General features: G+C 33.1%; 1 pseudogene; it reads left to right on the top strand.

The window, feature by feature from the left end:
• Window positions 1–47,698: 47,698 nt before the first annotated feature.
• On the top strand, window positions 47,699–48,060 carry LOC124994307 (40S ribosomal protein S26-like; annotated as a pseudogene).
• The last annotated feature ends 24,029 nt before the right edge of the window (window positions 48,061–72,089 follow it).

Consider the following 72,089-nt stretch of genomic DNA (forward strand, 5'->3'; position numbering starts at 1 on the left):
ACTCCAATAAAAGAAAGCAGATGTATCTAATACAGAGTTACTAGAGTTTAAGATATTATGGATTGGATCATAAGTGTGTCCCCAAAACTCATGTGTTAAAGGCTTGGTTCTCAGCTGTGGTACTACTGGGGGGTTGGGTAAAACTTTAGAAGGTGGGCCTAGTTGGAGGAAATAGGTTATTGGGTGTTCAACTGTAGGTTTTTTGGTACACTGGCCTTCCTTTTTCTCTCTCAAACTCTCTCTCTCTATCTTGCTTCCTGGCCACCATGACATGGGCTTCACCACATACTCTCAGTCATGATATACTGCTTCCCCAAACCCATGGGGTCAAGTGATCAAGGACTGAATGTTCTGAAACCTTAAGATAAAATAATTTTTTCTTCCTTTAAGTTGATTTTCTCAGGTATTTTGACACAGAGACAGGAAACTGACTAACACAGAAGAGATACTCTGTGGATCATTTAATAAATATATCCAAAGACAAATTCAGGTCAAATTGTGTTATTGCCTTATTTAAAATAACATAGCAATACATAAAATTGTATTGTCAACCTTTAGGGATCAAGGGACATTCTATTCTGCTTTCAGAAAAACAAAGAAAAATTTGCCATCATAGTTATTATTTTGTTACTTTTTTTCCAGACTGAAATTTTCCCTTAAGATTTGTTAAGTTAACAACATGTTTTTGTCTGTGTCTTCCTTTAAATTGCTTCAAACATCCTAAGAGAATTTTCTAATATCTTTTGAAGAATTCCAAACATTGTTTTTTTCATGTAAGTGTATATGTAGCTTGGGAGGTGAAAATGACCTAATTTTTAAAAGGGAATTTTGTTCTTTCATAGACTAGCTGCTAATTAAAACTTGGTGGAAACCAGGCTGTTATTACAGATTGTTAAAATGACACCGATACTTACCACTACTTCACAAATAATTTTATTTTTCACAAAGTTGAAAACTATATGAACTCCTAAATATGTCAGATATGGTCATTTGTGCACACTTTTCATTACATTTTAATTTTGTTACAATGCTTAATAGTACAAAATTCAAATTAAAGTCCAATTTTGAACATTCTGTACAATTTTAATTGCACTTAGCTCATTGTACTAAATTATATTTTTCACATAAATATTTTATTTGTTTGGTTTCTGCTGCATCACACATAGAAAAGAATTTATAATTCCAGAAATTATGGACTGTACTATTTTTGAATTTACTCTACAGAATAATTATGACCACTTTTCTTACTTCAGTTTTAAAATAAAAAGAAGACCTACTTTAAAATAATTACCTATAATTTTGACTTGACAAAGATGTCAAAGCTTATTTCCTTCCTTACAGTTCTTTTTGTGGTGTTCTGGATTAAAAGTAAAATGTTTTGATGTGATATCTACTGTCACTGCATTTCATGTCTAGGATGATATAATTATGAAAAATAAAGCTTAACTTAGGGAGGAAAAAAAAGACCTGAATTAGTTCTTAAGATTTTTTTTTTCTTTTGAGAAAAATAGGAAAAGATAACAAAGTCTTTTTCTTTCCATTGTTTAAAATTAGTTGCTCTTTAGTAATGCTGGTATCTCAGTAAGGTTTTATAGGGTCATCACATACATTTTCAATGTAATTGTAACAGTTACTCAAATGGCTGCTTAAAAATTACATATATTAATAAATTATCAGGTATGCACTTTTTCTTAGTATGTAAATATCTTGCTTGATATTTGGCATTATGAAATAACACTAATATATGCTTATAGAATCTCTTTTGTAAAAAAATCACTGATAATTTTGTCACCTAGACCAGGTGACTTACAACAGTGACTTCTACCACCACCCCTGACTCGATATTGATGCAACTGGTTTAAATCAACATCAAAACCTAGCCATTTTGACCAACATATATCAATGTTATGCATCTTATGTTTGAAATTAAAGTGAAATATGTAGGATAACTTTCTGGAAATTTTTCAGATTCTTAATTTCTACAATTCTACTACAAAGAACTTGAACTTTCATTATTTCTAGTTTACTTTAAAGTGTGCTTAAACTGGATGATTAGCAAAATGTCAGGTGCTAAATCCATGATGGAATATGTGATGGTAAAAATATAGAAAAATAAAGTTCATGAAAGAGCAATGGGCTGCATTTTAAATAATTCTAAGACATTTAAAATCATGGTTTTTTTTTCTGCTAGATATTACATTCAAATCCTGTTTATCTAGTTCTCTATTAATTTACAATTTCTTTTGTACATCATGTGAAATGGAACTTTAACATTATCTTTTTTCTAAAGATATGTGCAATTTTCCAAGACCTTGGAGAATTCCAATCTTTATACTGTTAAAGTGAAATATCACATTTGTTACATAATAAATTTATGTAGAATTTGAAGTTTATTTCAGAGATTTTTAAACTTTTTCAATATTTTGCTTACATTTTTTAATGATATCACCAGATAATTTTATTTACTTCAGGTTTTACTGTGGTGTTAAATTATCTTAAAAAATAGACCTCTTCATTGTCTTCTTATTCATGATTTCATTGCCATAATCTTTTGTGTATTCATCCTTTTCTTTATAAAATGAGTTTATCAAATTCCTAATTAAGCATATTTTGATGTAGAATAAGAAAGGTTTTAAATTTCTTTTGTGAGAAAGGACATGTTTATATAACTAAGAGATAATATAGCTTTACATTTTCTAGTTTCCTTTGATAAAATAGTATAGCTCACATTTCCATTCTGTTTATTTCTAAAATAATGTCTCTCTCTTATCAATTTAACTTAACAAAAGGAGTGTCTTCAACAGACATTCTGTGGTGAGACCTTCCCTGTATATCACCTAGTTGTAGATTTTCCATTTCCTGAGACTATGCCCTTCATGTGTCTTAGATTCCAGAATCATGACAAGAATAAGAAACTACCATGATGTAAGAGCTAGCTGAACACTCTAGTCCTGGAAGAGAAAGTTTAGCATAATCAAGAAATTTCAGGATATTTCTAATGTATATGTAACACAAATTTGAGAAATTGTTATTCTGGGATGTAGTTGAACAGAAGGAAAAGCATTTAGATTGAAAATGATTAAATAACATGACCAATTTAGCTAAGTTTCTGGATTGAACATGCTAACAGTTGGCTTTGATTTTGATTTGTCACTCAACTGTTGACTGAGAGACACACAATCAGGATAGGCCTATGCTTCATTCAATTAAAGTGAAAGGAACTTTTTGCATGTTATTGAAAACAAAAGCCATCAGGACATGTGAATGCTGTGGTAGATTCTATTTCCTATGTAATTCAGTCCTTGTGGAGATCAAAGTTTCCACATGGTTCAATTTACCTTGTGTCTTAAGGATGCCCTTTAACCTTTCTTTCAGGGTAGGTCTTTTAGTGACATATTATTTAAGTCTCTATGCAATGATTTTTATAATACTTTTTGAATAATGCTTTCACTAGTGCATAATTCTGGGTTATAAGTTAACATGCACTTTTTCTTTCCATGGTTTAAATATGTTGTTAGACTGTCTTTTGGTTTGAATTATTTCTCCAGAGAAATGTGCTGTCCTTCCCATCTTCTTTGAATGTAACATGTATCTTTCCTCTAAGCACTTTCAAGATTTTTCTCATTACTTATTTTTAACAATTAGATTAATAAATGCCTTTATCCAATTCATTTAATGTTTCTTTTCTTTGTAGTTCTTAAAGATTTTGATGTTTATAATTGACATCAAATTGAAAAATAAATTCAGCCATCATTTCTTCAAATTCCTAGGTTACATCCCCTTCTGGGGGCTCCAAATACATGTATGTATGTTTAACTGCTTCATGTTCACTAATACTCCATCATTTTATTAAAGGTTTATTTTCTATCTTAGTTTCATCTCAGAGATTTTCCATTATTAGGCTGTCCTATTTATACTATTTTTTCTTCAATGTTTAGTATGCTACTAATCCCATCTAATGGATTTCCCACCACTGTCATTTCAGCTTTAATTTCTAGAAACCTGATTGGGGAGTCCTTAAAAACATATATAATGCCTCCACTTAACATATTACATCTGTGCAGTTTCTTCATCATATAGTATACAGTTGTAATAGCCTACACTTGTTACTACTTCTATTATCTATGCCGTTTGCAGATCATTTGGAATGATTTTCTTTTTCATCATCATTGTGGGTTATAGCTTCCTATGTCATCATGGCTTGCAATTTTTAACTGGATTTTCCTTTGTTATGTGGAGGAAACTTTTTCTCTTTCTAAAATAATTTTTATTTTATATGAGTAGAGTATAAATGCATTCTTTTTCTAAAATAATGAAATACTAATAAACTGAAATTCCCCTTCACCAACACCGACAATTTCAGAGCTCTCCTCAGTGGTAAGCACTCTTACTCTTTCCAAACTGGTTTTTGGCAATGCATTTATAAACATGCACATATCCCCACAGGAAATGTGTAACAGTGTCTTAAATGCCATCCCAACTTATGGAGATTTTTTACCTGGTCCAGTTCAGTCTCCTTAAGTGCATGTGAAGGGTATTACCCCCACCATTTATGTCTCACCAAGTGTTTAGGGTTCTCCTCCCTTTTGAATGATTGTGGTCTTGCATATCATGAGAGGGTGTTTTAGTAAGCTTTTTTATTGCTGTGACCAAAAGACCTGACAAGAACAATTTTAGAGGAAGAAAAATTTATTCGTCCCTCAATTCATAGATGGCCAACTGCACTCCTCAAAGTCACAGGTGAGGCAGAATATCACGGCCGAAGTGTGTGGTGGAGGAAAGCATCTCAGAACATGACCATCAGGAAGCAGAGAGAGACTTCTGCTCAACCAGAACAAAATATATTAGAACCCCCAAAGACATGCACCCAGGGACACACCTCTTCCAGCTATACTCTACCCGCCTACAGTTACCACCCAGTTAATCCCTATTAAGAGATTAATTCACTGTTTAGTTTAAGGCTTTCATAACCCTGTCATTTCACCTCAAAACCCTCTTGCACTGTCTTATATATGAACTTTCAGGGGACACCTAATGTTTAAACCATATCAGAGGGAATGTTACCCGTAGCAGGACAGTGGGGGACCAAACACAGAACTGACAGGTGCTACTTCTGTGGGTTGTTCCCAGAACAAGATGCTGACTCTGAATCAAGAAGAGTCTTTACTCCAAACTGATTTTGTGGGGAGCTAGCCTATAGCCCAGGATCAGCCTGAAGGTGGTACTTGCTACTGTGGAATCTGAGAGGTCAGGTGGAGGACTTTTTAACTTTACCTTTGAATATTCTTAAGTTTTGTTATGGGACATATCAAGTTACTTAGAAACATTTGGTTCCTCTGGGTTTTTTTATTTTAAACATTTTAATGTGAGTCCACAGCTGCCTTTAGACCAAGGTTAATTGTTTTTCACTACAGAGGCAAGGATCTCTTAGTTTAATGGTTTCTCCAAGAGTTATAAATTTTCCCCTCTGGTTAATGAGAACTGACTCTTATGTGGCTTCGAGAGAGCAGTGGCACTCCTCTGTCTCGTGCTTTCTGTTAATTCTTTTGCTGACCATGGATAATGTCCTCACACATGCACTGAATCTTGTTCAGCTGAGTACTTGAGAGGGACACTGTGCAGATCTACAAAGGTCTCTCTCTGCACAGCTCTCTCTCCTCTATTCCATGCATTTGAACTGCCTTGCTTTCTCAGAAACATATACTACCTTCGATTAAAAAGACTATCAAACTTTGAGTTTCCTTGTTCATGCACCATGATCTAAAAAATGTATGTAGGCTGACGTGGGAAAAATGTGCATGTCTCACTTTGTGTTGTTTTTCCTCTCCCAGATTTCACTGTCCATCTTTGCCTGATGTCTAATGCCTTAAGATTTGCTGTTATCCTATTTTTAATATAGTTTTAAGTTGTTCCAGTCCAGAGGGTAAACACAATCCTTACTACTTCAACTTGGTTAGAAGAAGTAGGGGTGTGGACTTACCATATGTGACAGTTCCATCCCATTGCTTACATCCTAAGGTAACCCATGAAACAATCTTTCTGTCCATGTCTTGAGAATCCTTTAGTGGAATTTCAATGGCTTTTCAATATTACAATCCAGTCTGGGTTTTTTGTTGTGTAAACTCTGCTAATTGTATCCTAGAGCCAACTTACACTAACTCATAAATGCTTGCTCTTAGTTTTCAAAAAACTAACCAGCTGTAAGTTGTAAACCACTTGTTAATCACAGTTGTCATTAAAAATTTAATTATATCAACTTATAATGAGACATTAAGTTAAAAATGAGTATAGAAAGTACTCAACACTCATCACTTGCTAATTTTTATATTGCCCATTGCTATAATCAGTGGTCCTGGGGTTAAGTCTCTTTCATCTACACAGTGGAAATGCTTTCTAATGGTGTGCATTTCTCCCATTGTGCTCAGTGACAACACATTGACAGCTTAAAAATCAGTTATGAGTATTTACATTGTGCATATCAGCAAGCATTAAAAATGGGTTTTGACACTCTATTTTTAATATCTGGACTTCAAAATGTGACAGAAAATGTTAATAATGTAGGTTCAACTTTAAAGTGTGTCATATTTGTGGCCAGTGCAAGGTGAATAGAATGCAAAAAAAAAAAAATTCTCAGGGAATATTCATCTAGAAATTGAAAGGAATAAGTCTGAATTTTCCTTATGTTCATGACCCATTCTATTGAAGAAGGGAACTCTAATTCATCATTTAAAAATAACCTTCTATAAAGAATGATATTTGGAATATGTCACTGCTGTTTATACTAGTTTAAGTTCCAAATATTTTACTCTATAGTTATTTTATATTGGTTTCCTAATAACATTTTTGATATATAAACATGTTCTAGGTTATTGGCTTAAATAGGTAACATTTCTAGGTAAGATTTTGTTGTTAGCAAATATTTAAGATCATATTAAAACACAATAAGTAAAATATTTGATATGTACTTACTCCCATTTAATAATCAGTTATGTATGTGGATGCTTCATTTTCTAATTTAATATGATAGAATTTATATTAAATTTTGGAAAAGATTAAGAAAAGGGAATATCTTCTTTGCATTTCTTTGAAAATACAATAAATATGCTTTTTAGGTATTGCATAACAAAAGATGATAATTTCATAGACTGTTCAAAGGATGTGATTTTTTTATATTGAGTTTTTTTCTAAAAGCTAATATGTAGTTTAATTTGCCATGAATTTCAAGGTTAAAAATACATAACTTTTAGGTCTTTTCAAAAAGAAAAGTATTTTATCATTCCCTAAACATGTTGATTGGGTAGATGTGCAGAGTCCTCAATGGTTAAGGATGTGTACTTGACAGAACCTTTTTCAAGGTTCTTAAACTCCCAGGGAAGGAAATGTTTAAATGCAATTAAAACATGATTAAAAATTCATTTGGATTAGTTAAAAATAGTAAAGGGAGCCTCAGTATTTACCAGAGAGAGTTAAGAGAGTCCACAATATATTTGACATTTTCTTCCTCAACTTTACCTAGTAAGCATAGTTATTGAGTCCTTAGAATGTACATTTGGAAGAATCAGGGTTAAAGAATTTAGAAAAGGTTTTTATTTTCCTTTAAATTACACTCTTATGGTGCACTGCACCCTTCCTATTACAGCAGATCAAAGGACACTCATTGCATAGACTCTTGTTTCCTGGAGAAGGATGCAGTTTGTAAAAGAATAAGGACAAAGAACATTCAAGTGAGTCAGGATGACACAGGGTTTTCATCTATTTCATTGCCATAGATGGAGGAGATGAATATAATAATGTCTGTCTCTAGTGTCTCTTAGGAAACTACATTTAAAAGTTCATCATTTGCTAAAATAAAATCCACATTCTCTGAAATTCCCGGAAATCATAAAGAATCTAGATGAAATAAGAAGCACATACAAAGAGAAACATTTACTTAAGAAAATTTTCTCTTTAAAAACATCTATACAAAAAATTGAAAAGTAGAGTGATGTTTTGAACACATAGAGTGGAATCTAAAAGTCTTATGATTGCACACACTGTTTATTTGGACAGTGGTCTCCCTAATCCACAGAGGGTATGTCCCCAGTTCCCAGAGGAAAAACCATGGGTAGTACCAAACCCTGTATATAGCATTTTTTTCCCACACATATATACTTTTGATAAAATTTAATCTATAAATCATGCATAATATGGGATTAAAAACTAATAAAACAGAACAATTGTAAAGATATATTGTAAGAAAACTGTGATACCAGGACACTGGATCTGATAACCACCACAGCCACTAAGAACCTCATGGCAGATAGCATTCACAGCAAGGTTACACTGGACAAAGTTATAATTCTTGTCCTAGAAAGAAAGGATAGCACCAGCGGCAGCAAGTCAATAGAAGATTTCAACATATTACCTAAAATGATCCAAAATTTAAAATTACGAATTGTTCATTTCTGTAAATTTTCATTTAATATTTTATGACAGCTGTGAATTGCCAGTAACTGAGACCAGGGAAGAAAAAAGAAATATGAATAAGGAAGGACTATTTCAGCATTTCATATAGTAAAAAATCAAAATAAAGAGTGCTGCTACCCAGTTCATCCAGTGTAGATGTCAGTATGCAGAATAAAGATTCCAACTGAATGCATCACCTTGCTCTCTGTGAAAGATTTGATGAGTAAAGATGAAATGAAATGGATATAAGGAAAAGGCATAATTTTGAACTTGAACAAGATTGGATTAAATTCTAATTCTGCATTTCTAAATCTAAGACTCTATCCAAGTGTATCTTTGTTCTAAAGTGGATATAGTAAATACTACTCACGAATGTTTTGAAAATTAAATTAGACTTATATGTAAAGTGTTGACACAATGATTAACCCCTTGAACATATAAGCTTGTTGTTTGTATTAACTGTTGATCTCCTGAACTTTGAGAAAAAAGTTTTAATCCTCCAACAGATTTGACCTGATGAAAAAGGCAACTGAATATTTAATATAATTGAAAGTCCAGAATAGTTGACAATTTGATATTCTTTTGAGTAGTTGCAGCTAAATTCAAACCAAAAAGGTTTTATCCTTATAAACCACATACCTGGGAACTCTAATATTTCTCATAACACATGTCCTTAGTTTTTAAGCTGTTGAAAATATTAAAATACTTATTAAATATCAGAACCACCAGACCTATGCATCATATATGTTCATAATTTAATCATAATGTACTGAAGTCCTATTCTGTATCAGTCAACACGGTGAGTGGTAGGGACTGAAAATATTTAGGACAAACTCTGTTACCTTGTGGGACTTTCATAATGTCCATGGATTTTTATGGACACCATTTTTAGAGTTGGAGTTCTGGAGAAAGAAGAGCAACAATGACACAGGAAAAGAGCTGATCACTAAGAATATGTGTAGATGGATAAATAAATACATCCCCAAATAAAGAGACTGTAATTTTCTCTTCTCATGAGGAGATGGAATTGAGCACGGAAACAGGAAAGATGTCTTAGTATCCAAAGAAAAACAGTAAGACACACAAGGCAAGATAAACAAGCAAACCAGAACAAGAACAATTAAAAAACCTCCAGCAGTATCAGATAAAAGTTCTAAAACAGTCTTCTTTTGCATCCATGCTTATAATATCTCTCAGGGTTAAACTGGCACACTTTTGCTATTTAGCAAAACATTATTAATACTTAATTTACTATCGATTCAATATTATTTTATTTCATCAGTTTATTTATATACTAGTTGTGTATGACCATTTTCTTCCTGGAATTTTGCTTGATTTCCTCTTTTCTTCTCTTTTTATAGCTTTTGTATGATTGCATTTGTGTTCAGTAGAATATACAGCTTTCCTCACCGCTGAGGGGCAACCTGGCAGATCATTTAATTTCCGTTCTGTTAGATGGCACATTTGGAAACTGGATTGATAAAAACAACAGACAAAACAAAATGCTTCTGGGGGAATTCCAAGGGACATAATCATATTCTTTTTTCTTATCTGTATCACCTGAACAATTCAATGAAATGGAACATTTGTACTTCCATCATTTCTGTATCTCTTTCATGTCTTTCTTTCTTTCTTTCTCTTTCTTTCTTTCTTTCTTTCTTTCTTTCTTTCTTTCTTTCTTTCCTCATTTCTTTTTTTTAGGAGGAGGAATCCTCATAACAAATGATGTCTTACTTATCTGTGAATTCTTTATTTCTCTAGTTGATAAAGGATTTTTTTTTCTAATTTGATGTTTTAATGCATGATATAAAACTAGATTTTGTCTCAGTAAGATTTTAACCAATGTGGATCAAATTTAATGATTTAATAAACACTTTATTTTTTTAAAAAAACTTTCTATATAAGCATAAAAATACTTTAATAATTTGGCAAACTTATGAAAAATTGATCCTTTCCCATTAAAATTGAAAATCATTATAACTTTCTCTGAGTTCAACTAAAATTGGAAAATCGTGAATCCAACCTTTCCTTTCATCTTCTGTTTTATTGGTACTACTAATTTCTTTGATAGAATAGTAGCTCCCTGAAATGTTTATAATATAATCCCCAGAAGCTAAGAGTATATTCCTCACATGGTGAAAGAGCTGTGCAGATGTGGTTAAGGAACTTGGAAGGGGCAGAATATCCCAGATTGTTTGGTTGGAGTCAATATAATCACAAGGATCTTTACCAAGTAGACAGTAAGACCCAAGGCAGATGAAGCGGCACTTGTGGGCTACAGATTCATCCTCCATGTAGGAGTTTTGACCTGTCCTTTGTTGGATGGTCTTATGGATTTTGGACTTGATTAGCCAACCTCCATTATTGTGTATGCCCCTTCCTTGAAGTGTCTTCCTCTCTCTCTCTCTCTCTCTCTCTCTCTCTCTCTCTCTCTCTCTCTCTCTCTCTCTCTCTCTTATATTTGGATTCAGATAAATGAAATGGGAGTAAACACCATATAAATATGGTATCTTTTAAAGAGTAGAATTCTCTGTTTCACCTTTAAGTGACAAGAAAGCTGTTGCCTCTATACCAAACAATCAAGGATGAGTTAATACAAAAAACAAGATAAAACTCCACCCTCAAGGAGGAGTTCTCTTTCTAAAGCACACATTAGAAGATGTTTGGAGAAATCATGAATATGGCCTCTCACTGCCATCAACTTTCTTTCATATAAAAGGGCTACTTTCATTTTTTTCATTCTCAATCTCTGTAATGTAGTGCCCTTTGTAATGTACCTGAGAACATATTACCACTTAGTCCCAGAATTTGTGGATATAAAGACCTGCTGATGTTGACTATTCAATTTAATGCACAATTTTTGAGCTTAAAAGAGAGATATAATTTATTTTTCCATTTTGAAATAACTATAGGCTTTTGACTTTAATCTGTGCTTCCAAATGATCCTCTTTCATTTACCAAATCATCAGATTATTTATAGATGTTCAATTCAATCACATGTTTACTTGAATGATGAAGTTTTTTAGGTGCAACAAATGTGGAAAATGTAGATAAAGGTGAATCTTATTCCAGCCCTCCAAAATAATAATACCAATGATCTAATCTGCCTATTTTGTGCTTTTTATGCCTAACATAAAATGTGTTTTGACTTCAGTCTTTACTTGGTGGGTCCTGGGAGATTCAGAATTTTTCTCATGACAGCAAAATGGCTACAGCAGGTTTTGATTTCAAAGGTTTTATTGTGGAATCTAGAGATTTCCACTTGACTTTTCCACAGAACAAAATTGGGCCCAATGCCCACCCAAAAATCAATCACTTTTCCCATGACCAGGAGATGGTCTCCTTGACTTAAGCCATTCAGCACAAGCCAACCTCTAGAGTTTTAAAGCAACTTCAGTCTAATCCAAATTACATGTTAGATCATATACATAAATTCCACAAGTAACCAATAGCTATTCAGTTCAGAAAATTGATTTATTGAAATATCTCTGATGGTTACATTGTTTGATAATGTATAGAAATGAAAACACTGCTAAAGATACAGAACTAGTAACTATTAAACTCTAAGGAAGTATTCTATTTTAAGTGATTTACATGTATCCCCTCATCTAGTCTTCACAAATGCTAAATGAGAAAGTAATATTATTCTCCTTTTATTAATGGATAACTGAAAAGGATATGTTGACTAATGTCATTAAGCCAGGAAATTAATAAAGAGAATAAGAGTTCAAAGCATTACATCTTAATAAAGTGTCTTGGTTTGGGGACAGATTAAATAGCTTACTTGAGATGATATAACAATTATGTATTAGAGTTCTGAGAGGAGACCACCCTTCCTATAATTTGTTTTCCATGTCATTCTTTACATTTTCTTTCTGAAGTAAATTACAAACGTTAAAGTTTAAAGCCAATCACAGAGTGGTTGTTTTATTATTTATTACTGAAGTTGTGAACTCAATATTAAATGAGAAATTTCCTGTGAAAAGTTATTAGGTAAAAACTGACAAATAGAACACACTTATACAACTGGTAGCTGCTTAGTTAATGGGAAGTCAAATTAGCCAATAAAATAATGTTTTTTAAAATCATGATAGTTTTTCCTTCTTTGGTTCATATTCTTTAGTATTAATTCTTTGTTACTACATTAATATCATAGATACTTTTAAAACAATGTTCAAAAAAATACCATCTATAATAGCTAATAAATAATCTGAATATCAAAATGGACTTACTCAGGTATCCAAAAATCATCCTTGTAAGTGGAATGTAAAGAACACAGAGCTATTGAACCAAAGACCACTGAGTCAATAAACCAAAAGGAGATTGTTTTCATGTATCTTTAATGTGAAAAATTCTGGAAAAATTATTTTGAGGAATAACTAGAAATTATCTCTTAGTTAAGCAATGTAAATTAAATAACATATGATCCTAAGATTATTATTTCATATTCCTAAGAAAATATTGTAGAGTATCTGTAGTCCATCTAATGCAGATAAGATTACTAATGAAACTTTAGTCTTATTTTTTCACCTGCTTTAACTAATATTTCTAACTAGGAATGCTCTTTTGTGACATTAAAAACAAACTAAATGCCAGAAAGAGATTCTAATCTAATTTTAAACAATTCAGAATTGTGCAAGTAAAATCTCAGCTCTTTGATTATTCGTGTGTGTGGAGGACATCAAGAACATGTGCAAACCCTTAATAATTTTATGTACACAAACCTATACAGAGAAGATTGGCATTTGCTTTTATTAAGCCCTAGAATGAATTAAACAAATGTTCCTTTCCCTGTTAAGATTTTAATAGCCATAGAAATAGCTCCAGTTCTCCACAAAGTTATATTCAGATATGGCTTCATCAAAAACCAGTGAAGAGGTTTCATTATTTTTGTACTGCTCTCCCTTGTCTTTGGTTTTCAAAACTTTGCCTTGTCTCTTATTTTTGTTTAGGATCTGAGAAATAATACACTGGTAGCAATAAATTCCAGACTGTGTTAGTCAGCCTTATATGACTGTGACAAAATACCAGAGAGAAACAACTTATAAGGAGTAAAGATTTATTTTGGCTCCTAGTTCCAGAGATTTCAGTTCATGGCTGCTTGAACCTATCACTGGGTCTGGCAAGGCAGAACATCATGGTGGGGAAAAGATGGCAGAGCAAAGCTCTTCAACTCATGGTGTCCAGGAAGCAAAGAGAGAGCAATTGGAGAGACCACGGGCCTAATATCACCTTTGAATTCCCATTGACCTCACTTCTTTTTCACTAGGCTCCACCTCTTAAAAGTTGTATCACTTCACAATAGTGCCACAGACTGGTGAACAAGTCTCTAGCATGTGGCCTTTGGAGGACGTTTCAAATCCAAACCTTAACATATTTTCTTGATGACTAATATTAAGCAGAAATCTATTTATAATTTATTAAATCATTTTACTAACCAAAAACTACATGGTGTGGGTTTTAATTTTTTGCTTTTCCTTTCTGTAATTACTGTAATACTGCAGGAAAAAAAACAACAACAAAAAAGCTTAGCTTGGTCAGAGGTATATACAAAACCATGTGCTACTCCACGATCAGAGCACAAATCTCTTCGATGATGTAGCAGATTCTGTTGGGATTCCACCCAGTTTCCTTTCTGTTTGTGATTATATCTCTCTCTTTACCTTGAATGCTGGATACTGATGCTCACAGCTGCACCTTTTTGAGATTCATTCTCCCTATATAGGAGATACCTAGACTTTTATAAGCACTGTGAGGTTGATATAGATTAATCCTTGGAGCTTACCAGCTTTCCCTTAGTTGAACCTGTGGAAAGAAGAGAAATTTATTGGTTGGAATTCCTTTCCCTTCCTTGAACTAGGGCATATTCATGTGGTGAGTGGCAGAAGGAGTCTCAGAAACTGGAAGGTGCTACACACATACCAAATCGCAAGCCAAAGCCACCAGCCGTTGGGAGTATCTGAGTCCAAGAAAGCATGACATTTAATAGCAAATAAAAAACTCTATGACAGATTGAGATATCATGGAAAAAAGGGTTAAAAGCTTCACAGTTTATAATTTTCCCACTACTTTTGAACAAGGATTTTCTTTTTCCTAATAGACATCTCTCGTTTCTTTTCCACGTCTTCATGCAAAACATGGAAGTTATTAAATAATAGTTCACCCGAAAACTATTTTCCTTCCTTTCAATTTTGTTCTTTCTCCTTATCTTTTTTGCTGATCTTTTGCTTTCTTATTGTGTAAAATATCATGTCTGTTTGAATGATTACCATATTAATTTTCTTTACCCTTTGTAACAAATTATTAATTTAATTATCTTATAGTTCAGTAAATCAGAAATAAGAATTGAGCATGTCTAGGGTAAAATCAAGGGAAGAGCAGTGTCACATTTTCTTATGCAAGTTCTAGCAAAAAATCTGTTTTCTTGCCCTTTACAGTTTCTAGATGCCACCTGCATTCCTTTGCTTTGGTCACTTCCTCCATCTTCAAAGTCAGCCCCAGCACTCTATTGCTCTGATAGTACATGGAGAGCACAGAAGGCCCATGTATATTTTCATTGATTCTTAAAACATTAGCATATTCTTTCTTTTTGAATCCTTTTGTGACATAGCTATTCCTGTATTCAAGGAAGCAAGAAACAGTCCCTGGCCTTACATTTACTTCCCAGGAAAACCAAATCAAACACAAGACTACAGATTATGTGGATCAAAGTCTAACCATAAGGCCAGAAGTGATCTCTGTTTGCACTTCTACCCATGGATACAGAAGCCCCCAACTGAATCACATGCCTTTCTTCAGACCTGCATGTACTGACTTCTTTACCACATCCAGATATGCATCCATATCTGGAATACTGATGAACTATAACTAATTTAGCTATAATGCTCAGTAAGTCACAGTGGGCATCTATAATAAAAATTCTCCTTTGGAAAAGGAAAGGACATACTCAAGGTCACTGGTTTACACTAATGGTTAAGTCATTCCAGCCAAGAATTGTGAGATCCTGTGTCAAGAATGATACAGAACCTGAAATGTTACACCAGTTGCAGAAAGCATGGATACTGATAGAATACAAAGATTTCCTGTATATTCACAGATGGAAGCTTAATATTCACAGGAATGGCAAGAGCCCGAGTATCAGTATTTTTTGCACTTGTCCTCTGAGTGCTGGTTCTCTTTTTGAACACCCAGTGTATCTGCACACATAATGAGTTGTGTTACAGTAGAGAACACATGACCTGAGGGAATCTTTATCTTTTCTAATGAGCAATAAATGAACCTGCCTTGATTCAGTATTTCAAGGCTGTTTACTATAAAAACATGTGATATATGCAAAGTTTTCTATACAAACAGCCTTGAAAAGATAGTCTGAAACATCAAAGAAGATATTGTCTCATTCACAAGTTGTGCAGAAAACACAAGGGGTCCCTAGGAAATTGTCTCCCAAGATACTTTTGTCATGGTAATAGGATAAACATACTGATCTCATATTCATTTTGCTTCTGAAATAAATTCTCTTGTAAATTCTTTTTAACCTGTGCCTGTCCTCTGGCTGGTTGTTTCATAATTATAGTTGCTATAAACATTTTTAGATTAATTTTAGATTTATAGAATATGTGTGTGGAAATAGAGTTCCTCCATACCCCAAACCAAGTTTCTCTCATGATTAATATCTTAAACATACATGTTGCAATGATTGAATCAATATTATTATTATTAAATTCGCTCCATGATTTATTCAGATTCTTTTCCTGTTCCAACATTCCATTCAAGGCACTACATTGCATTTAGTTGTCATGTTGCATCAAGTCACATGAGGTCTCTTTGTTTGACAGTTTATCAACCTTTTCATACTTTGTATGACTGTGACAGTTTCAGAGGAGTACCAGTTGAGTATTTTATAGAACTGCCTTCACGTGGCATTGGTAGAATGTTTTATCATGTTTACAATGAGAACATAGCATTTCAGAAAGAAGACCACTGGAAAAAGTAAGATTTCATTGCATCATACCAAGGGCACATCTTATCAGCCTTACTAAAAACTGTTGATATTCATATCAGTTGGCCTCTCGACTGAAATAGTGTTTTTCCAGTTAATAATAATGAGCTATTCTTTCTTCTTTTTCATGCTGTACTCCTTGGAAGTATGTTACTATGTGCAGTGTGCACTATTAAACAGGCGTGCTCCATCTCCTCCAGGGTGGATTATTTACATGCCTTATTTTATAATTCTTCCACATGAGAAATTTATTTCCTTTCACCCAGTTATTTATTTAATCATGCATTTATGTTAACATCAACTATAGATATTAAATTTTTATTCTGAATGATAATCTAGTCTTTTCTTATTTTGTTACTCAAATTATTCCAGATTGGGCTGTTGGGAGCTATTTCAGTTGACTTCTGTGATCTTTTGCTCTATTGTCTGTGTAAGAGTGACTCTGTTGAGTGCTTCTTCCTTTTTGGTGCAATTAGACATTCTTGGCCTAACTGGGATAGATTCTGTCCCAGGGCTAGAGTCAGCATTTTTTCCAACTTTTTTTTTTCCAATTTATCCAATGATTCCTTCATTGGATAATGGAAAAGAATACTCCCTCACTCTCTCTCAAATCTAAAATAAGAAATATATTTAGGGTTCTGTATGTGGTAGCAACTCTGATAGGCTAAGGCTAATGTAAACCCCCAAATTTTAGAGGTTCAATAACAGCACTTCATTCCTTTTGCAGATTGTCATGAGAGATCCTTCCATGTGGTAATTTAGGAAACACAGCTCTTTTCATCTTTAATCTCCATTTTAATTTGGGATTTTGAGTTCTTTACTCTCAGTTAGTAGTTAAGGAAAAATGTCGAGGAAGGGAATTTGCTTCTTATGTACCTGTCCTAACAACTGTACATGTCATATCTGCTTATATGTGGTTGACCATCTTCAATCTTTAAGTAATACCTTATTGTAGTTTGGGTTAAAACATATAATCTCTGTTTGGCTGTTGTTTCTCAGCTAAAAAACTTTAAACTATGGAAAGTGAAACATATTTTGGGGGATAGATGCAATTTTAGTGTAAGCGTTCAGTGTTTCTTCCAGACCATTACATCAGAGGACCTCTACCCTCACACCAATTTCGGGACCTCTACTGTTAAATTTTGCACCTGGTACATTTGTCCTCCAAATCCTTCTATATGTTGCTTTCAGATTAAACCAAAGAAATATTCATCAAATTTTCCCACTCAGAAACTCCTGACAACTACCTATGATGGCCAATAATGTTTTAAAATTTGATCTGATTATTCAAACTCCTCCATGAGCTATATATTCTAGTCTTTTCTCACACTGTTTCTCAATATATGTTAAATGATGCAGCAATCTGACTTGTTCATCATTCCTAGAACACACCATGTGGCTTCCCTCCTCCCTATTTTAATACCCTCCCTCAGCACTTCTCATTGTGCTGAATGTTTTACTCACTTTTAAAACCTGACTTAAATGCCATCTTTTTCCTAGATGATAGAAATGAATTTTCTTTCTTTGAATTTTGATTGACTCTTGTAGTTTTTGAAACCATTTTTCAATATTTTTATTTTTTATCAGCAATGTCCACTGTATTATTTGGAATTGGAGAACAAATTGAAAAACAAATACTAAAATTTATCTCTGTATCACTTGTAATAAAAGATAAATCATCTGTGATGCACTTTTCACTCAGTAAAATTTTTTAATTAAACATGTACAAATGAATTTATGTTTAAAAAGTTTTCAACGCATGATCCAAATAGATGAAAATGTTCCTTTATTTTAAAACAGTTAAAAAGAATCCACTTTAAACAGTGGAAATTTAATCATTAATATTTTCTCTGATATGCTTTTTGATTATTTTAGACCATCATAGGGAAAATTAGAAAAGACAAAAAACAGGCAGTTAAAAATTTTACATACCTGATTATAATCAATATAGACTAACATATTAGAGTTTTGAAATTCAAGTGTGTATATTTTTAATTTTTTATTTTATTTCTTCTAATTAGTCATACATGACAGTAGACTGCATTTATACATTTTGATAGATCATATGTAAATGGAGTATAATCTCTCATTTTTCTGATTATACATATTGCAAGATCACGTTGGTCATGCAATCTTACATGTACATGCGATAATAATGTCTGTTTCACTCTATTATCATTCCTTCCCCCATACCCCTTCCTTTCTCTTCACTGCCCTCTACATACTATAAAGTAACTCTATTCTTCCCTATCCCCCACCCCCTTACTGTGAATTAACTTCCACATATCAGAGAATTCAAATGTGTATCTTTTTCACACATACAATGATACAAAGATATGAATTCACAAACACTTTCATTGCATATAAGAACTATAAGTTGGGAAAGTAAGCATATTGAAACACCTTAATTATATTAATGGGATGTCCTATTAAAGGATTCCTCTTATTTTACTAGGTTATCAAGTATCCTGAAAATCCGAGAAAATAATATTCATTTTTACAACCCAAGATATGAAAAGTTTAAGTCATTGCTTTCTAATCTGATTAGGGTTCAGAAATTAAAAGAAATGTTTAAAGGTCAATAATATCTAATCAGTTAAGACTGAAAATTACAAAGTGTTTATAAAATTCCTTCACTGCTATTATAAATGTAAAACAAAATGTAAAAGAGGGATCAACATTTTTTTCTTAAAATCTAGATGCTACTATCTTTTTCAGGGGTGTGGTGAATTAAAATAAATTTCTAAACATCCATTCGTTTAATGAACCATATACTAACTCTTTAAACATGAATTCTAATCATATTATACTCACTCCATATGTATTAATTTCTTCCTAATTACTAATTACTTTTTATTTAACTTTTATAATTTATTGAAAATATAAATATATATATATATATATATATATATATATTTTTTTTTTTAACCAGGAGCTTTTTGAAGTATTCTGAAAGAGAATATTTCAATAGAATTGAAATAACAAAGGGAGGTCTTGAGTCTCTGTCAAAAACTTTAGTTATCAAATCTTATACTTGACAGTCCATTAGAGGGAGCTAAACTTCAGAATGCTTGCTTTTAACATGAAATTTCATGTCTACTTGATGTTAAAGTAAATCTATCTAATTTCTTTTCATAAATCATTTGTTATTAGATGTAAAATATATTCATAAATTTTTGATAGTAACAGATTTCTGTCTCTACAACAAGAGCCTGAGATAGCAACTTATAAAGAGTTGTTTTAGTCAGCTTTTTCGCTGCTGTGACTAAAAGATCTGACCAGAACAAATGTATGTGGGGGCAGGAGAGAGTTTATTTCAGAGCTCACAGTTTCAGATGTCTTAGTCCATAGAAGGCTGGCTCCATCCTCTGGGCTCCAGGTGAGGCTGAGCATCATGTCTGAAGAGTGTGGCAGAGGGAAGCAGCTCACGTGAAGATCAGGAAGCAGAGACTGCACTGACCAGCTACAAATATACATCCAAAGCCATGCCCAATTCCCACCTCCTCCAGCCACATCCTACCACTTCAGTCACCATTCAGTTAATCCTTTTCAGGGGATTAAGTCACTGATTAGGTTAAGACTCTTACAACCCCATCATTTCTCCTCCGAACCTTCCTGCATTGTCTCACATATGAGCTTTTGCGGACACCTCATGTTCAAACCATAACAAGAGTAAAGGTTTATTTTTGCTCACAGTTTAGTGATCTCAGTCCATGATCAGTTGGCTCCATTGCTTTAGACCTGTGGTGAGCCAGCACACTGAATGGATTGAGTGGTGGAGTAAAGCCCCTGAGGTCCAAAGCTAATTTCAATTCAGTTAATTTAAATTGTGATCAATAAGCATACCCATCTAAAAAATTTCAGTTAAAACTTCACAATTTCTCACTTCTAAAAATTAATTTTCTATCTTTTTATTTTCTTTCTAAGTAAATAGTTCATAAGCAAAATTGATAACATCCCTTATGGACACCTATCTGAAAATGCATTTCCTAAAATAATAACTTTTTGACTATCATAATCAAACTCACAAAGATTTCATATAACAAATGCATAAAAATTAGTTTGTATCTACTACATGTCAGGCACTCTTCTTTGAGGTAAATTTTAGAAAGACTGAAGCATTTGTAGATTCCTGTAGACTCTTCAGCACTTGTCTGAATTCTGTGTAATAACGAAGTGCACCAATATCACTACACCAGTATAACATAACTACTTACTTACACACTATGTGATTTGCAGAAATGTCTTTCAAATTTAATTATTGCTTGTTTTTAAAGAAATATTTTAACTAAATGATTGTTGTGTTATAAAAATTAAAAATATTGCATGGGTATTAATGTAGGAGCAAAAACATCTTAACATTAATTAGTACCTTAACTGGAGTAGTTTAATACAACATTTTAAAAAACCTTTAGACAGTTTGCTAGGAACCGAAGATATACAGAAATACTATGCACAGTAATTTCAGAATATATATAATATAAAACACTGGGTGCTTAGCCCTACATTGGCAATCATTATTCAATATGTTTCAGCAACTCATTTGTTTTCACAAATGCATTTTTCTGTGTCATATCAGCTTGTGGCTTTTAAATATGACTAGTAACAATAGTATTTCAAAAATTGTCTTTTTTTCTTCACAACTTTTAGCACGAAAAATTGTCTTCAAAAACCAAAAGCACATATTAACTATCATTAAGTTTTCTAAAACATTTTGCAAGTATGTATTTTTAGCAGAGTAAGAAATGAATTATTTTGCTTGATTGGATTGGATTATCTATAGTTTGTGCTGTAAAAGAACTTAAAGCATGACAGTAATATTTGGTCTGAAAAATAGAAATATAATGAAGTCAAGGAAAAGAAATACATTGAAAGAATTTATTCTCCAATCAATGCATAGTGGAATAAGGTACATAAATCCCAGATATCAAGAGAAAATAGATGCAATATTATCTGAAAGATATAGCTGAGGGAAACAGAGAGATTGGACAGGTAGAGTGCTGCTCTCTGGTTATTTACGTTCCACTTTGTATTGGCAGTGTATATTGTGTACGTCAGGATAAACCAAACACAAATCCTGGTCTGAAAATTGGAGTTGAAAGCTCACAAAGAAGCACATGGCTCTGTATCCACATTAGTGCTTCCAGAATTAGTAAAAACTACGACAGTTAGTAGTGGTATCAGATAAGAAAGGGAAATACAATGAAGAAAGCAAGCTCTAGTTGATAGTACAACCTAAGAAGGTATTTTAAAAACTTCCCATAAAAATTTCCTGTGAAAAACTGCAAACTTTCATGTGAAATCATTATCGACTGCTCCAATAATATTTTACATTATTTATGTATACCAATTTCATTTATTTATGTATTCCCCATTATAAAAATGCCTGCCTCATGCCTTGTTTCCAGAAATAGTGAGGTAGGTAGAATAGAGAAGCATAAACCATATTTCAGAAAAACCTATGTGTGAAAATGTGTATAAATTGGTTTAGAATTATTAACTTTTTATCAGAGTAAAAATACCATTTAGTGTCTTCAAGTCGCATACAATAATGTCAGTCATTCCTTGCTCACCTCGTCTTCAATGGGATTGGGTCTGTCATTAATCAAGAAAATGAAAACATTTTAGGCTTCCAATGAAGTGCATAACCTCCATCTGTTGTTTGAACTGCATCAGAACATTCAACTAAGAGAATTATTATTTATGAAAGAGTGTGGAAATACATATCATCCTCTCACTTCCCTAAGTAATCAGGATTCTATCAGTGGATCAAGTCAGACTAATTTTACTCTAAGAAACTTCAAACTGACAAAGGATGGTCTAAAAGAAGGTCACAGGATTACAGACTTCTACAGATTCAAATTAAGTCAGGAAGATGCTATCTGTTACAAAGACAAAAGGGTTCCTTGGGTAAGTCAATGACTAGAAACTTTGGCCCTGGAAACTAGAAAGAGAGTACAAAGATCATTCACTAATTATAAACAAGAACACCAAGGGGAGTCAAATCTCTCATGAGAGAGATGAGTATTGAATTTACTTTTTCTCTTGTAATGATATGTTTTACTAATTCTTTAGAAATTTTATTTTTCTTTATTGTTTTAGTTTTTTCTTCCTTTGTTTTCATATTGGGACTTTCAGTAACAGATATTGATATATCCAAATATGTCTACAAAATTATAATAATCTCTTTTACTGTGCATATCTGTGTTTTCTGTGTTGTACTTTAGAGATCTTGGTCATTTAATTGTTATTATTAATTGATTTTTGAATTTAGTTTTGTATCATGTTTTATTTTCAAAAAGTTATTTCATTCAATTTTTAAAGTAGTGTCATCCTTCAAATTTTTCTTTTGATTTTAAGGATATTTATATCACATACTGCTGTACTTTTTATTCCTTCTTGGATTTATATATTTTGATTTTTTTTAAAACTCTTCTTCCGGTTTTGTGCCCATTTCATGGCACTGATATTCTCAAACATTTGGTCATTTGTGTTTTCAAATATTTTGATGAAGCAGACAGCAATTAAAATAATACTCTGAGATCTGCGGTGGATTTCCTCAGGCAAAAGAATTCTTGTCCTGGCATCAGAATGAATTTTTCAGTCCAGTAAATCTTGGTCTACCTGTGACCAGATGCAATTTGTGAAGTTTGTCTCCCAGGAGGTGTTGGGACAATTCTCTAGTGATCCATCTTGGAAGTCCCTTCCAGATCTGTTAGCACATTTCAACCATAGACCTTTTTTTCAATGGCTTTCAATGTAAAGGAAGACATCAAAGTGTATTGCTCCCAGTTGTGAGGTTTTATGACAGACTGGATATTAATACTTACCATGGGTGACCATGTATGAGCACCCTGAGTTATCTGGGTGGGTCCAAAGTAATTACAAACTTTCTTTGAAATGGAAGGAGATAGAAGACAAGAATCAAAGGAATATACGTCTAGACTGGTCCCAACTAGGTATTCGACAGGGATGTCAATTTTCTTAGTTGCCTTTTGTTTATCCATGTGGGTTTGAGTTTGTTCAAGTCTCAGATTTTTCATGCAAATTTAATTTTGATGTATATTTTTCTAAAAATAATTCTTATTTCATTCTAAATATCTGTTTTTGAATGCTGTTATTTGTTCTCAAGTTTGTCTGAAAACTGTTTTCTTCCTCTTTCAAATGACATTAGAAAAAATAAACTTTATCATTTTGTTCAACTGGTTATCAAAGATTTTTTTTTTCCTTGACCTACATGGATCAATTTTTGGTATTCCTCTAAATATATTTTATTAATCTTTTGTGTTGAGCGCAGTCATTAGAGTTTCATTTATAGGCATCGGCTCTTTTGATTCTCAGAGTAATTAAGGCATGTACAATTACCACACTTGTTTTAAAGATACGAATGCTGAGATGGAGAGAAATTAAGACATTTGTTCATTGCAGTTATGAATAAGGAGATACAGAGTTCTTTCCTAAATATTTTCACTTCAAGACCAAACTCTGTTTAACAGAAATGAACAATATTTAATTTACCTCTCTCAACATAGCTCTGGGACAAGAATATCTAAGTAGAAATTGCTCTGTATTCTATCTTACTGCTTGCACTTTTTAATTGTTTTTTAGTTGTAGATGGACACAATAACTTTATTTTATTCATTTTTTGTGGTGCTGAAGATCAAACCCAGTGCTTCATGTGTGCTAGGTGACCACTCTACCACTGAGCCTTAACCCCAGCCCCTTACAGCTTCTGCTTTTTAATTTATAACACAAACATTTCTACAAATATTTTCTCATCTCTAGGTCTAACAGCAACTTATCTTCAAACATTCCATACATTAACTATCTTAATCAGAATCCAGGCATATCTATGTACCAAGGATGAGCTTTAATATGCATTTATAAAGAATTTCCATCTACAATGATGCATATTCTTCAGGAATATAATTCTGCCCACCACAAACACACTTAAGATGCTTGTTGAGATTTGATTTTTTTGGATGTATAATATCTTAGCATTCTAAACAAGGTTCTTTAATTTCTTTCTATTCATAGAAGGTAGATTTTACTAATTTTCCTAAATACAAAAATAATTTTTACCAAGTCTAATAAGGCATTCTTTACAGTTTATAGATTTTTACTCTGGAAAGACTGAATGACAAAAAATAGGTTAACAAACATTTAATGTGTATTTACTTGGTTTATTTTGATTATGTCACTACTAGTTTTATACTTGTTGTTCATTATTATAATTCTCATATAATAAAATTGAAATTCTTTTTTTTTACTTTGTAAAAAAAATTTAATTGTTATAAAATATACAAAGCATAAAATTTACTATCTTAACCATTTAAATATATTCCTCAGTAGTATTAAATTAATTCACATTGTTGTGCAGCCATCATCTCCTGAACCATTCCATATTCAGCAAATCAGTCTCTTACCCATTAAATAGTAACTCCCCCTACACCTGTCCCCAGCTCCTGGAAGTTAGACATTCTACTTTATGTCTCTGTGAGCTCAAATACTCTGAATACCTCGTGTATAAGTAGAATCATACTTTATTTGCCCTTTTGTGACTGACTTATTTCACTTAACATAATGTCCTCAAAATTAATCCATATTGGAGCATGCACCAGAAATCCACTTCTTTGTAAGGCTAAGTAATATTCCATTATATGTGTGGACCGAAATATGTTTATGTGCCCCATCCATCCATGAACACTTGGGTGGCTTCCTCCACTGGACTATTGTGAATAATGCTGGGATTTCCCTTGAACTCTTTAATGTTCCACAGAGTTGTTTCTTTTTTCTTTCTTTCTTTTTTTTTTTTGTTATAACCTTAGTTTATTCCTTTTATTTATTAAATTTTTTTTTTTATTTTCACAGACACATTTTGATTCATTGTATACAAATGGGGCACAACTTTTCATTTCTATGGTTGTACACACTGTAGATTCATACCATTCATGCAATCATACATAAATATAGGGTAATACTGTTTCATTCTACTGTTTTTCCATCCCCACCCCCTCCCACCCCTTTTTCCTCTACATCATCCAAATTTCCTTCATTCTTCTCTTCCCCCTGCCACTCCCCATTGTTATGTATTGTCATGCGCTTATCAGAGAAAACATTCGGCCTTTGGTTTTTTCTTATAAGAGGAAAATAACAGATTTTTTTTTTTTTCTTTTTAATTCTTCAATTCTAGTCCCTGGGAAAGGCAGTAGTTATTACTGATTGACTTATTACCTTTTTAAGCACAGTCTTAAACATAGTATCATTATCAAAATACTTAAAAATTCAGTTCCTAATAACATCGACTGTATTATTATTAAGTTAGCACTTATATTTGGTGTCAAAAACCTTTAGATATTTGAGGACATAGAAATGAAGACAGCCGCCCTCCCCTTAGAGGTCTCGCAGGTTGCTGAAGAGGCTGAGTACAGTTGTTCATAATACTTGGGATTAGGTTCTAGTACATCGGATAAATGTTACAAGACTATGTTTATGCATTTCCAAACTTTCCTTGGAAAAATAAAAATGAGGACAGACATCACAGAGAAAGTGACATTTTAAATATGTCTCAATGTATATGTGGGGATTTTGCCAAAATAACTAGGACAAATATTCTTGTCAAAAGAAAATGGCATGATTGTGTTTCTTTCCTAATGCTGCTATGTATGATAAATTACCACAAACTCAGTGAGTTAAACAATAGAAAATACCTTACAGTTTTAGAGGTCAGGATCCTTACCATGTTTCACTAGACTAAATCAAAGGGACATCATAGAATTTTCATTTCTAAATCCTGTAGGGAGAATCCATTGCCTTTTCCAGCTTCTAGAGGCCAGGGTCTTTCTGACTAGTGTACCCCTTTTTCTCTCCCTCAAACATGAATGATACATCTTTACTTCTTTTTGTGGGGTGGGGATGTTGGGTATTGAACTCAGGGGTACTTGACCACTAGTCACATCCCCAGTCCTATTTTGTATTTTATTTAGAGACAGGGTCTCATTGAGTTGCATAGCGCCTCGCTTTGCAACTGGGCCACTGGAATTACAGGTGTGCGTACCCGCACTCCGCCAACATCTTCCTTGAATAGCCACATCTTCCTTTGTTTCTTTTCTTCTACCTCCCTCTTCCACTTTAAAGAAAGTTTGTAATTACCTTGGACCCACCCAAATAACTTAGAGTGACCATTTTATTTCAGGTTAGCTGATTAACACACTTAATTCCATTTGTAATCTTAATACCTCTTTGCCATATGACTCAACATATTCACAGGTTACTTACAACAGAGAGGAACCTACAATTCGTGTGATTAACATTTGTGGCATAGGGAATTGTTAGAGAAAGGATAGAAAGGGAGCATGTTACTTAAGAGTATGTGTGCAATTTTCTAAGGACTGACTTTAATCTTATAATAAAATAATCATTTCCTATTGTTATCTAAATCATCCCCAAACTAGATAATAGTTATAGATTTTTTATCTCATGTATATATTTCAACTATTATTCTATTCCAAGTCAGAATTTAAATAAAAATCATGAGACTACTCAGGGATATTTATGTATAACTGGAATTGTTTTCTAACTGGCTCATGACAACTAGACTAATGCCCACTGCATACAACTATTTTAAACTACTTAAAATAGAGCTACATTTTTATGACTCATTGTTTAGCATAGAGTATTAGTTGAGTATGTTTAAAGTATACATGCTATCAATTACATTAAAATGAAGGCTACTTAGTTTTGTATTCATTCTGAAATTGGAATAAGGAGTCTGATAGGTCAACGTTTTCAGATATCAATCTCAGGGAAAGGGTAGTTGGTGTGCATAAGAATCATGTGGAAAGTTTTTTTAACATTTGGAATCCAATGAGACATTCTTAAGTATTCAGATTTCTTAAGTCTGTGAATCTAATTTTAGCCTGTGAATTGTAACACAAGCTTATGACTCTTTCATTTTAAAGTGGGAAACCACTCTCTAGGATACCCGGTGTTCTCCTGTTTTTCCCTTTTATTGCCACGTTTATATATAGTCACAATTTTTTTTTAATTTATTTATTTGGTATAAGGGACTGAACTCAGGGGCACTCAACCACTGAGCCATATCCCCAGCCCTATTTTATATTTTGTCTAGACACAGGGTCTCACCGAGTTGTTTAACACCTCACTTTTGCTGAGGCTGGCTTTGAACTTACAGTCTTCCTACCTCAACCATCTGAGCCTCTGAGATTATAGGCATGTGCCACCTCTCCCAGTCACAATACTTATTTAACTTGATCTTTCTTTCAACAAGCAAGAACTATCTGGCATAACATTCTTGCCCTTTAAAAAGTAGTAAATATGTCAAGAAGTAACGACCAAAAAGGAAAAATTATTGCAGTAGAATTAATGGCCTTTAATAACAATAGATTCCTTTCAGATACACAGTTCCAGTCTGTGTTGCAATAGAGACTATTGTCTTTAATGTAATATAAAAAACTATGACATTGTTATCACCTTCATTTTCACTTTTCTCAGGATATATTGATCATAATCACTCTCTTATCACCCTAGCAATATTGCATTTTGGATAAGAAAATCAAATATTAATCAACAGATAATCTTATTATATTGAGGAAGACAGGTTGTAAAAGATGCTTATTGTGCCTTTTGTTAACTGGCTATGCTCTGATTGTGCTGGATAACAATATGTGCACATGTCATCAAGCTCTTACGTGAATGATTATGTACACATAAGCCTTGAGATTCCTTCTTCATTGATAACATAGTTGCTATATTAGTTTGAGCACTTCTTACCTCACTTTTGTTTTCTTATCTTGACAAGGCTAAGAATACAGATACCTTTGCTTGTTTTAGAAATGGAATACTTCATAAAATATTTTATTATATACAAATGTTGTGAATCAATTATTTCAGGTGAAACATGTATAATTCATATAATTACTTGGTATTTATAATGTAACCAGCATAAGCATAAGTTCTAACTACAAAGAAGTCAGAAAAAATGAATTTCAATTAACAAATAAAAGAATCCTACAAATTTAATGAAAAATAACTCATAATTACCTTTATAGTATTTGGTTTATAATTGTATTTCTGAAACATAGTACTTTTTACTTCGGGTATTTAAATAAAACATTAATTAGCACTATTTAATATGCCCACCTTTTATAGTTTCTTGGTACATGTATTATTTGTAAGTTAAATTTAGACCTCTCTGACTCCTTTTATACAATTTATCTTTTATACAAGATTTTTTTCTGAGGATGAGCTCTTTTTAAAATAAACCGGATTATATACATATGATTAGTATATATTTTATTTATAAAATTTAAAATTCCACTAGAACATTCATTTCATTTTCTTTATTTTATCTTAGATATTATTTTGCACTTCAAACTATTATATATCTTAGAGTAGTCATAATATATTGAACTTTAGAAACAATAAAACAAAATAGCCATGTACATTCCATTACTGCTTGTGAGAAACTTTCAAATAGTGTGCATGTTTTGCTTAAAAGCTTGTATCTCGTTTTATTTGTTTGTTTTTTAATTATAGGTGAATGCATTCTGATTTTGTTTTTATTTTCCTCTTATATTTACTTTTAGACCTCTAAATAAACATAATTTTTAACTTAGCAATCAATTTTCTTTGTTTCCTAACCTTCCCCTCATTTCCCCCATCGCTGTCATTTTTTATTTATTTTCACAGCAATGTTGAAATTGAAAGTAGGGTGGTCAGGAAAGTCTATTTGAGAAGGTATCTCTTCAGTCATGTCTTGATGGGTGTGAGGCAGCTGGTCAGATGGAATATCTAGAGGTGGAAGCATTCTAGTCAAAGACGGAAGTGGTGCAAAGACCCTGAGGTGGCAGAATACCTGCACACTGAAGGAACAGAGACAAGGGTGGCATACCTGAAACAGTTCAAGAAAGGGAGGGAGTGGAAGACAAAATCAGAGACGTCAGCACCATGATTACTGTGTTGGCGATTCTAAGGACTTGTCTTCCACTTGAAGTTAAACAGGAGTTCATGGAAAGGTCTAGGGAAGAGGGCTGATTTGGCCTGACATGTGATTTAAGACTAATTATAATTAGCTCATGTTGGGAGCCAGGAGACAAATTGGACAGCTATTGCAGTGGGTCAGGTAAAAGATAATGATCAATCAGGATGATGGCAGCAAGGGTCAGAGATTAATTGATTCAAAACTGGGTTGAAGCAGTTGAGTAAAAACATTATTGAATATATAAACAGAAGCAATCAAAGTCCCAGATGAAAAGTGAAAGTCAAATAAGAAAGGAGTTAATCAAATGTAGATGTTCAGAGACAGTTTGCTGAGGGTGAGGACAAACAGTGCCTACCCTACCTAGCCTTACCCAGGGCGCTTACCCAGGCATCAGAGATGGAGCTCTGGAGGCACGGGTCTAATTTTATTTAGGGTTGCACAGGACATGTATAGGCACATTATCCAATCAGGTTAACACGCTTGTTAAAGTATAACAGAGTCAGCCTATAGGTGAACTATATGTCGAGGGTCCAGGTAGTATAAACAAACCAAGCCTGCCTAAGCAATTCTGCCCAGCAACAGGTCTGAGACAAAGGACTGGGGGAATGGCAAGCTCCAGCACACAGCATGAGGCAAGGCAGCTTGGGTGAGCTCATATCACAGCTTTCTGTGATGAATGACAGAAGAGGCCTCCCCTCAGCTCAAATTCAGCCTCAGCAGCTACAAAGACCTTCATTCCATGGCGAGTCTTTACCTTTACCTCAGTTTCTCTGTCCAGACTGTTTGGCTTACTTAGACCATGGTGTCAGCAACTGCTGTCAGATAAGCTTGAGGAATGTTCCCTACAAAGATAAAATCAAGATTTGGGCCAAATTAACTCAAAGGTAGATTTGACATGCACTAAAATGGAGACACTATGAATGCAATAAGTTTGACAGCACAGCTCAGATTAAATTTAGACATGGTAGATTAGAGATGCATGGCGAATCTCTTGGCAATAGGCAAGTAGATAAATGAGCCTGAAGTAACACAGAGAGGTCTAGGATGGTGATATAAATGGAAGAGTTACTGTATGTATGGGTAATGTTAGAAGACAACAAATTACATCATATCACTAAATGGATTAGTGTAGTTAGTGAAAAATATAACCATCCCCTCAATGATCCCTGAGGAATGCCATTACTTAGAGAGTTGACAAAGTATGTTAAATAGCAAAGGAAGCTGAGAAAGAACATATCCTACAGGAAAGAAGAGACCTGCAGTTGTTATCTTGGAAACTAAATGAAGAAAGTATGCATAAGAAGGAGTTGTCAATTTAAAGCAAACAGTTCATAGGTCTAATAAGATGAGGAAAGATTGCAGACCACTTCTTGGGCTATATGAATATAATTAATGAATCAGGCAAGACGTTTTGTGAAATAGATATGAAAGATAGAGAGAAATGGGCTTCAGTAAGAAAGAGAGAAATGCAAGTGTAAATGAAAAAAATAGGCAATTATTTTGAAAACTTTCCTGCAAAAAGGAATAGAGAATTACAGAGGAAGGTGAGGGCAAGAGTGCAATCGAGAGATGTTTTGCAGTTTATGAATTTGTAAGTGACTGCAGGAAACTAACTCAAAGAGAGCACAGTAAGGAAATTATCAATTTTGTAAAAATCATCTAAGCTTTGCTCTTTGAACTATATTTCTTCACTGCCAACTTCTCTGGTTTCTTCAGTTATGTTAGTTCTCAGTGAGTTTGCGTATATATTTTTTCCTGATCCACTTTCAACGTTTACTAATATACTATTTGGATTTCTGGTGACACTTCTTATTATTTTGTAATGCTAATACATTTCTTCAGTAGGAAAAAAATTTCCTCATTTAACTTTGTGGTCAACCTCTCTAAGGTGATGTGCTACAATTTTGCTGTGCAGTTGAGTCAATGTTTCTTGAGATGAAATGTCTGTTGTTTTACTTTAATCAAAGGTTATTTTTTCAATTATACTGACTAAATTAAGATCTGAGCTCAGAAATATGGACACAATAGCATCTAGTTTATAAAAATTTACCACTTCCTATGTGCAGCTGAGGATACAGGGGAAGATACTTTGTTTTCCAGATTTCTCAGGTCTATTTTCTTGATATTTCAACAGTCTTGTCAAGTAGGGAAAGAGAAGGCTGAGGAAAGGTGGATCAGTGGGAGAATAGTTGCCATTAGATAGGAGTAAGAACTTCTGTGCGAGTGAGCACTCACCTAGTGATTGTGTGCAGTGTATCTCCAAGAGCTAGAAGAAAGGATGTCAAATGCTTTTGCCATAAATGTGATACATTTGCAACCATGAATATGTTTAACCTGATTTCAATGTGTATATGTAATCAAAGATCATGTGGTATATCCTTATGTGTAATCTTTCATTTTTATGTATCGGTTAAAATTAATTTACTAAAAATATTTGAAAATTAAGATAGAAATAGACATTCTTGTTTCTATATATGCATATGCTAGCATATTTCATAAGTGTATATTAAATACACATATTAATAAGTGCAGTAATTGACTATGCAGGTGGATCTAATTTAGAAGAACTCTTAAAATAAGGGGGGTTAGGATAAACTAATAATAACTTTTAATACATTACTAAATATAATCTATTTAAGAGCAGCTTTGGTTACTTTAAGTAACTTTGGATAATTTGAACAAGGCCAGCGCAAGATACAGATAAAGGTATAGACAAAATTTGCTTGACTTATCACTTTTCAAAATTAAGTTATTAAAAATACCTTTTGTGTTCTTCTCACATGCTAGACAAGCACTCTTCTATTGATGTAACTCATCTGTTTGATTTCGAACTGTCTCAGTAAGTTTCTCTAACTGACCTCAAACTTGTAATCCCTGTGCCTCAGTCTTCTGAGTTGCTAGGATGATAGGCATGTGCTATTGCACCAGCTTATAATTTTAAAAGAGATATGGGGCAATCAAAGTAGTCATTGGCCATCATCTTAGCAACTTAGGAGGCTGAGGCAGGAAAATCAAAAGTTTGAGGCCAGCAAGGGAAACTATTTCAAAATTGAAAAAGTAAAAGTCCTGGGAATGTACTTCATTATAGAATACACTTGGATTGAGTCCTCAATACAAAAAGAAAAATAAAAAGGAAAAAAAAAAGAAATACAATGAAATCTGGGTAACAGATTTCTCTTGAACAATTAAAACATCTGTCAATCGTTGACCCACATTCCCATCTAACTGTGTGGTGGTGTGGATGATGTCCTCTCTAGAAGATCATTGGCTCTTTGCTTCTATTGCCTGTTTTTTCTAATTTGCTTTAACTTCTGATTTTTATAGGAATGACTTTCTTACCTTTATTTATTCACTACAAACTGAGTTTAGACTATTGAAATACTTGACAAAAATTATGAACGGCGTGTTGAAATTGAATAGAATGTAAGTTAGTGAACAGGTATGTATTTAAAATCACAATAGCAAAAAAGTAAAATAATTTTTTTTGTCTGTGTGAGTTAGAATTTATTTTAGGAAAACTTAAGTTTCTGAAAGAAAAGTAATAATAATATTTAGCAAACCCATTCCTGGTTTTGGTTGCAGATTTCCCAATGCAACATAGTCAGAGAAAATCCAGATGAGATGGTGGATGTTTATCAACATGATCTAGATATCCCACCCAGAGTTCCCAGCAACAATCTTTGGAAAACAGCCTTGCTAAGCCAGGTGTGGTGCCACTTGTCTATAGCCCCATTTACTGTGGAAACTTAAGTGAGAGGATCACACAGGAGTTTAGTACAAGGCCATCCTGGATAACATAGTGACACCCTATCATGAAAAAAAAAATTAGCAATCCAGTTTGGAAGTATGTATGTGATAATCTTGGGGAGCATCAGTCAAGTGAGACTATACTGAGAGCTGGACACTGTATTCTACCTCAGATTGATGATGGAGGAGCAGAGAGCAACACAGAATTCAGAGAGATTCACTTAGAAAGGGTCAAACACATCACCTAGAAAAATAGCCTCATATAAATCCATGTATCTATAGAACACAATATATAACAAAATATACACTTTCAGAGTTTGAGTCCATTGGATATATTCATAATAAATGTAGTCATTAGAATCACATAAAAATCTTCAAGAATTTAATATAAAGCTGTTCTAAGCTATAAAAACATAGTAAATATTATATCATACAGCACACAAAGGAGGCTTCTATAATGAATTGCTAAATGCCAAACTAATGCCATAAACTTCTTCCCATAGTTCTTAATTCTGTGTATACCCTTATTAGCAAGGCATGTGCACATCTTTTTGGAACTAAATCTGTATATAGGTTTTCTTAGATATCAAACTTGTTTTCATTCTATGCATATAAAATATTGTGCTAAAATAGCCAAAGTAGGTTTCATTCAACTGTAACACATTGATTGAAAAATTCTTTAATTTGAAAGGTTTCTGTCAGGTTAGTGAATTAGAGTAATAAAACCATATTGAAAAAACCTGACTGTAGATAGGACATTTCACAAAAATCAATGGGGAGGAAAATATGTAGGTGAAAATTAGTTTGTCTGATAGAAGCAATGTTTGATTATTCAGATTCCTCTACTACTAAATAGGTTGATGCAATCTTGCTTAGGTATGCATTTATCTTGTTTATATTATATCTTGTTTATATGTTACTAAGACTAAAATAAATGCTTCCATGGAGAGAAAAGCTGCTTAATATAATTTGTCAGTTCTCAGAATACTAAAAAAAAAAGTTTTATTTTAAATATAGTCCAAATTGGGATAATTTAAGATGCAGTATCTGGTGTCATGGATGGTAGAGATTCAATGGTGAAAAAAATGCAATTGATCTAGTTTTACACTAATTTCATATAGCAATGGAATTTTTGAACTATGTAAAATAATAGCATAATTTCATATTCCTGGATAGATAACAAAATAGATTGATTTATTAAAGTTTATAATCAAATGAAATATAATTAGATTTCAAACTATTGAAAGGTAGGAAATATCTCATAGTAAATTTCCATTTAACTGATTGCTAAATAGAGTTTGATGCTGACTTTTCTGGGTGATAAATAATTTAGATCCTTATTTCTTTGAGAGTAAAGAAATACAATTTTTTTTTCATGTTGACAGGATGAAAGCTATACAACTGGCAATATTTTATGATTGAAAGAAAACTGAAATTTGGATTGATCTATATATATTTCTAAAGACAAGAAATTGATTATCTTTAAGTTTCTGATCTTGGGAAATAAATCCCCTTTTAAATAATTTCCTTCCATAGTATAGCATTAAACTGGTATTGGTAATACTCCCACAGAGGAGTTTGTAGGATTCTGGTTAAGGTCACAACTTTGTTTTCCAGTCACATCTAATACCCCACTTTTGCTCCTTTCTGTGATATCTTGAAGAAAACAAACCAAAATGAAAACTTTCTGTGAAATTTAATAGCAGAAGCAAAATGTTCTGGTTTATGTATTGTAGTCAGTCCTCTATTGCTGGCAAATTGCAAAAAGATATGTTTTTATTTTCATTATTGTTTGCATGATTATTATTGTTGCTTTAACCAAATTTTATAAACATTAATTCACAAAACCCTGAAATCACTGCTTTAAGATTTACTACAGAATAGATATGCTTATGTACTAACCATATCAAATTTAATATAGTATTGCTAGATTTTCTGTAAGAAGATTTCAGGAATAAAATTTGGGAAAACATAAAGAGATATGTCCTAAAACTCATCACCAATACATAACAAAGTCTATGTATGAAAAATAAAACAAATATTTCTATCTTGTTAATTGCCTTGTTAATAACTTAATATCCTAGTGAATGTACTATTTAAAAATCCCTATAGTGAGTTAGGGACATTCCTAGGAACTAGAGTAGAGATTAAGAACCATTACCCAGCACCTAAGAAATTTTTATAATAAATTTCAAATATATCAAATTGTTAAATTAAAAATCAAAGTGACAAAAATCTAATAAATATATAGAAAAATATTTCTTGTAATGAAAAATGTCTTAAAAGGAAATTTTGATCAATTTGCCTATCAGAATAGAAAGTTTGATATGAAAACATGTTCATCATCTCTAGCAATTAGAGAAATGAAAATCAAAACTACTCTAAGATTTCATCTTACTTCAATCAGAATGGCAATTATCAAGAATACAAGAAACAATAAATGTTGGTAAGGATGTGGGGAAAAAGGTGGGATTGCAAATTGGTGCAACCATTATGGAAAGCAGTTTGGAGATTCCTAAGAAAACTTGGAATGGAACCACCATTTGACTAAGTTACCCTACTGCTTGGTTTATACACAAAGGACATACTATTGAGGCAGCCACATCAATGTTTGCAGCAGCTAAACTCATAAGAGCAAAACCATGGAACCAACCTAGATGGCCTTCACCAATGAATGGATAAAGAAAATGTGATATATATATTATATATATGCAATGGAATATTTCTCAACCTTAAAGAAGAATGAAATTATGGCATTTGTCAGTAAATGGATGGTGTTGGAGAATACCATGCTAAGCAAATAAGCCAAACCCAATAAACCAAAGGCTGAATGCTTTCTCTGATAAGCGGATGATAACCCATGATCAGGAGGAGGGGTGGAGAAGAATGAAGGAAATTTGGATTGTGCAGAGGGGAATGAAGGGAGTGTGAGTGTTGCTGCCTGTAGCAACAATCCTGTGGGAAGGAATCGGAGGTGGACTGGGAATGAACTACTTCTATTATCTTTCTTTGGGCTGCTTTCTTTCTTGCTTGCTTGTTCACTAGTTTATAGAGGAAGAGAGGCTTTGCTTAGAGGCAGAGAGGCTTTGCTTAGAGGAAGAGAGGCTTTGCTTAGAGGTACTACGCTTTCAGAGAGGCTACGCTTATCAGAGAGGTTACGCTTTCAGAGGTGCTACTTCTTAGAGTTCTGCTGCTTCTTCTTAGAGGTGTGTCGTGCGTCCTGCGTCCTGCATCCTGCTTCCTTCATTCTGTGATCTAGAGGTGTGTCCTTAGTCCTCCATCCTGAGATCTCCTCCCAGGTGAAGAGAATGTCTTATATACCTAAGGTAGCCAATCAGTTTAGGATTAAGTAGCATGGTTGGAGCATGCACCACGATACCAATAAAGAATGAGGAACATCTGTTGACCACTAGCACAGAAGAGACATTAACCAATCAGGCAAAGGTAGATCACGCCATGTTAACACTAATTATGCGCCACCTCTTGGCCCAACACCAGCTGCCATCTTAGAGCTGCTTAAACATGTCTCTACATGTGAGGATGGGAAGGAAGGTGGAATGAGATGGACATTGTTACCCTATATACATGTATGATGACACTACAGGTATGACCGCATCATGTTAAGCCAAAGGAAGAAGAAGTTGTGCTCCATTTGTGTACAATGTGTCAAAATGCATTCTACTGTCATGTATAACTAATTTGAAAAAATACAAAAATAAAAACTGCCAACAGCAAAAAAAAAAAAAAAAAAAAAAATAGAAAGAAAGAAAGAAAAGAACATGATTAAGTGTTTGTGTCAACTTGATTGAGCTTAAGGATACCCAGAGAACTGGTAAAACATTCCTTGGTGTGTCTGTGGGAAGACTGTCCTCACCCTTGTGTGTTGTTATCATCAAATCCATTGAGGACCTGAATAGAACCAAAAGGCGGAGAAAGTGCAAATTTACTCTGTTTGATCTGGGAAATTCACTTTCTATTCTCCCTGTCTCGGCACTCCTGATCTTCAGGACTTTGAACATGAACTGAATTACAGCACTGGCATTCCAGTTTACAGATGATTGACTATGGGACTTCTCAGTCTCTGTACTTACATGAAATTATTATTATTATTTTTTTTTGCGGTGCTGGGGATTGAACCCAGGGCCTTGTGCTTGCAAGGCAACCACTCTACCAACTACGCTATATCCCCAGCCCATGAACCTATTTTTATAATCTCTCTCTCTCTCTCTCTGTCTCTCTCTCTCTCTCCCCCCACTCTTTCTACCTTCCCCCACTCTCTCTATAATATATATATTATATATATTATATTATATTATATATTATATATATTATATTATATTATATATATTATATTATATTATATATTATATATATTGTATTATATTATATTATATATAATTATATTATATATAATTAGAAGTTTTAGTCTACTGGTTTTGTTTCTCTGGAGAACCCTGATTAATAGAAAGACTTAAAAATGCAGAGCAATCATACAGATCAAAAAGTAGAGCATTAAAGGGTATTACATACATTTTGAAAAAGGTCTAATGAAGGTTTCTAGAAATACAAAACAGGAAAGAAATGACAAGTTCAAGATAGGTGGAAAATAATATAAGAAAGATATACTTTTTCCCAAAAATTAGACTTTTACTTACTTGGGTTTCTGTTTTTATATTGTGCATTCTTCTACCAGAAAGTTAAAGAAAAACTTCTGTTTCTACTGAATGGTAGACACTGTTCTGGGCAGTGTCAAATTAGTAGGACATAAAACCTACCTTCAAATACATTGCAAAGTAGCATGATTCAGGTTTGCAGATGTGAATAGTGAGTAACTTACTGGGAGACAAAGCAGAGCATATACCAGCTTTCTTGGCGTAGAAGATTTTTTTCCTGGGAAGAATGTAAGAGAGAATTAGACAGAGTTTGATCAGACCATGTAAGAGAGGGAAGGGCAAGAGTTGGAGCACCTATTCAGAGCTTGTAAAATGAGCTTTCCAGGCATGAGATCACCTAGGAGACAACTGTGCTAATAAGCATGATTATGAAGAATTGATTAAATGTGAAATAATAATTCCAAATCAAAATCATTAGAACAACCCATTAATTAAATGGATGGACTAAGACAAATGCAAGGGCCAGAGATCACAGTTCTTAAGGTTTAGAATATCTGTTGCTCTGCAAATATAGAGGGAATTTGCAAGTAATATGTTCTGAGATTTTGGTTATAACAAGCATAAAATATTGCAGAACTCACAAGTGGAAATTACTCAAGGATACCTTGTACTCAGGAAGAGTTTCATAAAAGGATGCAAAAATCTTGACAGCATATTATTTTCTCCAGCTGCTTTTGACCAATCAGAAGTGACTTCTAGAAGGGACTATTCTGTGGAGTAAAACAAGCTCTGGGCTCATTACTGAACCATGGAAGCAGTGTCATGTAGGTCTCAGTGGAAAAAAAAAATCCATTAGGAATAAGTCTGAAGACAGTTAGCTGCGCATAGCCATGCTGTGCAGTTACAGTTCTATCATTGAAAACATTCCAAAAATAAGTGTATCTTAAAAATCACCAAAGAGTAAATAATTTTGAACATTTTTTCACATTTAAAGATAATTCTTTGTTCTCTCTAATAATATTTATTCCTGACATCTGTGGAAATTTACAAAAAATAAGATGTTTAATATCTACTTTTCAAATATAATATTCAGTCTGTCCTTTAGTGGTTTTCTGAGAACATACTTGCTTTTACTTATTTTTTGAAATGATTATTTTTTGTGGCAGTTATTCTAAACAGATGAAAAAAGCCAGCACAAATCATGGATTATTTTGAAGGGTTCCCTGGTGCAGGAGAAAAAAATCCAACTAACATTTTCAGAGCCAATATCTGTTAGAATATAATTAACTTGCAGAGTCTGAAGACCTCAGTGTGAACACTCAGTAGCTAAGGGAAGACATGACCTTGGCCAAAGTGTTATATCCTGCATGCAGGTCTCGGCAGTTGTGAGGAAGTCTTTTATTTATTAATATTTTAAATTGTTTAGAAAAATAACTTTAGATTTCTAGGAAAGTTGCAAAGATAATATAGAGTTTTCATATTAATCTCATTGAGTTTTGAGTTTCCCCCACTTTTAGCATATTATATTAACTTGGTGCATTGATCAAACTGAAAGAATGACATTGGTACTTTACCACCAACTAAACTCCAGACATTATTTGGATTCCAGCATTTTTCCACTGACAATCTTTATAGTGTTCCTTGATATAATCTAGAGTGCCACATTCCCTTGGTGACCATATATCCCCACACTCCTTTGGTCTGTGGAAGTTTCTCAGTTCCCCCTTATTTATCACAACATTGGCAGTCTTGATAAGCAATTGACAGTCTTAAAGAGTATCCTGCAAAATAACCTTCACAGTGGGCTTGTCTATCATTTTCATCTTGGATAGAACACCAAATTTTATGTCCTTTTTGTTACCTACCAGAAGCTTTATGGGAGTCACATAACATCAGTGATGATGTTCACCTTTATCACTTGTTTAGAGAATTAGCTACCAGATTTTTCCACAATAAGGTCACTAGTTCTTCCTTTTTCTATTCTTTACTTTGCAAGCTAGGCACTATGTCTAGTGCACCCTCAGATGGTGGGGGCGGCAGTGGAAGGATATATTCTACTTCTTGGAAAATATCTATTGTTTTAAGTCTTCTTCAAGAAATATAATATTTTCTTCATTCATTTGTTCATATGGTCATTTATTGACATCAATATGGACTGATGATCATTTTTGTGTTGAATTGTAATCCAATATCATTTTAATTTTGTTGCTCAAATTCTTCAAATTTTGGACATAGAGAGCTTTTTCAATTTGGCTGTTCTGTTCATTTGAACAGTTCTCTATTTTTCCAGAACTTTCTCTTTACTATTTCCCATGCCCTTCCACCATGATGTTCTGCCTCACCTCTAGCTTAGAACTGTGGAATTGGCCCACCATGGTTTAAGACCTCTAAAACCTTAAGCCAAAATAAACTTTTCCTACTCTATATTGTTCCTGTCAGGTCTTATGGATACAATAATGAAAAAGCTGATTAAAACTGAAATGTGTCCAGTAATGTCATTGCTGGATCATAGAGTAATTCTGTTTAAATTTTCAAGGAAACTCCATAGTGTTTTCTATAATGGCAGCACCAATTTACCTTCCTACCAACAGTGCATAAGGGTTGCCTTTTCTCTATATCATTGCTCACACTTGTTTTCATTTTTCTTTTTAATTATAGTTATTCTTCTAACAGTTGTTTGTTAATATCTCATTGAGGACTATAATTAGTATTTCCCTAATGATTCATGATATTTACATAGTTTCATATGCTCAATACATTGGTCATTTGTATATTTTTTTGAGAAATATCTATATTCAGGTCCATTTTTAATTATCTTATTGTTTTCTCTTTATTTAACTAATGTTTATGTTTTGTGCATGAATACCTTTTCAGGGATTTGATTTACAAATATTCTCCCATTTTATAGGTTGTCTCTTCACTCTGTTTGGATACAATAAAAAGTTTTTTAGTTTTAAATAATTTCATTTGTCAAATTTTTCCTGTGCTTTTGGGGTCACATTCAAAATATCATTGTCCATATTGATGCCAGAGAGGTTTTTGCCTTATGTACTCTTTTGTCAGAAATGTGAAATAGTGCAGCACGTAACCTTATGCTTACTTAGAATTCTTATAATACCATGGTTTTCCATTATCTTTAACAAAAGTCTGAGTCCCTTACCACAACTTTGAAAAGGGCCCTGGGTAATCTAAACTTGTCTTTCTCTGCAGTCTCATTTGCAGCTTATCTTTTATTTCTTAACACAAGCCACACTTCTCTCTTCAAGTTCCTTGATTGAACTGTTAGTTTGTCTTGGAATTTTACACCTGGTGTAACTCTCTTCCACTTTGCGACAGGAAGCATGTTATTTATTTTTTTTAACTACAGTATTCTCAGTGCCTGTCACTCAATATAATACAAATAAACATTTTAACTTAATGACTAATGTAATGCTTTTTTCTGTGCTTAACATATTCTCATTCCACAGCAATGTCACCTAGCTAACTTCTCCTCATGTACTTCGAAGCTTAAGCTTCATGTACTCAGAAAAATCTGTCCTAAATCATACTTGATCATCCGAGGTCAGCTTTATATACCTTTAACTTGGACTCCAAAGTTCGTTTTCCTTCAGATGACTCATTGTGATCACAGTATCAACTGTTCGTTGTCTTTCTTTCCCAATCAGATGGATATGCATCATCAGGGTTGAGTTTTTCTCTTTCTTGTCTTGGATCTTATTTCCTGTTATACACTCTGTTCATACTGGAAACCTGATAGCTGTTTGTCAAATGCCCAAAAGAATGAATTCAGGAGAGAAAGATTAGATTATTGCCCTATGTACTTTTTTGACAGAGATGTAAAATAGCAGAACATGCAACTTTATGCTTATTTAAAATGAATATGCACAGGCAGTGGAGCAATTATCAAGATTACGGTCAGGTTTCTGTGGACTCTTTATCTGGTACCTTCAGCTACAGCAAGGCACCAGGGGCATTTCAAGGAACATGGTGTAAATTGTATGTGAAAATGCCTTAATTAACTCTTGGAAGCAGGGAGAACGCCATTAAAGAAGCGATCTTGAGGTTCCAGAGCAGATTTCAAACAATTCAGTACAAGATTGGAAGAGACCTGGGGAAAGATTTTAAAAAGTATGAGTTGACTGTGTGGCAGAAAATAAAGGCTCTTACAAGATTTATGTTTGCAAGAGTGTGTACCTTCTGAGTTAGCTCTTTCATCCTTACCTCTCTAATGTTAATCTTGAGAAAATGGAAGCATCTATGTGCAAGATTGCACTATCTTCCTCAGTGTGATTTTACTGTTTTCCTACCTGGAGCATCATGGCTATACTACACTTCTGCCCAGGAAAATAAAATCACTGAATAACTTTGTTATTTATTTTAGGAGCTCCATAAAAGTCCCATGAGTTCTTCAATAAAAGACATCAAAGGAGAGTTTATGATCACAAATTCTGAACCTGTTTCTCATATTCCTCACATTTCTTTTTCTACCAACCCCAAACCATGAAATCATGATCCTTATGGAAGACCACATCTGACACTTCTCCTGTTGACACACTTACTTCCAATTTTTATTATCCAACACATTAAAATTATATCATTATAAAATACACAAAATCAATATTATGTGTTTTACAGTTGAATTTTTGACAATTATGAATTCACTTTTTTAAAGCAAGTGACTTCATAAACGAAATGAAAGTTTTTTTTGAGAAATACAATTTAAAACTAAATATCAAAGCATGCTAAACCAGAATGACATGGCCAAAGGTCCTGAACAGTTGAAAATGCTTTGATATTTGATTATGATGCTAAAGAATGTTTTTAAAGACAGTATGTTGTTACTGAAATCCTTTAAAAATACTGTTTCACTATATTTATAAACATAGAATATATTTTAAATCATGTTTAAGGGTACTAAGAAAAAGAGTTAGGAAAACACATATCATAATTTTGGCTCTGTGACCATTTTTGAATACTGATTATTGAAACTTTTAATTTTTACCTGACCTGCGTAGTATTCTAATAATAATTAAACATATGAATTAAAATTTTAATTCACAAAATTAAAACCATTGTTAGCAATGAATTTCAACCATGAAACAAACTAATGGGAGAGCAAACTGTATTAACTGCCTAGTGCACTCATAACAGCAAATAAATGCCATCTTTCCTGCCTCCCTAGACTTCCAGTGCAAATCATATATCATGATGTCACTGTCAAGCTCAGCATCATGCTCCTGCCTCAAACTTTGGAAAAGAACAAACCAGGAGGTCTAAGACCTTGAGTATTATTTGTGTTCTGCCGTTAACTTCCTTTGCCACTTTGATAAAGTCAATTCACTTTTCAGAATTCTTGTATGAAATGACAGGATTGGTTCAGATCATTGGTTTTCCAATTGTTTTTCATGAGACACTTCAAGGGCACTTTGATAAGGGAGGAATGAGTTCAGTCAAAGAGACCTTTCACTTTGTGGTACTTCAAAAGACAGCAGTTTTGCCTTTCCCTGTTATATATATTTTTTTATATTGAACTTCTAAATTAGCATTCACTTGAATGAAGGAAGCATTAAAGGAAAAGAAACAAAAAATCAAAACAAAAAAGAAACATTCCACTTTTCTCAAATATATAGTTTGGAATGTAACATGATATATTTAAAGTTTTGTAATTAAATATTCTTAACAATAATTTAATTTCAATGACTGCCATGCGTTGTGAGTCCTCCTACCTTTTCTGAGAGCTCACTTAGTGCCATTGTTTTGTTAGGGAGTTTTTGATGGCTTGCTCACAATACCTGACTTAGCTCTGAACATAATAAAACCATAGAACTTGACTTGGAGTCCAGAGTGACTGCCAGCAAGGCCAGTGCTTCCCCAAAGAGAATGAATCTGCTGCCACAAGAATAATCATACAACTTACCTTGACTTGGAAGAAACAAAACACTGCATATGTATAAGTTTATCTGATTTTCATAGTGCAATACTTCAGATTCTTTTTATCTTCATATGAAGCATGAGATATGAAAACATATACAAGTTAAATGACTTTCCTTAAAGTGTACAAAAGTTAGGGAGTCTTAGTAGTAGACATAAGGACATACCCTAGAAAAGGAATATCCAGCTTTTACTATAATATTGTATCACAGGACCTGTTTCCACCTACACAAAGGAGCAGGGTGCCCCTGTAAGGACTGGCTCACTTTCCACAGCAGGTGCTCACAATGAGCAGAATTTGAACAGCTCATGACCTAGAATCAAGAGCCATAAACATAGTACATAGCCATTCCACTGCACCAGGCTTGGAAGCAGCCCATTGTACACTGTTAGAATTGTTGCTGTTTCTGATTTTCTTGAACAATTTCTTACACAATGATCTTTACCCTGATGACTGCTCCTGAGACTTAGAAAACAAACAAAACTCACAGCAACGTAACAAACAATGACTACGGTATAACTAATACTGTTTCCATAAAATCTACAGTAGGATTCCATCAGTTCCCACATCAAATACTTGCCATTTTAAGATTGGCTTCATTGTCTTTTGGAATTTGAACTGTCTAAATCATCTGGGTAGAAATAGTTTCGATCTTGATTTCAGTAATGATTTTTGTCATGTGTAAACTACATTTATTTTTTTGCTTAGGAAAATTTATTTCATAAGGTATAGTGAGTTTGGAGACTCAAAATAACTAGAATAATAGTGGAATGAATATAATAGTTGATGAGGAAAACCTAAAAACTGAAAGTGCGTTTTACACTCAAAACAGAGTTTTTTCCTGATTACTTTTCTACATTTATAAAAACACAGTTGCTTAGAATTCTATTCCTAAAGCCATGGCACATTTTGTTTTTATTCTTTCAAACTTGGAACGCAAACTAAAACTTGCAGAAAAGAGTAAAAAATAAGTTGAAAAATTCAACTCAGCAAATTTCTACATTACAATAAATACATATATTTTCTCTCTAACACATGGTTTGGACAGGTGTATTAATGATGACAAAAGATTTGCATATTTTATGAACAATTTTGCATATTTACCATAATACCTAACACTCCATAAATAAATTTCCACAGATTCATTTCTCTTGTCTAAAATGTGTGTAAATTCCTCCAGGATGTACCAAAAACATTTTAGCAACAATGCTTACTGTAGCAAAACCTGAGTCTATCTATTTGCAAGACCTAGAATGCAGAATTTATCCAATTAATTAAGCCAATGGTAGGTATATGTCTTAGGGTCTTAAAAAACAATTCCATTATATTAAAAATATTCTCTGGAAATATAAATTTAAAAAAGATGATATAGTGAAAAGAAAAATATAGTGTTATTCTAAACAAGAAAAAAATAAAAACTTGCAGCCATTAAAAGTCTTTTACTATTGTTTGTTATGTTGGGAGGTTGGACAGAGCGATTCATTTACTCTGGTCTTTGTTTATTTTTGGCCTGCAGCCAGTCAAGGCGGTACTAGCTTGTGGAAATTGGTTAAGTAAATGTAGACAATGAGCCAGGTGCAGGGGGTGAAGATGAGGGAAGCTGAAATTATAGAGCTACTGAGGTGTGATTCTATTGTTTCAACAGAGCATAGACTTGGAATGTAAGAAGGCTGATGCAGAAAGAAACAGCACATCAATCAAAGTACTTTTCCCATATTTATGCTTATTAGTTTTTATGTCCAATGCCTATTCATGTATTAGTTATACCTATATTAATAGCTATGTAAGTAATTTTTAAATCATGTGTTCATATGTTTCTTTTTCTTTGTTCACTGATGGATAGATTTAGCAATTATTTTAGGGTCTTATACAATAAAAGAAAATCAGAAAAAATGTACATCAATTTAAAGTTTGGCTCATTTAAAGCTCTATCCAGTGGATTCTTATACATTTTACTACATCATTAACTACTCTGCATGTGATTTTAAAATTATATCCACATGACTTGATTGATTGAGGATGACACATATTTCATAATCCAAATGCACAATATGCTTCGAAATTGGTGCATTCTTTCACCCCTATAAGAAAAATGTTGAATTTATATGACTGCAGTGCTCTATAGAAACTGTCTGTTATTTCTGGCTGATGGTAATATGTAAAATTTCTATCAGAGTAAGTGACTTCATACATGTTTCCTTGGGAAATGGGAAAAATGTGGTATGGAATTCCTCCTTTCTAATGTGTACTATGGAATGCCTTTACATAGTTTACAAGGAAAATGTCACACATTTCAATATAAACCAAAGTAAAGAAAGCACAAAGACAAGAAACCTAAAATTCTTCATAAATTCAAACATAATCATTCCACAAATAGATATTGATTGAATGATTGCCAATGAAGAATTGCAATTAAACCATTGCAATTATCATATCTTACACACTTTATTATACTTTACATTTTGAGAGGTTCCCAAATCACTAAGAGTTTTGCCACTGATGACTCCTATAGACAATATTACTTGTACAATGTCACTAGTATTGCAGTGGACAAAGTATGTACTTCTTCCTGTTTCTAAAAATAATTATTTTGAATGTGTGATTACACTTGGTTTTGACTAAGTGATTTCAAATGCAAGGGTCATCAGGAGTTGAGATTTGGTTGGACTCAGAGTACCCATACACTTGTCAAATGCCTAGTTCATGTATTAAATTTTCCTAAAATACCATGGACTGCCTGGTTTAATGTGACATGCTAATGTAACAGCTCATAACTTGAGATTGATAGTATAATACCTTAAAATGTGTACCTAGAACAGACTACACATAAGTGAATATAGATGTGACATAGGTAAATTATAAAATTTAGTCAAAGTAAGAGATAAAGGAAAAGTCAAAGTAAGAAAGAAAATATACTGTGATGCTAAATGTTGTAAGCAGGGACTCATCTGCTTTACTTAAAGCCACAATAACTAACAACCCTGCAAGTACCCCCAAATCCACACAATAACCTTTGAGAATCATGTAAAGTTTTCTCAGGTAAGAGCTTAGTATTGAGATTCCTTCTTTAACATCTATGTTTAACAGCCATCTTCTAGATCTGTGGATTTTAATTTTCTGTAGGATTTAAGGTATTAAATATATTTGAACATCATGAAAAAATTAAAATGTTACAGTTCATAAAGATTTCAAATGATGTTCTCAAGCACAAAGATAGTATCAAGTTGAAATGAATTTCTGATAAAATTCTCTTTTTCATAAGTCAACATGATTTTTCACGTGCTTGTGTGTTCAGCATTATTCTGTTGAACACATTTATGGGGGTAGGAAAAAAATCAAGGAATTTGTTTTTATTCTTTTTAGTTATACATGACAGTAGAATGTCTTTTGACATTTTATACATACATGGAATATAACTTCTCATTTGTTGTGGTACATGATGTGGAGTTACACTGTTCGTGTATTTATATATGAGTGTAGGAAAGTTATGTCTAATTCTTTCTATTGTCTTTCCCATCTCATCCCCCTCCCTTGCCCCTATTCCCCTTGTCCAATCTGGTGAACCTCCACTCCTGTCTGCCATTGTGAATCAGCATCTGCATATCAAAGATAACATTCGGCAATTAGGCAAGATATTGACATAGAATCTTAGCTTGGACCTTTAAGCTTAAAGTATTTTAAGTGCTGTTGGTGGTGGTGTACCTGCATTTGTGTGTGAGCGTGTGCAATGGTTTACACTCTATGCATGAAGTTTTTGTTATGGTTCAGATGGACACGTTCAAAGGGATTTGTTCTGTACGTTTCTAACACTAATGTAGTAATTGTAGCATTTTTCTTTTCTTACTTTTTTATCAAACCTATGAATTTGAATGGGGTAGGCAAACTTTATATCACTGAGATATACCTCCAGATCTATTAATAGATTTTAAGATTTAAAACTTACCATTTTGGCTTCTAAGATGACCAAAAAAAGAAGAAATAATGGTCGTCCCAAAAAGGGCAGTGGCCATGTGCAGTCTATTCCTTGCACAAACTGTGCCAGGTGCGTGCCCAAGGACAAGGCCATTAAGAAATTCATCATTCGAAACATTGTAGAGGCCACAGCGGTCAGGGACATTTCCAGAGCAAGTTTTTCAACACTTATGTGTTTCCCAAGCTCTATGTGAAGCTGCATTACTGTGTGAGCTGTGCGGTTCACAGCAAGGTAGTCAGGAATCGATCTGCTGAAGCCAGGAAGGACGGAACACCCCGACCCCGTTTTAGACCTGCTGGTGCTGCCCGCCCTCCCCACCCCCCCTGTCCTCCACCAAAGTCTATGTAAGGAGCTGGGTCCTTAATGAGTGAAGAAAAGCTATCTTCTGGAAAAAAAATAAAAATGGGAATTATAATTAAAAAAAATTTTTTTTTTACTGTATTGACTTTGTAAAAGTTAGAATTGTACCATAGTAAAAGCTACTCTAAGAATATATTTTAATCATGCATGATGTCATGTTTTGTAGTATAATTGATACTACACCACTGGAGATATCCTGTCTTAAATCTAATAAAAATTCCAGGGAAATAGATTTATATTTATACTTTAAGAGATATTGATTTTTAGTTCAAGGTTACTTAGATATTATTATAATATTGTTATTTTACAAAATAAGCTTTATAATACATTATTATCCCTATAATATTGTAGAAATTTGAAATATTCCTAGCCTGAGTTTGAGTTTGAGTTTAAAAACTTTAGCAGATTAACCTTGCCTTTAAAATTATACTCTAAGAGAATAAATGATTGTAAATTGCTTCTGATTTCTGTAAACATTGACTACATTGACAGTCAAATAATATGGTATATCTCTGTATATAGTCTAAGGTTGTATTGGGTGAAGTTTTGTTTTGATTTTGGACATGTAAATAAAAAATATTTGAAGGGGAGCAACAAATATCAATTAAGTCTATCATAATTTCAGTATGTTAAATGGCTATACCGGGAATAAAATAGCATCAACATTTAACAGAATATTGACATATAAATCCAAATGAATTTTCTACACATGGGTAGATCACATTCTAATAGAGTGTACTCTTTTGAAATAGCAATTTCTTTACAGAAAGATTGGCAACATGGTAGTCTGAAATGAAGAAGTTGATTTTCAGGTCTCCCCCATCCCTACTCTACACTCAGGAGTTTAGATTGCTCTTCTTCAAAGGAAAAAAAGCAATCTTTTGCTTTTCAGGGACTTTTCTGAAGATAGTACTTATCTAGCACTCTTACTGTTAGGTTGGATTAGGGAAAATGATGTTGGTGAAGTAGAAACAACTTATCAAAGGAATAGAAGGCAGAGCACAGAAACACATTCACTTAAATGTCCTGAGTTGATCTTTGACCAAGGAGAAAAGTCAGCACAAATGGAAGAAAGGTAGACTTTTCAGCCAGTGGTGCTAGGACAATTTCTCGTCAAAATTAAAAAAATTTAAATATAAATGCAGATCTTAAACCCTTTCCATATAACATTTGAAAATTAACTCTAATGGATCACATTATGAACTCTTAGAACATAAGAGAAAATCTGTATGTCTTAAGTTTGGCAGTAAATTTTTTATGTATGGCACCAAATTTATGATTCCTGAAAAAAAAAAAATAAGAATTGATGAGCTGCACTGTCCATGGTGTACTTCATTAATATTCAAATATTAAAATCTGCTCTGTGAGACATTGCCAGAGGATCAAAGACAAAATACACTCTGGAACCAACTGCATTGTTTATTTAATATTGCTATAAATCTATTCTGTTCTAAAAATAGGTTCCTTTTTCAAGTGTAGTACTAATGTAAGACCAAGAATATAATACAATAAACAAACAAGTAAAATCCTCAAGTAATATATTTACTTTGAATATCATTTATGTATAAGTATCCAATAACATTTCATATTAACTAATATTTACCCTTTATATCACAATCAAAATTAAGTAATTTACTAATGAATAAAGCTTTTATAATTTATTACTGTATAGAGTACAGTGTAATGATAAAATGTATGAGTCTGGTGTCTGAATGCCTGAGTTTATTTCCTTCATTTTTATTATATGTAAACTTTAATGAATTTCTGAATTTCTACATTCTTCATTTTCCTCAACTGGAAAGCAGAGGGTGATCTTTACATTATACTTTCCTCATAGGTGTATAATCATGCCAATCTGTGTAAAGCATTTAGTCAAATACCTAGCATGAATAACTATTGTGCAGTTTTGAGTTATTATTACTCAGTTTATGGTTCTTTGCTAGCAGCAAGTAGGTCTCAAAAAATATACACTGAATTCATGAAGTAGTGTCACATGAAGTAGTGTGTAATAGATTTCAAATTCAGATTAATTTGTAATATATTTAACTCAAGAAAATGCTAAAAGAATCCTGATAAACACTTCAAAAATTTTTTATATTCATGCTTTTGTAACATTGAAAATTGTTTTAATAGCTTTAAACCAGCAAGGGTCAAGTATATTCTCTGCATTATCACTCTCAACCACTGGGGTGATGATCACATGGTCTACAGCCTGTGGTGCTCAGGAGTGAGTGATGTTGGGGCAGTCACACTTTGAAATAGGCAGATCTTGGCAAAGTTACTTTTTCAGGTTCTTGATGATAACACCAATTAAAATTTTACATCAGGTAGCTATAGCAACACTTCATACTAGACATCATTTAATTAAGTCCTAGTAGAATATTAAATAACTAAAAACATTAAATGAATGAACATATGATTGAATAAAATTCAACTGAAACTCATGGGTTAGAGCATAAAGGAAATGACCATCTCCTTATTATGTGGCACTTGTGTGAACAAATGAAGTTCTTAAATATTAATTCATAAACTGAATGATCTCACTAATACAAGGAATATAAAAATTTGATCTCATGGAAGTTAAGAGTAAAGTAGTGGCTGCATGGCTTATGTCTTAATGCATATTATTAAGAAATCAAGAATAAAATAACCACTAACATTCTTCTGGATTAGTAATATACAGGTTACCTATATTTTTTAAACTAATTACAAAACAAAGGGTGATAAAAATAAAATTTGTTTTATCTATATATTGTCCTATCTCAATATTGAATAGAATTACAGGTTTTCTCTCCCCATCAGTGTACAGTTACCTTGAAAATATTCAAGGATCACTTGTAATAGAATTTAAGAACTTGTATGACCCATATTTTTATGTTAGTGTTGTAGGTTCTTCTCAATGGAAAAGGTCCTGCCCCTTCCTCCCTTAAGCTTTTGATCTGTGTGAACTGACTTAGAACTGGAGCAAGTTTAAGGATTGGCCTTTCCATTGCAGAGGCCGACAGCAACCTTCTACTTGCCATATATCAATTAAGAAATATTTGGTTAATTCCATTTTTGTAAATGTTGATTAAGGTCATCTATACTGTGTTTGAACACCCATCTTGCTTCACAGAGACTAAATTGAAACACCTGAAATCCTTGTTATCAAGGCACCATAATCTTCGTTCCGGCTTTGTCACTGGTTCATGAGTTATATTTTCAGGCCTCTGCTATTATGAACTCCAGCATGTAGTTTTATACCCTTATCTTATACCATGAACCCTAGTTTATGCAGTGCGTTAGTCAGCTAAGGCCACCATAACACACCATGAACTTGGTGGCATAGACAACAGAGATGAATCTTCTCATAGTTCTGGAGGCTGAATGTCTCGGATCATCACTGGCTTCAGGCAAGGACTCTCTTCTCCACTCTAGATGACTATCTTCTCTCTGTGCCTCACACACCTTTTCTCTGTGCATGGACAGGGAGAATGGGAGCAATCACTGGTGACTCTTCCTCTTCTTACAAGGACACCAGTCTTCTTATTTATTAATGCTTCAACATTACTGCTTTATTTAACCTAAATTATTCTCTGAAAGACTTAATCTCTAAATACAGTATCATTAGACATTAGGAATTCAATACATGAGTTTTGAGTGATACAACTCAATCAATAACAACAAGCAACTTGCTTCTCAAAAATATCCATGATAGCTAGGTGTGATGGCACATGCCTGTAATCCCTGTGACTCTGGAGACTAAGGTAGGAGAATAGCAAGTTTGAAACCAGCTTTAGCAACATAGCAAGGCCCTAAGAAACTTAGTGAGAACTTCAAAAAAAAAAAAAAAAAAAAGGTCTGGGGATGTTGTTTGTTGCTCAGAGGGTAAGCATCCCTGGGTTCAATCCTGGGTACAGGGGGAAAAAGAAAAAAAAAAAAAAAAAAAAAAAAAATATATATATATATATATATATACATATGTATTCTATGAGTGCCCATTCCCCATTACTAGTATATTCCTTTTTTCCATAATGAAGATGATATCCTCTGAGCTCATCTGCAGATACCTGCACCAGAGAAAACATTAATACTCTGGTTATTCATAATCCACAAAATAATTACATTTCTAAGAATTCACCCACTTGAAATTTACATATCCTACCTAAATGTCATTCCAAGGAATTTATGGTATTTCTACCTCATTTATCATAATCAATCATTATATCAAACCTCAAGAAAATATATAGATATCCTTGAGCAAACCTTTTATCTGGAGATATTGCTGAGTGCTCCTATGTTAGTAGATGTTGTATTAACCACCTTTTTTTCTTATAGAAAATGTGGAGCATTCTGACTTTTTTTATTTTTATTTTTTTTAATAACTGCATTTGAAGTTTTGTAGCAAGAAGAAGATTGTTTTAGAAAACACAACTGTTGACTTATGGCAAGCTGAGGAAGCCAGAGGACATCCATGGCAAATCTTAAGGAGATTCACATCTCCTGTAGGTGATGTAAGTCAAACTGAAAACCTAAGGCAATGATATCAATGCTTCTAAGCACACTTTGTTTCAGGCCTCGAAAGGATCTTTATGTCAAGGGAAAGCAAAAGACCAGGAGGGTAAGAACTAGGATGGGGCATTTCTATAGTCATGCCTGAGGATTTTGAATGCTCAGATTCCCTGAATCCTTCAGAATGGGGAGAAAAAGTTTTTCTTATTTTCCTGAAATAAAGCACCAGTTCTTTCCTGGAGGTTGTGAAAAGAGCTCACACAGGCCAGTTATTTATTTACTTATTTATTTATTTAGTGTTTCTTACTGGTTTTCAAGATATTCACCTTTAATCTTCATTTCTTTGTGTTAAAAATAAGGGCAGTGCCTTAGTATAATCAAAATTAGAATGCACGGCCGCTGCTCTATGATGAAATCCTTCATGTGTTGAGAAAACTGCATGATTAGCTAATATAGTGGGCCAGCTTACTAAGGTAAGTTAACTAGCAAGGGCTAGGACCTAAGTTCTAGGTGGGAGGGTACATGGCAGAATAGTTAGTGATATTATTGAGTCATTTTGAGGGTAAGGAAGAAAAAGAAGACCATTCAAAAATAATGTTAAAGAGTGATAAAAACAAATATATTTTGCAAACAGATAAACATGACCGAATCTATGTTTCTAATAGTTTACTCTTCAATGATATTCCTAGCACTGTTCAGCTTTGTTCCTCCTCCATTGAACACACATACATACAAAAGCATATCAAAATATCAAAATTCTAAATTGGCACTACACTTAAAGTACTGGATCGAGAATAGCCCATGCTCCCATGAACTTCCCATCCTACCAAAAGTTCTTCTAACATCTCTTCTGGTGAGGTATCACATTTTCCATTGCTTCCTCTCCCCTCAGCTACCACATGCTGAACAAATCTAACTTTCGCTATTGATAGGTTCCACGTGGTCTTTGTCTGGTGAGGCTGTGTAGAAGAATGATTCATATTTATGCACTACATATGCTTGACAATGGAGGTGAATTCTAATGGGCCCCTGAAAATAAAACCTAGGGCAGGAGGTAAGACCTCACAGTCAAGGGCATGGAGTAAGCTATGGTCACATGGGTCTGTGTGAATTTTTCCAGAGCCTGTCCAAAGCATGTGACAACACTGTTCCAGTTGTCTTAGGGATAAGGGATTAGGAGTAAAATATTTGATGTCTTTGACACAAAGAGCAGCTAAACATAGCAAGGTAAAACTAAAGTTGTGGTACAATATGAAATGTGTTACTCTCTTCTATTGTATTGAAATGTACATTTCTAAAACATTTTGAAGAAATTATATCAAGATGATGGACATGGCCTAAAGGTAGCATGCAGTGAACATTTCAAAATCATCAGTGCCACACTTTAAACAGTCTGTAAGCAGGTTTAGTACATATATCAAAATACCATTTATGCAACTATTTTTGGATTGGTAATTTGCTTATAGATTTAGGGACACAAACATCAAGAATTGACTGATCTCATTTCTGAAATGACCTCTTCATATTGAAAAAAATTGAGTTTTATCTATAAAAATTGGTCTATGATTCGCTGTAGTAGCCAGAATGGTCCTCAGGGGAAGAGATGAATATTGAAGTAAACATTTAGGGTTTTATAGATGATAGTAAATAACAGAATTGCTCTCCAATGAGATTGGTTGCTAAAATACACTGTAAGATTTGTCTAGTCCTATTGTTCTATGAGCTTCAAGGACTTCGCATTTTTTTTTCATATGTTTCCCTTTACATCTGCTCTTATACTTAAATGAAATAGGTGTCCAGGGATATTGTTATTTCCTGGAGAAATAAATAAGTGAATGAATAAACTCAGGATGTTTATGCCTAGGTGGCCATGTGAAGAATTTCTCCAAGACAACATGAGCACAATTGTTATCTCTTCCTATTTGAATAAATATAATATTTTTCTCATTAGTTTTAATTTTATGTACTATAAAATATTGAAAGACCAGGCGTAACACTTTTAAATCAGCATTGTTTCTTATTACTATAATATACTTTTCATTAGTTTCAGGAGACATATTTTCCACAGGTTATGACATATAATTGAAGTAAATATCATATTTAATAATCTCAGATTTAAGTCAGATATTTTACTGTCTTTATTCATTCACTCACATATTCCTTTCTCACTCAGCAAATATTTATTGAATATTTCTGTGCCAGGCACCATGCCAGGTACTTGAAAACAGTCGTAAACATGATACATTCAACCCTTGTTCTCCGGAGTTTTATGATTTAATATCATTATGCTTAAGAATCTCATAGTAAATATGAAAAAGGCTTTCAGTGTTGGGGTTGACCTTTAGAAGATATTGAAAGGCAATTTCAATATTATGTGCAAGCAGTTAGGCATTTTCTTATGCAGATTCACAGAGTTTGGCTTCCACATAAGGAAAGCAGGTATTCTCCTTAGATAAAAACAGTAATCTTGTAATAGATATTCTAAAACAATGTTTCTCTGTCATTAGCACTTGGTTTTTCCTTGGCAAATGCTGAAAAGAAATGAATATGTGCAATTAGAATACAACTGAAAATAACATTGTCATTTCTGTTTTTCACAATTCTCAGTCACTTAATTCTCAGTCATTGTGCTCAGAATTTCTTAATTGAAGCACTAGTGTCACTGTGTGTCATTAGGAGACTGAGAGCCGTTCTTTATGGAAGCTGAGACATCAGTTGAGGAGCAAAACACTCTTGATGCAAAATATCAAAGTATTCCAACAAGAGGCTACTTTTACCTTCTTTACATTTATTTCTAATAGAGTACTAATAATAGTTGTAAAGTCATTCTCTCATTTATAATTATTTGGAAACAAAACTTACCAGTTGATTACCACATAGGTTCTGAAAATAGAGACTGTATTTTTAGAAGCAAAGAGATAAATGCACAAAATGTAGACTCTTAGAGGAGAAATTAATTATTAAATAATTTACAGAAGAAAAGGTAGATATCTGAGATATATTTATTAATTAAAAAATTCCAAATATCAATGATTTAAAACCATGTGACCATGAAAGATAAAAAAATATTTCAATAATTGCCATGCATTTTTCATATCAAATTTATATATTACATTTTTTATGAATGTTTACATCCTACTGTTTGTTGTGACAAAGATTCTCTCATTAATCATACTCAACTCAGATTTTCCTTTTTTTTTAATTTTTATTTTTTGATAAGGCCACACTTTTGGTTTCTGAACTTGTCTCTGCAATGTCTAATTTTGTCAATGATTCTTAGTTTAACCATCCTCATTATTTGATTACCCCCAACATTTATTAGGTTCCTCATTCTCTACCATCCTAAGATGATATCTGAGCCCTTGGACCTGCCCCAACAAGAATGCTGTAAAGTTGGTTTAGCAGAATCCTTCCTTACTCCTGATGTCTTCTTTTAGTAATTTTTCTCCCACTTACCTCCACCATGGTCCTTAACTGTAAACTCCAACTTGAGCAAACCTTGCCTGAAGTTGAGTCTAAACTCTCCCCATTATAAGAACCCTTTGAGATGGTTCCCATACCTCTCACAGTGATTCTCCTTGAATAAATTGTTCCTTACCATCTTTATCAAGTCTCATGAATATTTGTTGTTTAAAAGTTGCATTAAAATTCCAAATAAGAATGAAGAAACAAACTAAAAACTGCTTTTAATCATATTTCTCTGCAAATGAATGCTTTTGAGACAGCAACCCTCTCTAATGTAATCACCTTTATAAAACTAATTATTCATATAGACATTTTTGCATGTATAAAAGCTTCACTAAAATTATTTTACAATGAGAATTGTATCAGAAATGTGATAATGAGGTGTAGAGAAGAAAGCAAGTTCTTAAAATCCCAAACTTGTAACAATATTTCATTTATAGATCATTTTACCTACTCCTTAACACTGGTGAAACTGTTTTCTTTTGAAAAGTAATACTGAACATTATCAAGTGCATACATATATTATTAGTAAATGCAGTGACATATCTCAATACAAATCTGATCAGTGATTCCCAGGGGTTAGAAGTGAAAAGAGAGTTTCACTGCAAAATCACAGCATAAGACATTTTTGGATGACATATTTATTCCATATCCTAATTTTGGGTATGATTATATACCTTTATGGATTTCTTGAAACTTCCCCAGATTGTACACATCAGAACACACATGTTGCTATATGTCAAATTTAACACAAAATTGATTTAATTGGTCCTATTCTATAGGTCATTCATGTAAACACAAGATTTTTATGAGTCAAAAATTAGATTTTTCTCACCCTACTATTTATATTTCATTAGGCTTATATTTTTGAATTATCATAAATAATAGAATATATAAACTTTAAACTAAATATTTATTGAACATTTTTATGTTTATTATTTTAAATTGTACTCAATTTGTGGAAATTCTTTTTAAATTGTGATTTTAAAACTTTTTATTATTTAAGTCTTAGAAATTGGTAACATTTCAGAAGAAACCCATATAAGAATTAACAAAGTTGTCTTATTTTCATGTCTGGAAATGCCAATAATCTTCTATTTGTTAATATAGAAGGGCTGTTACATGAATTAGAATAGAGCTTTTTAGCATTTTATGTATTATATTACTTTGTCTTCTTAAATTCCCTGACTGCTGAACAATCATCTATTTGGTCAAGAGAAAACAAAACAAAACAAAACAAAACAACAACAGCAACAAAAAAAAGTCATAGAAATTTCCTTATTTTAGTATCATCTTAAGTTGCATCTCAAATTTTAACTCATATATTCTTTCTGTAACTATTTTTCAATAATTGTCAGTGTTATGATTGGCTAGTCATTGTGCTTGTTTATAATTGAATGGAGAGCCCTGTAAGAACTGTTATGTGTTAATAACCAACTTGGAGTTTAGAGGATCAAGATACTAAGAAATAAAGTGATTGGATATCAAAGCTTATGGACCATTACACATTTCTGAAAACAGCAGATGATAAGCAGAGAGGTGAACTGGGAATCATTCAGCTTACTTGCACATTGACTATACAAGGATCATGGAGATTAAAAATTTAAATGTCAAGATCATTACCTTAGAAAGAAAAAGTCCTAATTATGTGTAACATTGGATTTGGTAGTACACATCCTCTAGGAAAAGTTTTCTTTCTCTCCTACACCTTAGTGATAAAGTGACTTTCTTATGGAATGGAATGATGACTTGGATGATTTTTCCCTGCCTCTTCCACCATTTTGGAAATACATTTCTTGGGGGCCTCACCCTGTGGTGTTGGTCTCCAATTTTACATCTATTTGGATGACGGTTATTTTTTATTTCTTACCCCTTGGATTAGTCAGCTTTCTGTCACTTCAATGAAATATTATGATAACTTCCAAAAAGAAAAGTTTTATTTTGACATATAGTTTTGAGATTTCAATGGCTGATTGACTCCATTGTTTTGGGTCTATGATGAGGTAGCATATCACACACAGTGCAAGCATTTGGTGGTTTGTGTTTCTCCATTATTCTGTTAATATAGTAAATTATTCTGATTTATTTTCCAATATTAAACTAATCTTACATTTGTGGAATAGATTCACAATGTTCATGATATTCTGAGCTTTTTTTTTGGATTATTATTTCCCCTTAATATCTCACTCAGTTTTTGTGGATCTAAGTTCATGAGAAGGCCCAATAACATCTTTGTACTTATATTACAGCTTTTGCTGAAATTTTCAAACACCTGAAATATGCAATGAATTATACATTTTTCTTACCTTATTGTATTGCCTAGTAATTATAGAAAAAATGATTGAGATAGTGAGGGCAATTAATATCAATTTAAGTTGATGTAAAGAAATAATTAGGCCCTTTATGGAACATGAAAGAAACTCATCTTCTGCAGTCACTGAGAAGAAAAATGTAAGACTTCATTATAATGGTGTTCTAGTTCTGAGAAAGTTTATATTCAAAACTCAAGCAAGGCTGAGTTTTGGAAACCTTGATGTGAAGGGATATGAAGATTTGGAATCGGAACATCTAGAGAGACACAATTAAATACCAGTCTAACCTGGGACCTGTGTCCATCTGTCCTCCTGCAAACCGGATTAAATCATGCTACTTCTTTCTGAGTATGCTACATCAATAGTGGACTGATAAATGCAAAGCTGGACAAATAAAGATTGACAATATAGAAACACTGTCATTCCTGCAGGATTTAACAGTTAGGCAAGGACTCTAAGAGACCATGATAAAATTTTGCAAAGTTCTTAGGTTTTTAGAAAACCAAAAAACACACAAGTGTGGTAGAAATGCAACATATTTAACAGGATGTAAAAGATAACTTAAACTTCAGGTTAAATAGTTTGTCAAATGGTAATATCTGTTATCTGTTTTCACCAATGAGTGGGATGAAATGAAAGCTAAATGAAGTACTTGAGAAAGATATTGGTTTTAAAAAGATGGTAGTGTCTCTCCCTTGTTGGTGAGGGCAAAAGTAATATATATATATATTATATGTTATATGTTTTATACATATATATAAAGTAATATATAAATATAATTTATATATAGATACTTTATATTTTATATAAGGTTTTATATATATATATATATATATATATATATGTATTGCAAAACTGAGCTTCCCCTTAGCAATAGAGATAACAGAATTCCTAACTAATGACGCAACTAGCCAGAATTATACAACTTTTATATGTATAAACATTTGATTTACTTCTGAGAGATCCTAATATGCAGAGAGATGGTCAATACAATATGATGTTCATAGCTGAAAAATCAATGGGCATCCAACAAAGACCAATTCTACTCAATCACAGTATAGCAAGAATGAGTTATAGGGATAATGAGAAAAGCTGTCCTAATGCAAGGTATGATCTCTTGTTCAGTTCCTGTAATTGATCTCTCTATCACATCCAAGATAGACTGAGTGAAGAAGAAACCATTTTTCCAAGAAGATGGATGCTGAATTATCCAAGGAAAAAAAAATATATATATGAATTATTCCCCTAGTCCTCTAAAGTTAACTGTACTAATAAGGTAACAAGGTAACAAAATACAGAACCGATATCCAGATATTTTGAGGAAACAGGGTCTCTGTTCTTGAACACAACACATTTGGAGGGTACTTACAATTTCCGTGTTGGAGTGGGAAGGGGTTTGGTTCTAGTGGCAGAGGAGGAAGCCCAAGTAAGTAGTACTCTAGCTAAAATCTGGCTTCTGCTGCATCCACTTCGCCCATGGCCAATACAGCCATAATTTCCTTCATCCCCAAATATGCATTTGACTAAATATTGAATAGATATTTGGCACCTGGCAAAACATTGCATTAGTTTTTTGTCTCTGATATAAAAAGTACTTTAGCAAGAAAGGATCTAGAAATATCCTCTCCCATGTAGCCATGTTAAAATTTGTCCTGTGATTGTATCTCACAAAGTGTGGAGTATGGCCCATGTTCTGGTGAGATTTCATATCTGTCCTGCACCCTCATTGCCCCAGGTGGTAGGTGTGTTTGGCCACCAGAGGCTGGGTCACAACTTAATATTCTGCTGAGAAGTTTCCTCAGCCAAAGAGATCTTCCTTTGTCCAGGTTATATCTTCTTCCCAGGTGCAGCCTAGATACAATGGATGTTCAACTTGTCTGGCTCCTTTTCCCCAATATAGGCAACTGTGAAGGGCTATGCTCTCCCATAGGATTAGCTGAGGTCTTTCCAGAATTTTAACTAACCCTCAATTTAGACACCTTGTCTGCGCAGGTTTCCTTCTCTATGTCCTCCCAATGAAAACTTCCCACACTCCGTTCTTCACCTCGGACCTCCTTCTTCATCTTCTGTGACTCCATTTTTAGCAATACTAAATAAAATGACTTAGTCCCATGTTTTCATTTTTTTTTTTGCCTTTTGATGATCTTTTTTCTCTTTGCCTCTGTGTGGGTACTTTAATTTACCTGCTTTTGAGTTTATGACTACTTAATGTCTGATCTGTTATTATACCTATGAAAGGAATTCTTGATTTTAGAAGTTATAGTTTCTATTTTGATTTCTATTTTGTTTAAATGAATTATAATATTTATTCGACTTGTCTTTCCATTACTCATTAAATTATCCCTACATTCTGCTTATCAGTTTCAAGGTTAATTTGAAGTCCTTTTTCTGCTAACTTCAACATCTGAATTAGTAGTGTGCTTGCTTCAGTTTTCTCATTCTTCACTTGATTATAATTCACCTTTTAATACCTTTTTGTTTCTAACTACATATGATTGCATGCCATATGCAGGTATCTCAGGTGTCTGCCAGAAGTATCTCACTCTTAACCATGTAGGCCAGAGACTTCATGCCTTTCAGATGCAAGGTTGCTCAGGATTTATTTAATGAAATATTGGAAGATATCTTCCTCATCTGCTCTGAAAAAAAAAATGATTTTTAGAGATTCTTTAGCTGAGTTCTTCCATCTCTAACCTCCAAGAAGTTCATAATCTGACAAATGTCCTCAGGGAAGGATCCTTTCCTACATGTTGTACATGATAAATATATATATTGTCAAATAAAAAATTAAGTATAAATAAATACCAATAGAAAAGTTAAAAGGAAATTATAAAGGAAATGAGCCATGAAAATGATAGATCCATTCAGAGCTGGGTTAAAATTTTGAACAAAAGCATAAAGTTATTGTTCAGTTTGTGGGTAATTTAAATGCATACTACTGCCATGAACTTTCTCATCAATAAAAGCATATCATGTCTTCCTTACACTTCTTTCTTTCTTGTGTCTATGGGTGAATAAATTTTGATTATATTCTTTAGACATCTTATGTAGCCGTTTCCATTTTCATCTTTGAATTGCAAAACAGTCTCTTATTTGGCTATTAAAGGGTTTGCAGGGTTCAGACTGATACATGGTTTCAATTTTCTCTAGTTTTAACAGTAACTAAAAATCTGTTGACAATTCAAAGCAGCTCATGATGTACTGTGTTTTCTTTTTTCCCTGAATAAAATGTGAATAACTTCCACAAGGACTTTTGATGATTTTTCTATTACATGTAATGGAAATAACTTACTATAGAATTCTGTAAACATATTTTAATACTGCTATATATTTTTCTTGATAAATAATAAAATCTGTCTTTAAACTCTGTTATATACAGTAGGAGCTGTTATTCAAACTACCTTCATTCTGGTAGTGAAATAACTGAATTTTATAGGGAATGATTAAACACAAGTAAACTGATAACAAAACAAAAAACTTTTAATGAGTTTCCCTCTCTGCAGTTTTTGAGAACTTGTTTATTGACACACATATTAATAAAATTAATATAACAACTTCTGAGCAAAGAGGAGAATGGCATCTTAGTAGTTATTCTCTAAATGAAGAAGATAAAAATAGACGAGATTTGTCTAAACAGTAAACACTTTCCAGAGATCATTCTGCAGTTATTTTGTAACTCTTAAGACAATCACACCTAAGGCTTTCATCAAGAGATATTTTTATTTAAACACTCTTGATTTTTTCTATTATCTTGTGCTTTTCCCCACAGAGGTAGATTACCTTGTTGAGCCAATAATCATTGTTTGCATATCAAATATCACGAGTGTAAGAAATTGTATATCTTTCCCATTTCTTCCCTAACCATATCATTAAGAGATGGCCATCTGGGTAAATGAATCAGAGGACTGTAATGTTTGTTTAAATAATCAATTCTCCAGGCTAGACAGAAGAGCTGGGGAGTCAGCATGACTATTCTCACTCTCTTAATAAGTCATGTCAACTAGTCCAGCTTTTATCTGGGATGAAATTGATTTTCGATCTGTTGGTTGACTCTTATGTCTTATTTTCCAATTCGTTTATAACTTGGGTATGTAAGAAAGGTACTATTGTTTTTGTCTCTTTAAAACTTTAATGATGTACATTTTGTGTTTTAATAATGCATTTAGTAAATGAAACTATAATTTATTATAACAGTATTGTTATGAATACCACCTAATCTATTTCAAGACATCTAGTTAAACTAATTAAAAATAATTTTTGCAGAATTATGCACCATACAACATGCATGACATATACTAAACTAAATACTTGTTACTGAAGTTCAAATGCAATTGTATGCTTTATATTTTCATTTGTTAAAACTGCCAATCCCTATTGTCTCATATGGAATCATGATTGTTAAAATTTTATGATTTCCTCAGGATGGAAGTCTAAAAAAACTTTCAAAATTCTTAGTATATTAAACCAACACATTTTAAATAAATTCATGATAAAAATAACATAAAAGTTGAACTTTTATAAATGAAATAGAAATTAATGAACAAACATTCTGAAAATTAATATGGCATATCTCAAAATATACATTGAATGTAAGTTAGGGGTATAAAGGATATAAAAATAGAACTAATTCAGGAAGTTCTGGATGTGTTTGATGGAAGTGATAAAACTCCAACAAACTCTGGAAACCTGAGATATGTGTACTCCTCCCTGCTTTGGAGTCCTTGGAGACAAAGAGTCTCACAGACATCTGTATGCCACCACAGAATGACTGAAGATGTCTGGGACTGATGGTGTAGTGTGTGCAGAGTATTTGAAAGACTGTGTCTTAGTCCTTCATGTTTTCCAAAGATGTACACAGTGGTAAGAGAACCTAAGAGCTTTCCTGATCCCCAACTCTTCAATTGAGGAGGGACCAATAAACCCATAGATATGTGAATAAAGAAGATACAAAGGGTCTTTTTGGAACTAGAGACATATGTTGACCCTAGGACCAGATTTTCCTCCACGCTGAGTCTTTAATATTGAGTGAACTCCTGGCCACTAAGATGCATTAATGTTCTCTCTAGCTGATGAGGGATTTAGACAAATATTAAATTTGGTACATGAAGCCTGTTGGAACATTATGATTTCCTTTTTACTTTATAGGCACAATTTCAAATTAGAAAAAAATAAATGAACATGTATATCTCCCAACTTATTATTTTCTAATTGGCATACTATTTTATTCCATGAGGTCCCATATTGTCTATAATATGACATGTTTATTTATTCATATAGGTTAAATACCTGTTAAAAATCTATTCTTTTATTTAGCAAAATTCTCACAACAATTTGTTCTACAAATTGTGTTCATTTATCAAGTTTCCTAAGCTATAAATATAGCATAGCTATTTACACAAATAATTACTTTTATCATATATTTAAAATCAAATACTAACAATGAATATGGGACACATCCATGAGTTAAATTAACAATAAAACAATGCTATATAAACAGTGATTTCATTTGTAGATTACAGGTTTTGACTGGAAAAAATACATTCACTGTGCATGCATAGAGCCAGATTTTCAGTTTTAAAACTGAGCTATGTATAATAGTGTTTTAGTCAGCTTTTTCATCTCTGTGACCAAAAGAACTGAAGAACAAGATAGAGGAGGGAAAGTGTATTTGGAATCATGGTTTCAGAGGGTTCTGTCCTTAAATGGCATTGTTCTGGGCTTAAGATGAGGCAGACCACCATCATGAAAGGGCTGGTGGAGGAGGAAGAAGCTCAGAACATAACAAATAGGAAGCAGAGAAAAAAAAAAAAAAAAAGCAGAGCTCACCAAGGACAAAATATACACCCCAGTGACCTACCACCTCCAGCCACACCCTGCCTGCTTACAGTTATCACCCAGTTAATCCATTCAAGTGGATTAGTGCACTGATTAGGTTAAGGCTCTCATAACCTCATCATTTTACCTCTGAACTTTCATGCATTGTCTCACACGTGAGCTTTAGGGGGACACCTCAGATCTAAACCTCAAAAATATTAATGAATATTCAGAGGCACATGTTTACATACATAGAGGCAAGGACTATCTATTGTGCATCTCACTATTGATTTCTTTTTTGATGTTAAACTACAGACAGGCATTGGATATCGCAATATCTTAGTTGCATTACTCAATGAGAGTGCCAGTCAGCTCTTTTCAAACTCCAACTTCTCAAACTATCCAGTATGTGCAAATAAGTAAAGTGCATTGATTTCCATTGTTTTCTAGTTGTTAATGCTACTTACATGTTTTTGGGAAGAAATACCTCCATTAAAGCACTTCTGTACTTAGGTGGCTAGATAGAATTTTAGTATTTGTGGATGTTTAAAAAATCTTCATTTTTCCGTTTGACTCAAATGCACTTTTATTCATATTAGATGGAATTATTATTTATCCATATTAGATAAAATGAATAGATTTTATTCATCTTCACTGAAAAAAGTAAACAATGAAGAAAACTGTATATCAACAAAGAAAGGTTCCTTAATATTTTCATTAATGGCTTTCCACCATAGGTTAAAATGAGAATAATATAGAGCATTGTAGGTTTTATAAGTATCATAAAATGTGATTATTTCTATGTATATTTTAATATAATGGATAATATCATGTGTGCATGTGTATATATGTATGTATGCATATATATAATAAAATTTACACATAACTTAAAATATAATCACTGTATAAATCCTACTACAAAGCATAACCTTCCCTAATAAATTTTAGTAATATTTATAAGTTATTCCATTTCTATCCTTACATATCTCATCCTTCTCCTCAACTTTAACAATTGTATAATACACACTTCAAAGATAAAACATAGTTTTTGTAAACAATTTAGTACTTAAGAGTATGCATGAAGAGTATCTGTTTTAAATGTTGTAATATTCAAAGATTATCAATAAATAAATATACATTTCACTTGACAAAATTTATGTCAAACATTGTTTAAGGAGATAAATATCACAGTAGGAATAATACAGAAAATAATATGTTGCATGATATGCACACAAATAATTATTTTCATTAAATTTTTGAAAAATATTAGAATTACTTTATTGATCTAAAGGCAACTATTGACTCAAAAGTTAGGTTTAAAGAATCTTTCCCTATATTACTAAGTTGTAGATCACTAAAACTGAGCTAAATTAGGATTCATTTGAATATGTGAAAATTACCTATATTCCTATGTATTTGTCATCGTTAGGTTGTCATTTAAAAATGTAAATTTGTTAGAAGCATATCATTATTTTAATCTAATAACTCAATTTGGAAGATTATTAATGAGATCAAAACCATTTATTTTCTTTGTATTCTCATTGAAGTATTGTACATCTCCTGAGAGTCATTGTGACATACCTGATGACTAAAAGCTGGAAGAATGGTGTCAGACATTTATTTAAATCCTAGATCTACCACGTGACCTTGACCCAGTTATTTAGTTGCTACATGACTCATTTGCTATCTATAAAATGGCTGCAATACAAGTAAAGATTAAATGTAAATAAAATGAAATTTAAAACAAAATGTGGCATCTAGAAATCATTATATAAATAAATTATTATATGCTCACATGAATTGTTCATTTTTGCCCACATTTATTTGGAAATTTATACACTTATTTTCTATTGTAAGAATTCCTAAGAAATAAATGATATTTTTCCCTTTTGGCCTATAATACTACCCTTCTTAATCTCTTCAGTAAATAACAAGTTATTTATTAGATGATCCTAAGCACAACATACTTTTATTTACAAAATCAGTTTAAGGCTGAATGATTTGGGAATGAAATAAAGGCATTTTTTTATCAATCTATAAATTTGTATTTACTAAACCTGTTTGGTTAAAGGGAATTTTCACTATGGTAATGAGTAATTACTCTGGTTAGATGAAACATTATATATTTTTTGTCTGTATTTACAGAAGCATTTATTTTCTTGAGTGATTTAGAAATAAGTGGTGGTTAATTAGAACACAGACCTATTTTTCCAGTGTTTTAGAGAGATCATTGATGCTAAGAAATGCATAGTTGTGGTATTAAGTGAGATTTCCAGATGTTAATTGTCACTGTAATTTTTCCTGTAAATAATGACAATACTTCAGAGGAGAAATGCCACAGTTTCATACCTGATAAAGGAAAAAATAATTGCCCTTGACGACTTGGCACTTTCAGCTCAGACACCTGATTCCATTTCCCCTTGAGAAAATCACCAAAGTAAAGAATAATGCCCCAAAGTTTCAAAACTTAGAAGAGAGTAGGCACTATTGGTAAGGCAAAAATTATAAAGAAGGCTTTGACATGAAAAGTAACCTGTAAAATGAAGAATTGCCTCTATCTGTTGGTCATCGACAGACCCACATGTTCTATTTGTACACTGTCTCATCCGACAGAAGTTTCTGTATTTATAAACATATCCTAAAACTTTCTGAAAGACCTAGACATGACCTAGTCCTCACCATCTGAATAGCAAAACATGCCAAATTTGCGTCCTCTTGCTTCAGATCAGGCAGTGTAATTAAAAATGAGTCACACTTTGGGAAACAGAAAGACACCTTTTCTTGAAATTCAGGTACATTGCTATTTCTGGAAGATTCCAGTGGTCTTATTTATTCAAAGTGTCCAATAATAACCCATTAGGGACAGTGCCTGGGGTCCTATCATGATGTTTCTGTCTCTCAAACCCCATGCTTGAAATATAAGAAGATACACAAATTATTTTCTTGTGGCCTTATTAGTCCTTCAATACAACAGAGAAAAAATGTATATTTAACTTCTTCCAGCAGTCTAAATGTGGCTCCATAATTTATGTATCCATCTAGCTCTACTATCTGTTTCTCTAGAATGAGACTATATTCAATTTAGTCAGGAAAATCAGCATAAAATATCACAAATACTTAGACAATCAGAACCATAGAAAAATAACACTACAAACTATTTCACAATCAATGTGTTGCATAAATATATTTCTGCCCCATCTGCATGTGTATAATTTTATAACATACCTATGTATGACTTGTAAAATAAGTAATGAATGCATAATTATATTCCCTCAAAGCCCAGGTTTCACCTTTTGCAAGTACATCTTCCAAAATGTCTACCACTGATTCGTCTTTGAAGGGACTCAAAAAGCAGTAACACTGAGGCTACAGGACAGTCTTTAATATGTAACATGACTGGCAAAACAAAAGCCAGAAATAAAGAGATTCTCAAGAGCACAAAGAAAGCAAGTGTTTTGATGCCTGCACTCAATTACGGTACTATAAAGCATTCGTTCCTTTGGAAGGAACTGCTATTTTTCAAAATAATGCTAAGTCCCAGCAGGTGCCATCACTGCGCACCGTGCAGACTGTATCTCCGCCAAACTCCAGTAATTATTCAGACCAGTCAGACGCTGTGTGTACTCTACACAAAGTCAGCATTCAGATTGTTTGTTGGATCTTATTGTTAGGATCATGACATTCATTACTAGGGACTAAACCCTTCATTACACGGTTTGTCAAAGTCCTCAAGCAATAGAGTATTTGAAAATGAACAAGTGGAATTAGTTTCCTATTGGGAACTCTGAGAAGAAGAAAAAAAAAGGAAAGAAAGAAAAAAGATTTCCAAAATACATGTTATTTTGTCACCAATTAGTGACAGTTTTTTCACTGGAATGTCAGTCAGATCAGCAAAAGTACACAATATTTGAAAGAAATCAAGGAACATTGGTAACAATAGTATAGTTTCAAAAGTTTACTTTTTCAAAATATTGTCTTTCCAAACAATCATATAATACATTTTACATTCAGTGGAATCTTGTTTTCTTGCAACAGATGTATGATTTGAAAAAGTATAAAATGATATTAGAATGAAACATTAATTATCATATAAGACTTGGGTAATCACTATTTTATTTTAGTGTGTTGTTCAGCACAAGTGATTCTTTCGTGGCCCTATTGAAGTTTCATGAAAGCAAAACATCCATTATAAACATTAGATCAATTATTGACTATTGGAAATTCCCAGAGATCACCTTTTATTTCTTAGTCATGCTCACTGTGGCCTCTAACTTTAATATAGCACACTTTCTGGTATTCTGTTCATTTTTTAAAAATAGTAAATCCAAGTTTCTCTTCAATGGAGCATAAATCCAAAGAAACTTGGCAGTATCCAAGAGACAGAACATTTAATGCATGCCAAATGTATTCATAGCCAAGAAATGTGCATGTATTTCAGACAGCTGTGACCATAGGTTCCTCAGATGACCATTTCTGTTCAAATTACCCAGGACTATCAAAAGATCCTGTAGTATGTCCAGTTGGTGAACTCTCTTTCTGAATGGGTTTGTTGATCTGTTTCTTTTCCTTTAATTATATATATATTTTACTCTAAATCATAGGCTAGACCCAGTGAGACTAAGTGCCTTCTGGAGATCTTCGTTTTGGGTTCTAATCCCAGGTACTATCTACTCTTTGTTCAGATAGTTTTCAACACCTCCTTTCAATTCTGTCTGTTATTCTTTCTGGTGTGACTATTTTGCTAAAGGTCATTTTTGTTAAAATACAACCCTCCATTAACCTTAGTTTTTCCCATGTATCCTCCTTGAAGTTTTTATGAAGCAATATGTTTTTAAATTATGTAATATTAATTATTCTCAGAAGAAAAAGGAACAACTTCATGAAAGTCTAGTGACCTATAAAAGACAACAAATCCAAGACCAAACTGTAATTTGAATCTCTACAAGTTACCTGAGTATGTTGTAGTGCATGTGTATGAGAGAGAGAGATTGCTCTAGCAACACAGGCCTATAATATCTTCTCTTTCCCTTTCTCTTTTCCTAGTCATTTAAAGATTTGACTTTCTCTAAACAGATATATATTTCCTAGCTTGGTATTATTGATACCTGAGATTTTTTTTTTTAAACAATCTAAATGAGACTGTCCTTGTTTAGGACTTGACTTTCACATTTCAGCCATGTCTGATTCACAAATTTAACAAATTGTCTTGATCCCCTGCAGTTTCCAATTATTACAGTTTACATGATTTAAATTAAACTGTGGGCATAAGCCTGCCCTAGGGAGGAAGTCAATATAGGACTCCTTGTTTAGCATTCTGAGACCACAGAAGGGTGGGTCCCAAGCCTTCAGTGCAGCTTCAGAGAGGAAATAAATCACTGGAACTGAAGGAAGTTGCTTTAGCCCCAGGAGAAAAGCCCCTTGTCATTTAGCCAAAGTTACAACAGTAAGAATAAGTTTGAGGAAGAACAACTGTCATATCCTGAGCAGACTGTGGACTAAGGTGCAGCAGCCATGATGCAAATAGGAATGACTGAGTTGAAGCGAACTTAAGCTGCCTAGCACTGAATTCCTATATTAAGATATAAATGCATCTGAATGCTTCAGTATAGTATTCCTTATTAAATGAAAGTAAATATTTATTAAATAATTTGAGGTTCATTATTCATTAATTTAATATGTACCCCTATTTCATTTTTGATAACCTTATGGCAAAAAATAGAGTGCCCTTCCTGCCCAACAGGGAACAAATCAAATGCTTGAAATACATTACTTCAAATCTGGAGTGATATTAAAGATCTGATACTTCACTCTCTTCCTCTGCCCCTATTCTAATTTTTGGGTACTGTCCATAACTATCTTAGTAAATAGCTGCCCAGATGGAACAGAAACACTTCCAAAGATTCACATTGTCTGTTATCCAGTGACATATAGGACCACCAAGTAGTTGATTATTTCACGACTAAGGAGGATAAGGTGTATTTTGGGAAACAGTAGTCCATATGATTCACATTATGATTGTCTTAAAATCATAAAGACTTGGTCACCATTCAATTCAGTTAGCAGTTGCAATTCTTAGTTCCCCTTATACCTTGTTCCTTCTCCCTGATTGAACTTCCAGGACTCTATTAGAGGACATTCTTTTACATTCCTTATGGATGTTCCTCAATTTACAATGAGGTTACTTATGAATAAATCCATTATAAGTTGAAAATACCCTCCATCGATAATCATTGAATATACCCACTGCAGCAGTCAACTGAGCTCAGCAACACCATACATTTTAGGGTATAATTGCTTTCTTCTAGGGACCATGTGGCCAGCTGTGAATTGTAGCTATCTCCCATTTCCCAGCAATGAGACTATAATACTACATGTGGCTAGCCTTGGAAAAGTTCAAAGTTTGAAGTGAAGTTCTTTCAGAAAGTTTATCACTTTCATACTATAGCAAAGTTTAAAAGTTAGGTTGAACCATCACAAGTCAGGGAACAATTGTATATTGCTTCTTTTTCTGAATATATATCTTGTTATAGGAGAAAATTAAGGGTATATTGGATGTAGAGTTATATTTTGCAACAACAAATTGTTTTTCTCTCATTCAGCTTAACATCTCAGTTCTTCCATGTTATATCAACTCATTTTACTTTTGAAGTAACTCCTCTGAAGATCATTATGTGGGAATGTTTTCATTGTTAATCTCGTTGTTTATCAGTTCCAAGATTGACAAAAGAAATTCCAACTTATGGTATAGTATACATATATTCTATATTTTTACTAGAAAACAATATGACTGGATCTAAGTTTGTCTGTGGGAAATGATTCCACATGGTGAGTTTGAAGATACAATTGTTTCTGTGTAGTAAAGGATTCGCAGAAAAGGCACCACATTAGGCAGATAAAATTCTGATAGAGATCTTTCTGGATTGGAGAACTAGAGGAAAGGGTAAAGCCAACAACAAAAGATGCAAATGAAAGGAAAAATTCTGACAGGGAAAGGGCCAGAAACCAGGGGCCTAAAAATCTATGAACAAATATAGCCTGCCTGTCTGCCTGACCCCCAAGAAAGGTGAGCACCAGGGAGGACTACATGCATCCTGGTTCAAAACAAAGGAACAGGACTGAAATTTGAGCTGCCACTGCACAAAACAGAATGTAGTGCTTTCCTACTCTTCTGTAAAATATAGAGTCTCTACAACATAGCAATCACAATATCTGCTATCTGGTAAATATTTTAAAATATGGAACATAAAAAAAGTTACACTTAGGATGACCCAGATAAGAAAACAGAGAGATAAGGATTTTAGTTCAACTATTATAGCTCTGCTTAGTGACATAAAAGGGAATGTACACATAGTGAATGGAATGTATATCTGAATGTATTCAGCAGAGAGTAAAAATCAAGGAAACAATTTCGAACAGACCATCAATGCAAATAAAGTGTGAAATCATGGTGGGAACTTGAGAGAATGGATAATGGGGAAGATTAAACATACAAATATTCTGATTGTATGAAACTGAAGCATGACTTAAATGGGGAAAATTCAATATGCTTTTGAGAAAATGAAATGCATATTTCCTGAAAGAACATCTTAAAATTGCACATGAAATCATCTTCTGTTAAAATCTTGGTATTTGAGATACCTGTGCAATGAGCAAACCACAGCCAAGTGCTGAGGAAAGAGTGCTGTGGTGAGTTTAACTAAAAGAAAGATGGGATTTTTTTTGTATAATTTTATCTTATCTCTTGTGTCATGCGTCTAGCCAACTGATAGAGTGAGGAGGGTTGGGGATCATTTTATTATTAGTTGGTTGAGTTAAAATATAAAAATAGAATAGATTAATATCTAGGTATCATTTAGGACTTCCATTTCATTCTGCAGGTGATGCTCATTCTTTTCATGAGGGGATGGCTTTTCCAGGAACCTCTCCCTACCAGTA

This window comes from Sciurus carolinensis, chromosome 10 (genome assembly GCF_902686445.1).
Source record: "Sciurus carolinensis chromosome 10, mSciCar1.2, whole genome shotgun sequence".
Lineage (NCBI taxonomy): Eukaryota > Metazoa > Chordata > Mammalia > Rodentia > Sciuridae > Sciurus > Sciurus carolinensis.